The 72,089-nt window shown below is 47.7% G+C and overlaps 1 protein-coding gene across 1 annotated transcript; it reads right to left on the bottom strand.

Moving 5' to 3' along the window:
* Positions 1-28,586: 28,586 nt before the first annotated feature.
* On the bottom strand, positions 28,587-57,192 carry LGI2 (leucine rich repeat LGI family member 2; the record flags this gene model as incomplete). The annotated part of the gene is made up of 8 exons (XM_080697663.1): positions 56,776-57,192; positions 54,843-54,914; positions 52,132-52,203; positions 50,110-50,181; positions 44,065-44,136; positions 42,991-43,160; positions 36,531-36,695; positions 28,587-29,404 (listed from the first exon to the last, which is right to left on the bottom strand). Exons 1-8 carry the CDS (start codon positions 56,967-56,969, stop codon positions 28,587-28,589), a joined length of 1,635 nt encoding a protein of 544 aa, XP_080553789.1. The 5' UTR covers positions 56,970-57,192.
* Positions 57,193-72,089: the final 14,897 nt, after the last annotated feature.

Below are 72,089 nucleotides of genomic sequence, written 5' to 3'. Positions count from 1 at the left end.
CTGGGGGTGTATCTCCAAGGTAGAATGCTCCTGGGTTCCATCCCCAGGACCAAAAAAAAAAAAAAAAAAGTACTACTAAATGAGTTTCACCTGTTTCTTTCTTTTTGCTGGATATGTACGTTTCCTGTTATATTACCTTTGCTAGATGTTTACGTTGTATGTAAGCATTTTCTTTACTAGACATTACAGTTCGTGTTGTGGTCTGCTGTTGACGTGGGAAGTTGGAAGGGCTCTGGAGCTGTCAGGATAATCAGCCGCACCTCAGATGGAGAGCAGGTGGGCCGAGGGGCTTGGAGGCAGCCTGCTTTGGCTGTGGTCTCTCACCTTCCCCATGAATAAAGCTGATGGCATCCTTCCCTGTCAGCCCTCCCCAGGCCCACCCACCACCCCTGCACAAGGAAGACGCTTTGGCATCCTGCTTGTGGCCACCCTGGGGCTTCAACAGGAGAAAACAGGGACGACAGGTAATTACACCATCATTTCCTTCCTGAGACCAGCGTACAGTTGTGAGGAAACGCGGAGCTGTGCTGGGTGGTGGCCAAAGCCTCTTTGTGACCCAGGGCTGTTCGTGGGAAACCCACTTGACTCTCTAAACACCATCAAACCCATGTTCCAATCAATGCCATGCCCAACGTATTGGTGTGTATTCCAGAAAACAGCTCGTACTGAGAATCTTGCTATGGACCAGGTGTGGTGGCACACCCTTGTTTGTAATCTCAGTACTTGGGAGGCTGATACAGGGGGTTGCAGGTTCAAAGCCAGCTTCAGCAATGCATCAAGGCTCTCAGCAACAGCAACTCAGAGAAGCTTTGTTTCCAAGTAAAAAATAAAATAGGGCTGGGGGTGTAGCTCAGAGGTAGAATGCCCTAGGGTTCAATACCCAGCACCACACACACATACACACACACACACACACACACACACACACACACACACATCTTGCTATGGAAGAAAATGGGCTTATTTGATGCTCAGCAAATTCCCAAAAGCAATATATCTGGCTAGCTTTCTCTGTGTTTTTGTTTGTTTGTTTTTTGGTGGTGGTGGTGATTTGGGGAATTGAATTTAAGGCTTCAGACCTCATGGATGCTAGGCAAATGTTCTACAACTGAACTACGTCCCAACCCTCTTATAAGCAATAAGTGAGGAATAATTGAGACGTTATTTTTTATTTTCTATATAAGATATGCTTCCATAAATAATGTGAGGAAGTTAAAGGGAAAAAAAAGGAAGGGATTCATCTTGACATTCACATTATCTCACTAAGTCGTGAAATGGGGACATCCGAGCTCCTAGAAGATTAGCATAGCATCTGACACTTTCCCCGGCCACTCCTCAGCTGTCCTCTAGCGGGATGGTCCAGCTGATCTCCGCGATTGCAAGCCGTACACGGCCATTCCCGACGTGGCCACAAGAGGGCGCGCCAACGGCTGGCGGTACCTGCGAGGAAGCCGCCGCCGGTCGGTGCAGACCGACCGCAGACCCTTGCTGTAAAGGGTGTTTTCGCAGAAGTCTCAGCCTCTTTGCGCTAACAAGCTAAGCGCTATCGCTGCACACTTCTGGTCGGCTCGAGGCATCCTCTCGGGATCTGAGAAGCATTGTCCTATTAAATCTAGGTCATTTGATTTTGGGCATCAGTTTATCTTGGGAGCTGCTCCTACATTTTACAAGGTGAATTTCAGAGCAACAAGATTAAAGATTCAGAAAGTAAAGTTAACACCGAGCCCTGGGGCCTGGCAAATTGACAGTCGAGCCGGAATAACGATTTACCATTCCGAAGCTCTGATCCCATTGGACAATTGTTTCTGAAGAATGCCCATCACCCCCCTTCCCTGCGTTCGTCTGGATATTTTCATTTCATATTTGAATTGATTCTCCCGCGCGCGCTCCCTCTTTTATTATTATTATCATTTTTTGCCAGGGACTTTGGATCATTATAAGATTGCGGGTAATGACAGACTATAATTAGGCTTAAAACAGATTTTTCTTTTCGGAGAGTGAAGAATCCACTCTAGCTGAAACTCCAGATTGCCTGGGCTGTAATTTGCGGCGCTGTCACAAAGGGCTCCTTTTCCGCGCGGTGCGCGCGGTGATGAGCCGAGGCTGGGCGGAGGGCGCGCGCCTCCCCGCTCACGCTCGGGAGCCAGCAGAATGGACGCTTAAATAGCTAAGTATAGCCTCAAACTGATTACAGGCCACATCCTGCTATTGTCGTCATCAGTTGTCATTGTTGAGGCTGCAATTGCGCCGGGATGCTTCTCTTTGTCTCCTGCTCCGAGCGTTTCTAGGACAGGATGAAACTGTACCCGGAGCCTCAGGCCCAGGGGCGGGAGGAGGGCTCTGCTGGGTCTTCGAAAGGGAGGAAGAGCTGGCTTCTGTCCTGACTGGCGTTACTACTCATGGCTGATCCGTAATGAAGAGGGATGACGGGGCTCCTCCCCACTGGCTGTGTGCACTTAAGCAGCTTCCCTTTTCTGGCCTTACTTTTCCCATCCGTACCACGGGACTGTGACATTTACTCTCCTGTTCCCGACGGAGATCTGCAGACCCAAGAGATGAGATGTAAGATTTGTAAAATCATCCACATGCACATAAAATACACATTCATGTACATGTACATACATATACACAGCAGGGTTAGGAACTACTCTTGCCTATTATTATAAATAGCATGGCGCATATAGCTTCTTAGCGATACTGAGCTCGGATTATGGCGGATTTGCTACACAGGGAAGCCTGGCCTGTCTGCCTAATGGTAGTAGCATTTGCCTGACCATGGGTCAGGCACCTTCCCAGATCTTTATGTTTGCCAGCTCTGGTCCCCAACATCAGTATTGTGGGCACTGGGCGGGACAGTCCTTTATCCCCCGAGGATTGTGCTGAGCATTGCGTGATCGTCAAGGATCTCTGGGGACCTTCTGAATCTCTGCCTGGGTCACCTGCAGATCTAAGATCCCCCGCTGATGGGAGGCTTGTTTTATTGGTGCACTCTCAGCTCACATCATACTGTGGCTCATGTTGACAATGGCACACATTCACATCGTACTTATCCCCACCCCCACCCCGCTTCCCCATCTTCCTCCCTCCAGATGCTGAGTGACCAGGTATCTTTCCAAAGGGGTTGAAATCAGAGAACTACGTTAACATATGCATACCCATGTTCATAGCAGCACAGTTTGTAATAGCCAAAATATGGACCCAACCTAGATCTCCATCAACAGATGAATGGATTGCAAAATTATGGGAAATGCACACAATGGAATTCTACTCAGCAATAAAGAAGAACAAAATCATGTCATTCATAAGAAGATGGAAAGACCTGGAGGGAGGATTTTGAATGTTCCCAACACAAAGAAATGCTATGTGTCTGAGTTGATGGCCATGGGGATTACCCGATGAGATCGTTATACACTGCAATGTTACACCGCGCTGCCAAAGAACACAGTTATGTGTCAGCAAAATAAAAATATGCTTTTGAGCTCCCACCAAAAATAAATTTAATAGACTTTTACAATCCCACCAAAAACAAATTTAAAAATGCCCAGCTGAAGCCAGGTATGGGATTCATACCTGTAATTCCAGTACTTGGGAGGCTGAGACAGGAGGATCAATCACAGGTTTGGGGCCAGCCTCAACATGTTACAGAGACCTCAGCAACTTAGTGAAGCCCCCTTTCAAAATAAAAAATAACAAGAGAGCTGGGGATGTATTTCAGAGCTAGAACACCCCCAATACAATCCCAAGTAACACAAAACTAAATAATAAGTAAACAAATTAAAAATATGCAGCCAGGACCGCGCTCCTTCTGCAGTCTGTGCTTTCCGCAGCTGGGTGGGGAGCGCTTGAGATGAAGCTGGTCTGAGCTGGTCGTGCTGCAAGTTTAAGAGGACACATACTGGAGTCTGAAGATTTTGTGTAAATAAAAATATCTCAGTTGTTTTTAATTATGATGCCACGGTGAAATAAAGGCTTAACTATATGGTCCTTGGAAGAATGGGAATAAACCTCCCATATGATCCAGCCACACCACTCCTGAGGATCTACCCCCAAAAATGGAAACCAGACTCCCATAGTAATGTACGTGTATCTGTGTTCATAGCTGCACAATTCATAAATGCCAAGCTATGGAACCAGCCGAGGTGTCCATCAACAGATGAATGGATTACAAAACGACGGGATATGTACACAGTGGAATTCTACTCGGCCATAAAGAAGAACAAAATAAAATTATGTCACTCACGGGGCAATGGATGGGACTGGAGAACACCATGTCAAGTAAGAGTAGTCGGTCACAAAAAGTGGATGTCTTCCCTAATATGCAGAAGCTAGAGAGAAATCGGGACACAGGGGAGACTCCTGACAAAGGAGGAGGAACTTTAGTGAGTGAAGGAAGGGCCCTCGCTGAAGGGGATAGAAGGGGAGGACTGAAGACGGAGACTCCGCGATGGGTGACGGGCGGGCTGCTCAGGCACAAGCTCATCAAAGCCAGGCTCCGTGCTGAGCTGGGGAAGGGGGGGAGGGGAGCTGGGGGAGGGCTGCGTGCACCGATGCCTCTGTCACCCTGGACTGGACCAAGATCTGTGATTACATGCACTAACAAGTATATACTAATATATATACACAGTGGTGCAAGATTATAATCCCAGTATTTAGGAGGCTGAGACAGGAGGGTTGCAGTTTCCAGGTCAGCCTTAGCAATTTAGTGATACTCTCAGCAACTTAGGAGAACCCTGTTTCAAAATTTAAAAAATAAAATAAAATAGGACTGGGGATGTGGCTCAGAGGTAGAATGCCTCTGAATTAAATCCTCAGCACCAAAAAGAAAAATAAAACTATTTCGCCAGGCCTAGTGGTTGGTACCTATAATCCCAGTGCTTGGGATGCTGAGACAGGAGGATCACAGGTTTAAGGATAGCCTTAGAAACTTAAAGAGATCCTGTTTCAAAACAGAAGAGCTGAGGGTGTAGCTTGGAGGTAAAATGATCCTGGGTTTAATTCCTTGGTACTGGAAAGAGGGGAGGGGGGGGAGATGTTGATTCAGAGAAATTGCAGGATTATCTGCATACTTAGCCCAAAATGCCCTTTAATAAGCTCTTTTTCTGCTTAGCCAGCCGAGTCAGCATCAGGTGCTTGACCCTGAGCCCGAGGACGCAGCTGGGCCTGGGTCCCGGGCCTGCTTCTCAAGTGTCTTATTAAAACCCAGTTCTCCAGGGAGAGGCGCACAAAGCCTTAGCTCCGTAGCACCTCCCACATGGATCCCATGATGTGGACAAGACCAGCAAGACGATTCCGATTACATCCATCCGCATTCGTCTGCAGGGGCCGCTGCGTGCTGGGTATAAGAGCGTATTGGAGGCCACTTTTCGAGTGAAGTCTCTACTGAAGGAATTAAGGCAAAGCCACACCTGTGCAGGGCAATGTACCCACGAGGACTTGCCAGAACCTCGTCTCCGGCCTCTGGGGGAAGCAAAATTTCTAGCACATCTTTCTGCCTCCAGGCCAGAGAGACAGCCTGGATTCAACTCCCAGCACCCGCTGTGTGACATTGGGCAGTTCACTGGACCTCTCTGAGCTTTGGCTTCCTCTTCTATGGGGCCAGCTTCAAGAGTGTGGAAACCGTGTGGCCACCCGGGGCTCCCTGTGTTTAGAAAGGCCCCTTACTGAGCTGCATGCTTTGCCGGGGCCATCTTGTAATTCTTAATGCCTTTGGAAGGAAAAGCCTTCCCTTTTGCACTGGGCCCCATAAATCATGTGGGCCAAGCTGCTCCTCTGTAAGACAGGAATGCTGTTTACTGCAAAAATCTGCAGTGAGAATTAAATGAGAAAATGTCTCTGATGTGTTTGGCCAAGGGCCTGGAGATAGTATGTGTTCATTTAGTGGCCACTGCTCCCCTCAGCACTGTGCAGGGCAGTGCTCCCCTCAGCAGGCCTCCTCTGACAGGTGAAGCTTCCGCTCTGCCACCTCGCTATCCCCAGCCAAACTACGTGCTCGAGAGGGGACACGTTTGACACTCTTATGTACTGCAATGGGAGACCCGAGCAGCCAAGAAATCCCAGGGGCAGGATTTCATTTCTATTCATTCCAAATGCAAAGACATGTTGACTTCCCTCGTGACCTTGAGGCTGTGGATGGAATTTTTTAGAGGACTGCAAGATGGGAAATCCACACCCCATGATGAGAGCCTCAGAGCAGAAGCTCCAGGCTGCCTCCTTACACTGAGCTGACATGGGAAGATCTGAGGATCACACAGATCCTCCCGGAGACCCCCGAGAGCCCTCGGCCTCCTCTGGTTCCAGGCTCTACCGCACTGACCAGAGATGGGCAGACTCTGAGCCACTCTGTGCAGGTGCAGCGGGATGTGTGGTCCAGGAGCCACCGTGCAGAAGGACCAGCATCCTGCTGTCATGGTGCAAGTCCCCCTGGGAGCCACTCAACCCAGCAAGTGGGGGAGAGCAAAGGCCTGCGAGGCCACCATCCTGGGCCAGTAGGCAGGAGAGCTGGGGATAAACACGCCCCTTCCCACCCATTGAGCATGTAGCTAGAAAGTCCCAGGAGAATCAACAGCGGCCTGGTGGTGCACGCTTGTGATCCCAGCATTCGGGAGACTGAGACAGGAGGACCACGGTTCACGGACAGCCTCAGCTACTTAGTGAGGCCCTTTGCAACTCAGTGAGACCCTGTTTCAAAATATAGAATAAAAAGTAGGGCTGGGAGTATATCTCAGAGGTAGAATGCCCCTGGGTTCCATTCCTAGTACGGAAAAACAATCAATGTAATGCTTTAACTGTATTTTAATGGAAAGATACAAGAGATGTAACCTATAACAAAATAAAATAAAATGTCTTCAATTTGTACATGTCCTGGCAGAGCTCTCTTGGAAACCCAGGGTGCGGTGACTGTAGCCTGGCTGTGTGAGGAATCGTCCTCAGGCGACCCAGCTCCACCATACCACCTGGACCAAACACTCGGCTCCTTTTCCCTGGGCACCGGCATCCACGGAATGCAGTGTGGTCTGGGCCCCTGCACGCTGCGAGGAGCAGTCCAGGTGCCTGAACTTCTCATCTGCTCTGCGGGCTTCTTCTCTCCTCCCACCTCCCTGCAGCTGTCAGATCAGCTACCGCCAGGTGAAAAACCATAGCTTCCAAATGATGAAAGAGACAGTCTCTGCCCCTGTGGAGTTTCCATTTGGGGAGAAGGTGGTGGTCGGGAACCATCAAGTTGGCCATGAAATGCATAGTATATGCCAAGCACGGTGGCACAGGCCTGCCATCCCCCTACTCGGGAGGCTGAAGGCAGGAGGATTGCAAGTTCGAGGCCAGCCTGGACAACTTGGCAAGACCCTGTCTCAAAATGAAAAATAAAAAAGGCTGGTGTTGTAGCTCGGTGGTAAAGCACCCCGGAGTTCAATCCCTAATACTAAAAAATAAATAAATACACATATTATATATGATATATTATATGATATATATATGATTATGTGATAATAATATATATTATTCCAAATGCTGGTAAGAACAATGGAGAAAAGTAAAACAGGTGAGAGGTTAGAGAGAGCGGGGTTTGGGTGTGTAAGGAGATTGCTAAATAAACGAGTCCCCTGTGAAATTCACCCCATAGAGTGCTGTGTCCCAGGCGCTGCTCTCGGAACTGTCTCTCATTTGGAAACCCTGCTATTCCAGTTTCCATGGATGCAGAATGAATGACCTTAAAGTGTGGTGGCATAAAATAATAAGATTTGTCCCCGTGGGCTGCGAGCGCTGCTCCAGGGGGTGGAGGAGGAGTGGGCCTCAGCCTCCCCCTCTGCATGTGGTCGGGGCATCTCCATGGGGCCCCTGTATGGGCTGGTTTGACCCTCCCCACAGCATGGAGGCTGCTTCCAGGGTGGCCCAGAGCCCCAGGTCAGTGTCCCAGCAAGCCAGATGGAAGTCACTCCTTCTGTGGTGAATAGCCCGGTAGAGGGCTCCCAGAATTCCCTCTTCTTCTTCTTCTGTGTGTAATCTCTTCCCCATAAGGTCGGTGGAAACTGTGACTTGATTGTAAATAATTATGGCAAAGGAGACAGTTATCACGCCCATGATTCTGTTGTGTTATATGGGAGAGGTAAAAGGGCATTTCAGATGGAATTAAGGTTCCTAATCAGTTGTTTTTTTGTTGTTGTGTTTTGTTTTGTTTTGTTTTGTTTTGTTTTTTTGGTGGTACTGGGGTTCCTGGAAGCCCTTCTTCCTCCGGGCTACACTCCCAGACCTATTTTATTTTTGGAAACAGAGTCTCTTAAGCCAGCACTGCTGGCTTCAAACCTGCGTAATCCTCCTGCCTCCGCCTCCCAAGTGCAGGGATTACAAGCGTGCACCACCACACCCGGCTAATCAATTGTTTTTGAGTTAGTCAAAAGGAAGATGATCCTGGAGGGGCCTGACCAAGTTATGTGCCCCTCAAAAAGCAAGCCTAGGCGGCGGCTTCTTCTTCTTCTTCTTCTTCTTCTTCTTCTTCTTCTTCTTCTTCTTCTCCTCCTCCTCCTTCTCCTTCTCCTTCTCCTTCTCCTTCTCCTTCTCCTTCTCCTTCTCCTTCTCCTTCTCCTTCTCCTTCTCCTTCTCCTTCTCCTTCTTCTTCTTCTTCTTCTTTTTGTGGGTCTGGGGATGGAACCCAGGGGCATTTGACCTCTTAGCTACACCCCCTGCCCTATTTTTTTATTCTTTATTTTGAAACTGGGTCTCACTGAGTTGCAGAGGGCCTCACTAAGTAGCTGAAGCTGTCCCCGAACCGTGATCCTCCGGTCTCAGCCTCCCGAACGCTGGGATTACAAGCATGCCACCACGCCCGGCTAAACCTAGGCTTCTAAGTAGCAGAGACTCTCTCTCTCTCTCCATCTTCATTCCTTTGCTATTATGGGCTGGACCACATCCCAGGACCCAATTCAACTGTGAAATCCCCAGCCCCAGCTCTGCCCTGTGTGACTGGAGATAGGGCCCTTAAAGAGGTGACTAAGTTATAGTGGCCATGTGTGGGTGGCCCTAATCTGGCGTGACTAGGGTCCCCACACTCAGAGGGGCATCCGTGAGGACGCCGAGCAGGCAGCTCCCTGCAAGCCAAGTCAGAGGCCTCAGGGGAAAGCAGGCTGCTATCACCTTCTCCGACCAGCACTGCGGGGCCATGAACGGCTGGTGTTTAGGCTGCCGGGCTGCAGCATCTTGCTCTGTGGGACCTTGAACACGTCTAGCACACTCGCTCGCCTTGAAGAAGTCCGTGGCCACGGAGTGCGTGTTCACGTGAGAGTGAACTGCAAAACCCTGAGGCAGCTTCTTCTCAGGCCCCACTCTGGATGAGAACCCAGCAGGGACAGCACCTGGATTCCGCCTGCGGGAGGAGGTGGAGCTGAGGATCAGCTAAGCTGAGGATCCCCCTAAGGGAGCCCAGTTTGTGATCAGTGACACTTCCCTGGGAACCTGACACACTTTTTTTTTAAGGTACTGGGAACTGAACCCAGGGGCATTCTACCTCTGAGCTACATCCTCAGGCCTTTGTTATTATTATCTTTTAAACAAGGTCTCCTTAAGTTGTTGAGCGCCTCATTGAGGCTGTCCTCAAGCCTGCCATCCTTCCTGTCTCAGCCTCTCAAGCACTGGGACTAGAGGCAAGCACCACCATGCCCAGCTTCTAACACACCTTGGATAGCCGGGAGTGGCGGTGCATGCTTGTAATCGCAGCATTCGGGAGGCTGAGACCAGAGCATCACGGTTCGAGGACAGCCTCAGCTACTTAGTGAGGTCCTCTGCAACTCAGTAAGACCTGGTTTCAAAATAAAGAATAAAAAATAGGGCAGGGAGTGTAGCTCGGAAGTTGAATGCCCCTGGGTTCCATCCCCAGACTCGCAAGAAAATAAATAAATAAATAAATAAAAAATAACACACCTTGGATGACGCCACCCCGGGAGTCACAGCGTCGCTCCTGCGGCTTTTTGTTGGGTACGAATGACCTGAAGCCCACCCAGACCCAAGTGCTGGGGTGGGAGGGATCGCTGCCGAGGTCACATTGAAAAACTCAGCTTGTGATACACGCGTAATGCAGTTTTAATTTGTGGCTCATCTTTAAATCTGCAGTTGCCTTTCGGTACCTGCACAACCTTAATTTACACGGCATGTTTTCTTCAACTGGTCTTCGTGTGGGCTTCATCCCAGGCCTGTGTGGACCCTACTTAAGATGTCCCCTGTCCCTTTACGGAGCCCCTAGGTATGTCACACCAGAGCACAGGCTCAGGCGGGCTCTTCCCGGCATACTCGCTAAAGTTTGATGACGATTCATCCAGGCATTTTCTCACGATGCCTCAGGAGGCAGAAATGTTTAGTACTTGTATGAATTTTCCTTCATCCTGCCTTGGTTCCTGGTGGCTGGTCCCACTGCGGAAGCTCGAGTATGATTAGTGTGTGTATCAGCATCTACCAGTGACCCTAGAATAGGTGGGGCCAGTTTTCAAGGATGGACCTGCTTCCAGAAGTCACCAGTCTGGACCGGTACTGTTCTGGGGGGCTTAACAGGAAAACCAGAGTCAGAAGCCTGGCACCTATCCACAAAGCCAGAGACGTCCTTGAGTCTTCATGCGTCAGGGCATCTTCCCCTGTGCCCCCGGTGAGGAGGGGCCTAGAGGCTGGTTAGGCCAACCCGCCTCTGGGCTCAGTTGTCTTCTACAATACCCCCACCTAGTGGATCTGCCAGTGTGCTTCTCCAAAGGGGATCATAATTCCCAGTTGCCCCAGGGAAGGAAAGGGCAGATTCTAGCCAGAAGAAAGAGGCCATTAATCAGCTGGAGTTTATCTGCCTTCTTTGACCTCTTTAGCAAGACAATAAACTTGACAGCCAGGCCCTCTTAACCCAGAAGGTTTTCCTAATTTCCCTTACTTTCATTACTATGCTAGAGTTTGGCTGACTGGGTTACAGAGCTTTACCCTAAGCTGAGAGAGAGGAGCCCTGGTAAGATGCAGAGGAAACAGGCCCTCCCTTCCCTCTTGTCCAAGGGACCGTGGGCAAAGGAGTCAGGGGCCAGATATGGTCCCAGATGTGGGAAGTGTGTACCCGAGGTCAAGGGGAGGAACCCTGCAGAACCCGTGACATGCCCCTCATGCATCCTAAGCCAACACTCCAAGTGTCTAAGAGAAGCCCACCAAGTCCCTCACCGTGGCGCTGTGCGCAGGGAGACCACAGTGGCGGCACAGCACTTGCGACCCCACAGAGCTCCACATGGATGTCTGTGTCCTAGCAAGGTGACTTGCAGGTGCTGGGAGGCCTTGAAGAAGGGCCTGGGGGTGGGGGCGGGAAAGAAACACTTCAAGGAAGTTTCTAAGACTGAGGCAAAGTGGCCAGGATCCAGAAACGGGTCCTGTTCAGCCACAATGTTTCTTTTTATGGGTAAAATATATTCTATTTTATTTAAAATTTTTATTGGTACATTGTAGTCATAATCTTAATGAGATAAAAGATGGTGGAGACACACATGCGCACATCATCCAATTAACCCATACCTGATCCCCACCTCATTCCCTTCCCATCCCTCCTTCCCATGCTTGGCTTGGTGATTGACTTTGATGTTTGTTTGATTACATCATGTGCTTTAGAGAGTTTCCTTTTCCCCCTCTCATCCCCTCAGTTACCGCCTTATTTGCTCCTCTATAGTATCTCCTTCTTCATCTAGAGTTCCTCCTGTTACCCATTTCTCCCTAGCTTTCACATACAATTTTTAAAAATTTATATAATTTATTTGGAAATTTATATCAGGACAATGAAACTAAATTTTAGAGACAATGGATGTCATGACTTTAGATTACCATTAGTTTACTATAAAGGAGAGACATGGAGATTATTTACATAATGAAAGATTTCAGAGCTTCAGTGGACTGGGCAACTTCACAGGATAGCATTTCAAAAGGGATTTATTTTAGTCTACATATTTTCCAAGAATGTCACCATCTCAGCTTGTTTTATTTTTCTTTTTTCAGGAGGTTTTTTTTTTTTTTTGTCTTTTTTGGAACTGGGGATCAAACCCAGAGCACCACACCCACAAAGCAAGCGCTTTGCCACTGAGCTACATCCCAGCCCCAAATGTCATCATCTCTAAATAAGAAATAATCCTTGTTGTCTAGAAGAACTACCTTGGTACCTCCGTATTCCGGGAGAACTTTATCTCCAACTCTCATGCTAACTGGCTGAATCTCTCCACCCTTTCCTATAGAGCCACAGCTACTACTGTTGCTTGCCGTACATTTCCTCAATACTTTTCTGGAGGCATAATGTTTCTTTTGGTTATTCAGCAGCACTCCTTTCAACCACACTCGGTCCAAGAGTGGAAGAAAATGTAGAAATGCTTGTCCTCCCCAACTCGCGCCACCACGGGTAGGACTCTGCACTCGAGCAGCTGCCACAAGGGGACCCACAACCTGGCCTTGGGGCTCCAGAGAAAAGCCACAATGTGTGTGTGTTTTTTTTAAACATATATTGACCACTTATTAAACATGGGGTCTTATTTTAAGTGCTTTCCATTTATCATCCCATATTTCGTCTTTGAAATTAGACTTCTAAGGTTGGTACTATCATCACCCCATCTGCCCAAGGTCCCTGGAAAAGATTAGATAGGATCAAGTGGACCTCAGGGTCTCCAGGCAGACACCAAAACACTCCAGGGCAGAAGTCATGAAGTTTCTAGAAGATTCTATACGCAGGCAAGAACCATCCCCATCCCCTGTCCTATCCCCATGGTCACAAGGACCCTGAAAATTCTCCTGAAGAAGGTGGATGTCTGAAGGATGGAGCATTAACTCATAAGCACCTGAGTGATCTAATTTGACTAACCTGTTGGGTTAGACCCAGTCTATTGTATTGGCCTCTGTATAGTTTTCTTGCTACCCAGTGTGGTTAAAAAAAAGGGGTGGAGGGGGGAAATAAATACAAGATTAATCTGAAGGAAAATACAGGAGCAGAATGTTTGTCTTCTGTGTGAGTGAATCTTTGACTTGAGGTCACTTCTTAGCCTGGCCTGTCTGATACACTGCTTAGTCTGACCTTGGGAATCAGACAGTTCTGGGTCTGAATTCAAGGAAACCATTCACTGTAACCCTTGAGGACTTCATTTTATCACACAGAAAATGATAAGAAAAAGTGGGTTTTTTTTGTTGTTGGTTGTTGAGAGGCCAGCAAATATTTTCTATCATAGTCTAGAGCATACGTACGTAAGGCTTTGAAGGTTCTAGAGCCTCTGCCGCCACTAGAGTGAGAAAGCGGCCACAGGGAGTACGGGATTGTGTGAGCGTGGCTGAGTCCCAATAAAACTTTATTTACAAAAACTAGTGGAGAGCCAGATTTGGCCCAAGAACTTTCATTTCTGATCCCCGAATTGAGTCTGGCATAGGCTAACAGAGACTCCAAATGGTAGTGTCTCGTGTAAGGCAGAAGTCTCTTCCCCTCTTGTTATTCTGGGGGAACCACCCAGACTGCGGGGCGGCTCCCCTCCCTCTCCCTGTGCTCATTCAGGCTCCAGGTTCTCTGCTTCATTTGTTCTTCCATGGCTTAGGATGTTCAAGCAATAACAAGGACAGGCCAGAGTAGGAGAGTTGGTGAGGAGATGGTCTCAGGGAGGCTGTGTTACGGTTTGGGTTTGAAATGTGCCTCTCAAAAGTGTGTGTGTTGAAAGCATGGTCCCCAGCGCAGCCACCTCGCTGGGGAGTGGTGGGAAGGGGCAGGTCACTGTGGGTGGGGCCTTGGGGACTGTATATTTCTTAGATTGTCTCTCTTGCTTTTTCTACCTCTCCTCTCTCTCCTCCCTTTCCCTCCCTCCCTCCCACGACAGCCATGGCTGAGAGTGCATTGTTCTGCCACACACACACACACACACACACACACACACACACACGCCCGGCCTCCACAGTTTCTTCCTCAGACCCGGCCAACCATGAACTAAACCCCTGAAACTATGAGCTCCAATAACCTTTCCTCTGGTAATTTGGTCATAGCAATGGAGAAGCTGACTGAAAGAGAGACAGACAGACAAAGAGACAAACAGAGTAGATGAGGTTCTTCTGGGTCATTGTAAGCACTTGACTTTTGCCCTGTGAACCACCCTGAGCTCCTGATCTGACTTATGTTTTGATAGGATCCCTCCAAGTGGAGAACAGACATGGGGGGGGCGGCGTCAAGGAGGCAGTGGAGAACCATAGGGCCATGGCAATAATCAAGACCAGAGACAAGAGTGGCTTGGACCAGGGTGGAGGCTATTAGATTCTGGACATATTTTTAATTAATGTGTGTGTGTTGTTGTTGTTGTTGCTGTTGTTGTTGCTGTTGTTGTTGTTGTTGTTGTTGTTGTTGTTGTTTTCTGCTGAGAAGGTCTATGTTTTTTTTCCAGCTTATAAAAAGTTGATCCTCCAAAAACTTACCAATCACCATGTAGCCAGTCATATCTGGGATGTGACCCAAACCCCTGAGATCCACTTGAATTCTGAGTATCTTCTATAATTAGCCTCCCAGGAGCAGGAACGGTATGTGTTTTGTTGTGAATGCCCAGTGCTCAGCACAGTACATAACACACAACAGGCCCTTAGCAAACATTTGCAGAAGAAAGAGAGGGAAGGAGGGAGCAAGGAGATCCCCCAATAAAATGCAAAGATGGAAAGAAGCACACTGAACAGCACAGTGTGCCATGAAGTAAACCTCACTGTTACCTTCATTTAGATGCACACGTGCGAATTCAAAGTTCCTACTCCAAAGAGAACTAGAGCCCCAAGTGAGGCAGGTATTGCTAGGCTGCCCCCCACCCTTGCCTCCAGGAGCCAGGGCCTCACGGGTGCCCTCACTGTGCCCAGGTAAATGCAAGGTCATGGGCTTTTACAGTCTTGATCAATTGAGATGGCTAATACTGCAAATTTCAAGAGGGCATCATGTCCACTATTTCCTACTTTCAAGAGGAAGCACAACAGGAAATTTTTAGGTCTATGGGCTAGGGCAAGACACTTGTCTCTGGCCTCATCTTCCTCCTAAAACTCAAGGGTACTGGAGCAGAAGGCTCCAAAGAATTCCAGGCCCTCAGGAGCCACGATTCTGGGCTCAGGCTTGGTCTCCAGGTTGTGTGCACCAAAGACAGTGGCTATTTGGGAGCCCAGGAGAAAGGCCACGGGTGACTACTGGTAAGTAAGTGGGTACATGAGAGAGTGGTGGGCAGCTCTGGTCAAGGATGATCTATCCAGCTCCTTGGATCACCCGCACAGCCGAATAGCTGTGTTTTCTCCACCCTACTACCAGATAACAAGCTTCCCTTTGAGCAGGACCAGAGAAAACACGTGGGCTTTGGAATCAGGCACATCTAGATCGACGCTTAGCATCTGTAGAGATAGGGCTTTATGTACCTGTTTGGATTTTTAAAGGGAGTGAAGTACAGTGAATATGAGCAGACCCTCCGGTGTCAGATTTTCCCAGGTTCAAATCCAGGCTCCTCCACCTGCTAGCTGTGTAGCTCCAGACAAGTTCCTTAATATCTCTGCACCTCCATGACTTATCTGCAAAATGGGATAATGACCAAGCCTGCCTCAGAGAATTTGTGAAGACTACTAACATAGCAGCTAGAAGGTACCTGGAATTGCACTGGCAGGGCCACACGGTGTGAGCTATGGTTATGACTTTCTTTCTGAGCTGTCTGGGTCTCAACTTCTTCATCTGTAGAATGAGTTGATAATATTGACCTTGCCCATGTTTGTGAGGAGGAGATGCAAAATTTATGTAGGGTATGAATGATACAAGCATACGGACTCAACTGAGGATAGGATCATTTCCCCAGCTGCACTTTTAGCATCTTAAAGACAGGTGTGGTACAGTGTTTAAAAGTTGTAAACCTAGCATTTGGGAGGCTGAGACAGGAGGATCAAAGTTTGTGGATAGCCTCAGCTACTACTTAGTGAGTCCCTTTGCAACTCAGCGAGACCCTGTTTCAAAATAAAGGATAAAAAAAAGATAGGGCTGGGGGTGTAGCTCAGAGGTAGAATGCCCCTGGGTTCCATCCTCAGTACCAAAAAAATAAATAAATAAAAAATAAAAAATGGAGGTTTGAGATGAGGGTTGCCAGCATTAACAACAATAATAACAATAACAACAAAAGTCCCACAAAACAAAACACAAAAACTAAAATACAAAACACTTTGCTAAATTTGAATTTGAGAAAAAAGGCAAATAATTATGATATAAGGGTGACCCATGCAATATTTGATACATTATTATACTAAAAAATGCTCTTATCTAAACATGGGTTATCAAAAGTATTGGCTTCTGACCCCCTTTTTAGGAAATAAAATGATCAGCACCCACCCTGGACATTTCCATTACCCACTTGTTTTTATTCAGTACTTTCCCCAGTTGTTCCAGAGGCTGCTATCACCTCCTGAATTGGTTCAGTGCCCCTCCCCATTCTGGTGGCTGTATTAACAACTTTGGGAATATATGAAAAATCAAAATTAATTGGACATTCTGTATTTTACCTGGCCGTTTTATTTTGGAGACAGAACTTGTGTTTGCATTCCAGGTGCTAACCTGAGCAAGTTACCTAACCAATATGGGCTGCATTTTTTCTACTTTTGCCACTTCTTCAACTGTGAAGCCCTCAGCCTTTATGTCCATACACCCTCTTATCTGTAAAATGAGTATATGACAAACTCCATTCATAGAAGAATCATAGGAACAAGTGAGCAAAGGTATGTAACACTCAGCCAAGCACTCAACAAAAGCCAACTAACCATGTGACCAGCATCCTTCAGCAAATCTGAACTGAGAGCCCTGCAGGGCTGGCATACTGGAGAAATGGTGGTAAGCCTGCGGACACAGTCTAGCAGGGCTGGCATACTGGAGAAATGGTGGTAAGCCTGCGGACACAGTCTAGCAGGGCTGGCATACTGGAGAAATGGTGGTAAGCCTGCGGACACAGTCTAGAGTGAGTGCTTCCTCCGGCCATGGCCCCCTGCTCTGTAGCGGCTGTGAAGAGTTATAAAAATGCAGCACCATTTTCCTGCTTTAATTTCCTTAGCAAGCCTTGGTTTGAACTCATTTTCCCTTTACAAATGTCCACTGCTCCCTCGCTCTGGGCCATTGTGACTGCAACTCGTTGTCTGCGATGCCGTGCTTAGAAAGAGCCAGGGATAGAAACCACCCAGTGGAGGGTTTTACTGGTTATTTATTGTGACAGAAAAATGCAAATGCCATAGCAGTGAACCCGAGGGAGGAAGAGCTACCTCAGCAGTACAGCAGAACGTAAATGCAGACGGCGCGGGGGCGTCGCTTTGGTAAGTAGAGCAGATCGTCCACTTGGCTGAAACTATGGAACACCAGAAAATTCTCCTGACTTTCCATGTTACTGAAAGAAACGTAAAGTTGACCTGCTTCTTCTCTCAGGGCCCTGGAATGACGTTCTATTTCACTATTACAGGGGCTATGCAGTGTGCATAAAATAGCAAATAAAAAAGAAGAAAAGGGTTTGCAGGAGGTCGGAGCTTTGCTGAACTATGGTGGCTCCAGCCTGGTCACCTGTGCTGCAGACCTCTCAGCACGGCCAAATTCCCTTCTTCTAGCCTGATATATATATGATCTTTTCTGAAGTTAAAAATATATCCCCCTAGTCTCTGGGCATAACTTGCAAATAGAGTTAGGAGCCAGGGAGCCGGAGCTCTCCAGAGTAGCTAGATGTTAAAGAAGCGCAGATGTTAATGGAAGCCGGCGCGAGGGGTCTTCTCTGTAGGCTTCCTTCCACCCAAAAGGAGCCCCACCCCAGGAGCACAGTGCTCCCAGCACTATTTTTTAGGCCTCCCTCTCTCCAGTCCCCACAAAGTGAAATGTCCTAATAGGATGGGTGAGTTAGCAATGATAATCAGACAGGCTAAAGAAAGAGGGGGCTCTTTCTCCTGATGAACTGCAGTGTGAAAATGTCACCTCTGCTCCCCATGTTATAAGTCTGTGACCAGGTCTACTTTGGGAGTTTGTGTTGTGGAATCTACAGTGTAGCCTGCACCGGTACTGAAGGTGCTGTTCTGGTATCTTCCCTACTGCTCAAGACGTGGGGGACTTAAAGGGAGAACAGAGGCTGTGACTGAGTTACTTCCAATCCAGGAGTTGATAGAGACATCTGTGAGGACTCTTAGGGGTCTTCATGGCTTCATCTTCCTTGGGACCTGTCACAGCCCACAAAACATAGCCCAGAAGACCCCATTGTCACCAAGAAATCCGCTAGGAGGTGATTAAGGAAACTGAGACAATTATACATCCAGCTCCCCGTCAAGACTCTGCTAGAATGCTTTTTAAAATATTCCCTGATTTTTTGAGCTGGACATGGTGGCTCACGCTTGTAATCCCTGTGCTTGGGAGGCTGAGACAGGAGGAGCACACAGGTTCGAAGCCAGCCTCAGCTGCTTAGTGAGGCCCTCAGCAACTTAGTGGGACCCTGTTTCATATATATATATACACACACACACATATATATATATATATATATATATATATATAGAGAGAGAGAGAGAGAGAGACAGAGACACAGAGAGACAGAGACACAGAGAGACAGAGAGAGAGAGAGAGAGAGATTAGGTTTGGGAGTGTATCCCAGAGGTAGAAAGCCCCTGGGTTCCATTCCAGTACCACAAAAAAAAAAAAAAAAAATCCTGAGTTTTAAAGCTAAATTGAACATTTATTTCTTTTGTTTTTTCTTTGTTTTGTTTTTGTTTTGTTTTTGGTTCTGGTTTTGTTTTTGTTTTGTTTTGTTTTTAGTATTGGGGATTGGACTCAGGGGCATTCTACCTCTGAACTATAGCCCCAGCCCTGTTTTCTTTTGAAACGAAGAGGGGGGGGTCTCACGAACATTTCTTCCTTTTTATTTCAATACAGTGGTTTGCTCACAAGGCCAATACCAGCCTGGGCTTGAATGATTTCTGGAAACGGCATCTCTCCTTTAACGCGTGTGCGCACACGCCAGGCGCGCAGCAAGGCGCTGGGTGTACACACGTCTGTTTCTAACCCTTCTAGAAGTTCTGCTCTTGTTCAGCGGCGACGTCATCCGTGTGAGCCTGGGAAAGCGGTGGTGTCTTAGCTCTCCACTACTGCGGAACGAATGAGTCTCCACCTCAGCAGCGGAGGACAATAAACCCTCACATGCTCCTGTGGCTTCTGTGGATACGGGGTGGCATGAGGTCACAGTCCAGAGGGTGGCCAGACCCACAGTCACACGAAGGCTGGCAGGGGTGCCAGGTCCATGTCCAAGATGGCTCTCACGCAAGGTGCTGGTAGTAGGTGAGAGGCCTCAGGTCCTCCCATGCCATGAGAGGTGCTTCACGGGCTGCCTGAGAGTCCTCACAACAGGGTGGCTGGTGTCCCTCCGAGTAAGCAATCAGAGAGAGAAAAGACACCCAGATGCCGCCCGCTTTGGGCATTGGGGATTGAGCCACAGACATTCTGCCTCGTAGGTACATCCTCAGCCCTTTTTTTGAAATGAGGTCTCACTAAGTTGCTGAGGGTCCTGCCAAGTTGCTGAGGCTGGCCTCGAACCTATGATTCTCCTTTCTCACTCTTCCAAGTACTGGCATTACGGGCATGTGCCACTGCTACCCAAATGCCTTTTAAGACCTGTTCAGAGAAACCACACCCGGACACCTGTCCCAGGATAAACCAGACACTAAGTCCAGGGAGAAAAAATCGCTCTCCACTTCTAAACAAGGAATCTCCGAGGAAATTTTAAAGCTGCCGAAGGTAACAGAAGGGGAGATGCAAAAGCGAAGGACCTTAAAATTTGCTGAACAGACAATAAGAGGAATAAAATAAAGGACTGTCTGCACACTTGAGCTCCTTGGCCTCGGCCGTCTGCTCTGGGAACTGGGGTAAAGAAAGGCGAGGAGGGGCATGGTGAAGTGGTGATGTCTGGAGAATCTGGGGACCAGGGGCCTGAGGACCCGGGGCTGCTGCTGGATGGGGAAAGCTGGGGGGCAAAAGGCCTGGGGACACTGGATGTCAGGCAGCAGGTGGAAAGCCAGGAACCGGGACACAACAAAAAAGCAGATGACGTGTGTCTGCTGTTCATTTTGTGCTATTTCGCCAAGTGCTGTGGGATAGTGAGAGTGGACCCTGTGGGACCTGATACTAATTCAGGCTACATCCACCTTCCTGGAGAATCCCACTGCCGTAATGTGGCACAAAAGCACTGCTGTCCAAGCTTCTTAAATGCTTTTGGAGTTTTATTTTCTTTTTCTTTTCCTTTTTTTTTTTTTATTTTGGCACTGGAGATTGGATCCAGGGGCATTCTACATCCGATATATACCCCAACCCAATTTTTTTTTAAAAATAGGTTCTTCCTAAGTTACTGAGATCGGCTTCAAACCTACAATCCTCCTGTCTCAGCCTCCCGAGTATAGGCTTGAGCTACTCTGCTTGGCTGCTTTTCTATTTTTCTTAAGACTTTTGTATTCTCACTCTGTGCTGTTCACATAGTAAATGCCCAGAATTGGCTTTCTTAAAAAAGAAAAAAACAAACTCAAATGAAAACATTAATTTGGATTGTCTCATGATTTATGAACCAAGATGCTGTGATCCAAAGGGGCAGGGAAAGGATGTAAACTTGAAATAATAAAAAATATATATATCTTGGACTTGCATCGTGTCCAGAATTCTCCGATGGATGAGGAGAAAGAAACGCAGGATGTGAGATGAGAATGAGCCGCCGCGGGGTGGACAGAGAGGGTAAGGGACAAGCGTCAAGAGCGCTGCTCTCTCCCAGATCTCCCCACTGTCACAAGCCCTTTGGCCCATGCGACCCTTCAGAGCCAGCGGGGAGGTGGCAGAGCTGAGCATTGGTGACACAACCTGGGATCTTGCAACTGGAGACACAGCTCACAGCTCTGCGTGTCATTTGGGGAGAGGATGGGTGGCTAAGCTGGGCACAGGGAGCTGGACATGTCTCCTCCCATCTCTCGGAATGTGAAGGGACTTTGCTGTCCTATTTCTCCTGTTTCTGGAAGCCTCCTAGGGGGGATGCCCGCAGGTGCACAGGAGCGTGCTCCTGGGGCTCAGGCAGTTGGCAGCAATTGCCGGGGAATCTGGGGCAGCATTTCCACTCCTGTCGTCCTCCACTCCCGTGCTCCCTGGGCTCTCTGTCTGCTTGTAAGCGGGAACAGAAGTTCACATTTAACAAGAGCCTGGAGCAGAAAGGCCAGGGTGTGGGGTTTGTCCGAGCCCTTTCATTTCACCTCTGCTACCAATTTGTTGGAAAAAGTCATTTGTGCCAATTAGACCCTGGTTAGTAAAGGGTTGTCCCATCTGGGAGGCTGGTACAAAGCCAGTCGCAAGGACGGGGAAATCAATGAAGGTGACACACGGCCGGGGCCTCCGATTCTTCTTAGACAGTTAGGGCTCAATTAACTCTCAGAGAAACAGAGAAAGCGAGAGTCCTCGCCTTCGTGGGGGCTGGGCAACCTTGAGTTCCAAGCCCTTGAGTTCCAAGCCCAAGTGCACCAACTCAGTAGGATTGGTCTGTGCCTTAATGAGCTCCTGACTTCAGCTTTGGAGAACTGTAGTTCTTTTCTGCAGTTCTCTACAAAGACAAAGCAATGATTTAACGGGAAAGGAAGAATGAAAAGGAATCAGGCCCTTCTCCTGCTGCCCCAAGTTGACCTTTTCTCCTTGGAATTTAATTATTTGCATTCACGAGTTGTATTCTGCTGGGTCTGGGGAATGGCTGTTGAGAGTTAGGACTTATTCCCATCGGCTGGACATCCGATCTGTTGTGTTGGTGCCTGCAGTGGACATCCCTCTCAGTGTCCTCCCAACACCCATGAATCATGTATCGTACATTTCCCTCCTGAGTGACCTGCTTCAGACCAATAAAACAGGGTCAAGGTGATGGAATATCACTTCTGGGTCTCCTGACAACTGAAAAAAGCCAACAGTTAAGTTTTCAGAGGTCCTAGAGAGAAGAAAAGACAAAAGAGAACTGGAGGCACCCTCCAGGAGCCGAGAGTGGCCCCAACCAACAGTCACCAAGAAAACAGGCGCTTCAGTCTCATGATCACAAAGAAATAAATCCTACCAAGAAGCTGAAGGAGGTGGACAGCAAAGCTCCCCCTCATAGAGCCTCCCAGTGATCACACGCAGCCTGACACCTGGAGGGCAGCCTTGGGAACTCTCCAGAAGACGCAGGAAGCCCTGCCTAGGCTCCTGACCCCTGGCACTGGGAGCCAATAAACAGGTGTCATTTAAAGCCAATATGTGGCCCTTTATTACACAGTAGTAGAAAGCTAGCACCATGCCTACAGACCACTCATTATATCACCCCTAACAGAGTTACTCATTGCCCAGAAAGGCACATAGTGCATTATTATACAAAAGTTTCTCTAGTCCTTGTACTATTGACTACAGCTTCATGCAATTATGACCTAGTTTCTTTCTTTCTTTTCTTTCTTTCCTTTTCTTTTTTTTCTATCTTCCTTCGTCTTTCTTTCTTTCTCTTTCTTTTCTTCTTTCTTTCTTTTTGTTTGTTTGCGGTACTGGGGATGAATCCCTGAGGCATTCTACCTTCGAGATATACCCCCAGCCCTATTTTTTATTCTTTATCTTTTTTTGAAACGGTCTCACTGAGTTGCAAAGGACCTCACTAAGTAGCTGAGGCTGTCCGCGAACCACAGTCCTCTTGTCTTAGCCTCCCAAATGCTGGGGATTACAAATGTGTGCTACCACATCCAGCTTGCAATTATGACTTTCTTAACTGGATTGTAAGTCCTACAATTTCTAGAACTTTGTTCTTGCAGTTTGTTTTTTTTGTTTTTTTGTGTTTTGTTTTCTTTTTTGGAACTCAGGGGTATTCGACCTCCAAGCTACATCTCCTGCCCTATATTTTATTTTTATTTAAAAACAGGGTCTTACTAAGTTACGGAGTGCCTTACGAAGCAGCTGAGGCTATCCGTGAACCGCGATCCTCCAGTCTCAGCCTCCCAAATGCTGGGATTACAAGCATGAGCCACCATGCCCAGCAATTCTTGCAGGTTTGTTGTTTTGTTTTGTGGTCCTGGGGTTCCTGGAAGCCCTTCTACCTCTGGGCTGCACTCCCAGACCTATTTTATATTTTTTATTTGGAAACAGGGTCTCCTAAGCCAGCAAGGCTGACTACGAATCTGCGCGATCCTCCTGTCTCCGCCTCCCAAGCGTGGGGATTACAAGCGTGCGCCACCACGCACGGCAATTCTTGCAGTTTTTAAAAGCCCCACAGCATGTCAAAATATTGGCACACAGTAGGTGCACAGTCCATGTGGTTTGGAGTTCCTGACCTTTTGTCCAATAGAACCCAAAGGGTCTTAGGTTAAGATATGTGTGGCAAACATTTACTGCATACCTACGTGCCAGGTTAGAGCCCAGACACAGAGGAAAAGTGGAAGACCCCTCCCTCCAGGAGCTCTGGCTTCAGCCCCACCAATGGGACTTTGCAGTCTCACCTCCTATTAGCGGGCAGAATCAGAGGTACCCAAAGTTCTCGGTCAACCCCCCAGGATTATGAGGCCACAGAGCAGAGGGAGATACTGTAAAGTTCCTCAGTTCACATTCTGCAAATTTTTAGTGAATTTTCAATTTCCAAGCAAAGAAGTAAGAAAGGTCGCTGTGGTCCCCATCTCCCAGGTGAACAGAAGAGTGAGCCACAGAGATATTTCCGTGTCCCCCATCCCACAGCCCAGTACAGATGTCCCTTCGCCTCTGTGACTTTAGCAGACACCTTTATGCCAAGCAGACCAGAGATGTTAGGCATGAACTACTTTTTATTCATAGACTCACAGAATATATCGAATTAAGAGGCATGTCATGTGCGAACTCTACTTACCAAAAAGAGCTAAATGTATATGTACAGCCTTAAAATGCACCCGTTGTTGCCCACAGACTGCTCAATTTATTTTCATATGCATATAAACCGCTCTTAGTTTGCCTAAGTTATGCATTTAAAATACATAAAATAGTACCGAATGGCATAGTGGCCTATTTTATCACAGTTCTTATACATTCCTGATAGTCAAAGGCATGGGTAGGGAATGCATAGTTTCCTACTAGAAAAAGATGGATTCCGATACGAGCAATGGAGACAGTCAGGGCAAGAGTTCCTAAGCCTGACAATAGAATTCTTATTTGCATGAGCATCAAAACAGGGGCATCATCAGGTTGCTGTTAATTTGCCTGGTCATCCCACACCCTGCTTGCCTGGCTGAGGCAAAGGAAATTAGGATCACTTTTTCTTGTCTTCCAAGTTTATTTCCACTTCCCCCAAACTTTCCTCTGCCGCCACTTGGCGCTGAATTCCTGCCCACCCCACGGCGCCCCAGAACCCAACCATCTCTCCCATTGCGTCTGCAACTCGATGCCGCATTCCAGCGCACCACAGAATGGAATCATTGGCCACCGTCTAATTAAATAACTTTCTCCCAAAGCTACCCGCGAGGAGCTGATAACTCTGCTACAGGATGGGGAAGCCTGCTAGAGATTTTCTTTAGGTGATGTGCACACAGAGCCCCTCCCGCAGACCTTCATCTCTCTTTCATTATACTCCTGGCCAGAGAAATTTCCATCGTGAGTGATCCTGGCAGCCAAACCTCTTGCATCCCACACTGATTTCCTTCCTAAAAATACCCAGCCTCTCACTCCATGGGGAAGAAAAATGCAATACTGTCATTTTCAGTGTGCTCCCTCTGGGCTGACGAGGGCCCGGAGCAATTCATCACCGCTGGTGCATCGGGTTTTTAATTTTTCTCCCACCGAACTCCTCCTGTTTATCTGGTGGACATCGTGACAAGAACCAGATGTGTCGAACCTCGGCATCTCTCCCATAGCTCTACGGGAGGAGAAACAGCCGTGCCGCTTAGAAATCTCCTCTTTAGGACGACACAAAACTATCTGAATTTTCTGAAAGACTTTGGAGGGTGGGGCCTCTAGTGCCACCGCAGTTTCATAACGTCGGTTCGTTGTTAAATGACCAGTTGAATGCTGTCTATTCAACGTGGTTTTCCTCCTGGCTGCGCACATTCTGTTGTGCTTGTTATTTTATCTGAAGGTGCTGTGATATTCACAGCCACCGTGATAACAATGAGAGTCTTTCTTGGGGGAGGGCGCAGCAGAGTGTCAGAGTTAGAAAACATAGCGCCTGCTGTTTGGAGGAAAAGTTCTAGTTTTGCCTCTCACTATTGGATACACATGGGCAGGCAAAAAAACCACTTAGATTCTGTGTCTATTTCCTTCTCTCTGCAATTAGAAGGATGCCTGCCCTCCAGTAAACAAAAGAACTATTTATGGCGGATGAGATGAACACAAATGTACACAGAAAATGTACATGGAAGAAATATGAAGCTTTGCCAGGTAATCTTATCCACCGACCAAGAACACAGTACTCTTTACCTCTGAGGTTTGTTTTTGTCTTTATGGAAACCTACTTTCAGCCCTTTGGCGCCTGGGGACAAGTTACAGCTTTAAGCAATGGCCTTAAAGTCACATGGCTGTGTGGAGGGATCCATCCAGGTCTAGCCTCAAAGATTACACACACACAAAAAAAACAGAAAAACCAGACAAGCTGAGCAGGTGGCCGTCCCAAAGGGCAACAGGAAGGAAGGAAGAATTGAGTGCAGCCTCCCCTCATGGATCCATGAGAGATCCCAAGTGGTTCTCTGCTTTGGGTTTTTGGGGTTGTTGTTTCATCATTTGATTGTTTTGCATTATTACTGGGGGGAAAAGAGCTTCTTACAGAAATTGCTTAAAACTTCAGGGATCCATGGGATGGAGCAGTAAGATTAACGGAGCAGAGCTTCCACCACCTTGCCAAGAACATCTACGCTCTTTGCTAAGTTGGCCAGAACAAATATCTCCTCCCATAGCACAGAACTCGAGACTGCAGACTCTAATCTTGCATAAACTTGTTTAAGAAGGAAACTTGATTGCGGTGGCCGGACTACCCACCATCTTACACCCTACCTCACCGCCTTCTGAGGTCGCTCTTACACCCCCTAACACCCAACCCGGCACCTGTGTTTCCCAGTTGTCTAGATTCTAAGCAGCGGCCACCCGCGTGTTGAGTGCAGATGGCTCCTCCCTAACCTCCCTCTGCCAGGCCAGGCTGAGAAGTCAGCACACTGCCTTGTGGAACTGCGCAAGGATGCCTTTTGTCTCTTCTACAGGTGGCTGCGATCGGGAGCATCATTTGGACCCGGCACAAGTGCTGGGTCTGTCTTAGTGTTTCCTATACTGTTGCCAAGTGCCCATTCTTCTGCCTGGGCCGACCTGAGGGGTTCCACACACCAGGAATAGACGGCAGGATGGTAGACCCATCCACTGCGGCTGCAGAGGTGGAGATCTGGGCATCTGTCGTCAATTCAAAGAAACCAAGAGGGCAAAAGAATGCAGAAGGAGGAATGATATGTTTAAAGACATGAACACCGCTGGATCCTATAATCCCCGTACTTGGGAAGCTGAGACCGGAAGATCACAGGTTTTAGGACAGCCTTGGCAACATAGTGAGACTCTCAGAAACCTAGGGAGACTGTTACAAACAAACAAACAAACAAACAAATAAACAAAAAAGAGAGGGGGATGTAGCTTAGAGGTAGAATGCCCCTGGGTTCAATCCCCAGTACCACAGACACACACACACACACACAAAGAAAGAAAAGAAAAAAAAGAGAAAACAAAGCAAATTTCTCATGAAGAGTGTTTGCTTGGAATGTAGTAGAAAAGGTCCAACCACCCATACTACTGAGTGTGGTGAGCTAGTTCATTCAACTCCCTGGTTGCCTGGGCCTCGAGCCTCAGCCTGTGCTCCCAGAATGTACCCAAGGGTGTCGATGTGACATCAATGACTCGGTCTTCAAGTGCTGTTATTGATTCATCTGCACTGCTAAAAGTCTGGAACTGACAAACACATTCACACTTGTGGCAAAACATCTGCATACTTATGAAGTGGCCAATAATCATTAAAATCTAATACTACAACGTCCTGCAATGGGCCTACTTTTGGGGCTAGAAGAAATTCACTGGGTTACTCTTTAAAGAGCCACCCTTGAAGCAGTCGCTTCTTACTTTCTGAAGAGAACCAGCTATCCAGGCAGAATGTCCACTAGGAAACGTCCACAAAACCAGACCCCATGAGCTTCCCCATCGCCTGCAGTGGAGGCCCAGTTTGGAATGTGCCACCTGGTCTCCTGAGAGAGGGATTTAACTGTCTGGCTCTGTCTGGTCCCTCCTGATCAGCTTGCAAGCACCCTGCCTGGGATGGTCAGCCACCACATGGCCCTGTGTGGGTGTGTGGGCCCCAGGGACCCTTTGCTAAAGTTCTGGGAGAGGAAGGCACATCCCAGTCACGAGCATCCCAGGTGTGATTAGGTATCGCAGCACTTTCAGCAGGGCTGCGCTAGCAGCAGCAAGACCAGCAACTCAACAAAGCAGGACTGTTCTGGGAGTAGGGAGGTAGGCGAGTGGGCAGGTAGGCGTGTTGCTATTCAATTACTTGCAATATTAAGTTGTGCAGAGGGCAAAGACATGCACAAATCAAAGGGCCACCTCTGGGTTTCAAAGCACAACGAGATCTGTGTCAAGTCCCCTTTGACTCCACAAAATCTCACTTCAAAAATTCTACCAAATGCGCATCCGATGGGAACACCCGCTCCGTCCCTCTAAAGGGCAGAATGAAAAGCACCACTCTGTCTTTGGCCTGTCTGTTGGTTCCCCACAAACTCAAAGGATGGGCTTGGAGAAGCAGATGAGTCACAGAGCGCATCAAACGAGCATTACTGCTCCTGCGGCCACACGGGTCAGCTCTGAACCAGGAGGAAGAGGGGAAAATTCCTTTGTCTCGCTGCTGGGCCCACAACCCATGCTGGGCCTAGACATGTGCCGCCTAGAAGCTTTCTTTGTGGCAGAGGAAGCAACGTTAAACGTTAAGTTGTTAACACATCCACGACAAGCATCCATCCATACGAGCCAACAGAAGAGCCACGGTTCTGGTACTAAGGAGTATTCTGGAAGGCTGGGCATGACTTTCAGGAAACTCGGGTGGCTCAAAATAGCACTGCTGAGTGAGTGTTCTAAGATTTTTAAACTAATCATCAGCAAATCCTTTTAGCTGACTTTGGTTTTAACAGTTCTTATCAAAAAGATGGTTACTATGGAATGAGAAGGGTCCATAGGCTTGGTTCTTTTTTTTTTTTTAACTTCACTCTAAGATCTAGCCCATCTCATTCAATTGCCTCCTTCCTCAGTAAAAAGAAAGAAAAAGCACATTACTTTCTAGATGGCTAAAGAAAATACTGTACTCTTTTTTTGGGAAATTGCAGGCCTTAAGATGTCTTTTTAAATGGCAGAATGGGTATGACATGCAGTTAGCCAATCGATGCAATCCCTGATTAGAGTGTGAAAACTCTAAAAGTTTGAAAATTTCTAACTATTTCCCCAGTACATTTTAAAATTTTAATTTCACAGCGCTGAGCTTGGCTCATTTGATTTTTATTATTTAAATTCTTCTTGTTCCTCTCAGGTGCGCACTAACACTACGCGTCTTTTCAATTCACCCGCCATACCCTCACAAACTTAAGTCAACGATTATGTGTTCGAAAATCTTTGTCTTCCCTTTGAAACTGGAGGCAAAAAAGAAATCTCTCCTGTCGGTGGAGACGGCGGTGAAGGAACGAGGCGCCTGCACGTAAATCTCCTTGAACTTTTTGAAGAGCTGCCTCTCTTTATCCCACTGGTATATCTGCGAGAATGTGTAGTCACTCCCCAGGGCCAGGTAGTGATTATCTTTAAAAGAGAAGGGCTGCAGGGTCATGGCGCCCCGGGATGGAAGCGCCTGGATCTCCACAAACTGCTTACTATTCCACCGCATGACCCGGGAGTCCCCGATGAAGCGGGTGAGGGAAAGGTACAGGTGGTTCTCCATCCTGAAGCTCTTCACGGCCAGCACGTCCTCCATGTTGGGAATGTCGCCATGGGGGACGAACTTCTTGGAGCTTTTATTCCACTGAAGGATGATGGGGACCTGGGAGCGGCTGGACAGGATGAGATGCGATTTCCCATCAATGTCCACAAACTCCGCGTCAGTGTCCCGGAACCACTCATGGAGAGACTGGTAAGAGTAGAAGCCTTTGCTGTTCCATTTGTAAACTGTCGACAGACCCGCCTTCGAGCTGTCTGCGATGATGAAGAACGTCTCGTCGTCTATCTGAAACAGCTCGATGTCGTTGGGCTTGGAAATGCGAGACACTTCTATGTCCTGGAACTTGACAAACTTGGTCCAGCTCTCGTCGTATTTGTAAATGTGGGAGCCGCCAAAGAGCTGGGCCACCACCACGAAGACCTGGTCATCGATGAGGATGGCCTTGCAGCCCACGATGGACTGGCCTGCGCCAAGAGAAAGAGAGGGCGTTAGTGAGGCTACAGAGGAACTGCACCGCTGCGGAAAATCGAAATACCCTGCATGGCCAAGGGGAATGTGCAATGGCGCAGTCGCTGTGGAAAACCGTGGCGGCTCCTTAAAAACATGAACATGAAATTACCATGACTCAGCAGCTACACTTTTTTCTTTTTTTCTTTTTCTTCTTTTTTTTTTTTCAGTACTGGGGAGGGAACCCAGGGGCACTGCACCTCCAAGCACACCCCCAGCCCTATTTTTTAGTCTTTATATTTTTGAAATAGGGTCTCACTGAGTTGCAAAGGGCCTCACTAGGTAGCTGAGGCTGTCCGCAAACTGCGATCTTCCTGCCTCAGCCTCCCGAATGCAGGGATTATAAGCATGCACCACCATCCCGGCTTTCCACTTTCTGATACATACTCAAACGAATCAAAAGCAAAGCCTCAAAGAGATGTCGGTACCCCGAATACTCCCCCCAAATTCATAAGTTGAGCACCAACCTCCAAAGTGCTAGAAAGTAGAGCTTTGGGGAGGTGATTGGGAATAGAATTAATGCTCTTATAAAAGAGGCCCCAGAGAATGCAACCACCACATGACCCAGCTATACCACTGCTCTGTGTCATTCCAAAGGAATCAAATTCAGAATATTATAGTGAGACATGCATATCTATGTTTATAGCAGCACAATTCACAACAGCCAAATTGTACAGCCAGCCTAGGTGTCCGTCTACAGATAAATGGATAATGAAACTGCCGTATATTCACACCGTGGAACTGTACTCGGCCATAGAGAACAAAATTATGTCGTTTGCAGTAAAATGGATGGAGCTGGAAGATATTATGCTAAGTGAGATCAGCCAGTCTGAAAAAGTAAAGGTTGCATATGTTTCTCTCATATGCGAAAACTAGCGGGAAATTGGGAAATAGAAGAGACTCTAGATAAGTGCGGAAGGGTTCCAATAAATTTGTGAAAAGGAATGAAGGGAAGGAGATGGGAAAGGGAAGGACACTTGATGAAGGAAATAGCTTAAATAATCCTATGTACAAGCTGGGTGTGGTGGCGCATGCTTGTAATCCCTGCACTTGGGAGGCTGAGACAGGAGGATCGCACAGGTTCGAAGCCAGCCTCAGCTACTTAGTGAGGCTCTCAGCAACTTAGTGAGACCCTGGTTCCAGATAAATAAATAAATAAATAAATAAATAAATATATAATAGGTCTGGAGATTTATTCCAGAAGTAGAAAGCCCCTGGGTTCCATCCCTAGTACCACAAAAAAGAAAAAGAAATAATGCTATTTACGTATAAGAAATTATCAATACTGCCAGGCATGGAGGTGCATGCCTATAATCCCAATACTTGGGAGGCTGAGACAGGAGGATCGCAGGTTCAAAGCCAGTCTCAGCAAGTTAGGGAGGCTCTCAGCAACTTAGTGAGGGGGCAGCTTGGAGGTAGAATGGCCCTGGGTTTAATCTCTATAGCAGCACAAAACATAGAAGAAAAGAGAACTGCAGAGAAAGTGGGCCATGTTCAGTGACCCACCTCCCCACGTCATTCCCCGCCATCCTGTCCCACACTATACCTGGACACCCTCCTTACTTCTCTCTTCCTGAAGGCCACCCAGGAGACAAGAGGACCCCCACATCGCAAAGACTCCTGGCCCTCCTTCTATCATTCCATTAAAAGTCATCTCCTTCCCTTAATATTCTAGGTTATTTGGACCAAAATGAATTTGGTTTGTTAACTACAAGGGTAATGACCCAGTTTCAGTCCTGAGGATTAACTGAGGCAAAGAGCAGACAGTGGAGAATCAACAGCTTTCAGAGTGGTATTTACTTTTCTCTTTCCTGATTCTGGACTTCTTCCAACAACCTGACCCTTTTCCTTTGTTTAAAACAAACTACCGCATTTTTTTTTTCTGTGTAAAAAGATGTTAAATGTTTACCAAAGCAGATCACAAAAATTATAACAAGATCTATGAAATGAGGACTAATGATCAGTACTATTTTTTTTTTTGGTGGTACTGGGGTTCCTGGGAACCCTTCTACCTCTGGGCTACACTCCCAGACCTATTTTATATTTTTATTTGGAAACAGGGTCTCTTAAGCCAGCGCGGCTGACTTCGAACCTGCGCGATCCTCCTGTCTCCACCTCCCAAGTGCGGGGATTACAAGCGTGCGCCACCACGCCCGGCATGATCAGTACTATTCTAAGCACTTTTACCTGTACTTGCTCATTTAACCTTTATAATCACCATTGGAGGCAGACACAATTTTTTATCATCAGCATCCCTATTTTACTAAGGATAAAGAGGCACAAAAATGTTCAACAATTTATACAAAGTCACACAACTAATATGTGGTGAGGCCTGGGATTCAAATCCAGGTAGTCTAACTCTAGTCTAAACCCTACCACCAAAGTACCAAAAAGCACAAAGAGGAAAATAAAACCCACTTGCACTGCAAACATAAAATAACATTTAGTCTCTTGATATATTTCCCTTATCTTTAATCTATACCCAAATTAAAATATTCTTCTTCTTAAAAAAAAAACAGGGCTTATACTTGACACATGCTTTTTAGAATCTACTTTTTTCACTTGACTTTTAGATTGTAAACATTTTTCTCAGGTTATTGGGTCTTCTACAACTTAATTCTTTAACTACTATACAGAACTCTATTGCATGGATACACCATATTTTACTCAACAAACTCCCTACCGTTGAACATAGCAGTTATTTCTAATTTTCCATTATTGTCAAATAACATGTTTCCCGTATCATATTATTAAATAACATGTTTTGATACCATCTGGTGGTGTTCTTAAATATAAGAATTGCTGGGGCGAATGTTATGCATTAATTTTAAGGCTTTGGGGCTTAAACTGTCAAAACATTCTTCAGAAGCTGCATCAATTTCCTCCCTGAAAGCACTGGTGGAGCACACGCCTCCTGTTCCCTCCTGAGTGGCCTGGCTGTGGAAGCCCTGCTGCCCAGAAGAGTCCTAGAGGTCTGCTTGTCACAGCTGAAGGGGCACAGAAAACAGAAAGAAATTCTTTCCTAGAGATACTCTATAGCATCTCTGTCAGGTACACACTTTAACCTGTGGAGTTGTTAGTAGCAGCAGTGATCAGCATGTGTACGTGTGTGCGTGTGTGCGTGCGTTGTGCGTGTGTGCATGTGTTGATGTAGAAGTGGGATTGCAGGTCGAAACGACACAGCATGCAGAAATCATAAAGCAAACAAAATAAACCCAAGGCAGGAGCTGAGGATGTGAAGCAGAAGAAAACAAAGAGAAGAAGGAACAAACGTGACTATGAGGTTTTTTCCTCCTCAAAGACAGATGACAGCTGGAGCCATGCCATTTACACCAAGATTACCAGGCCCCCAAAAGGAGAAACAGGTGCCCCTGTGATCCCTCAGAGCCCCAGTCTTGCAGTTACAGACCGAGAAACGTCTTTGCAGCCTTTATGGACTCTGAGATCACCCACAGGCAGGCAAGAGGACGAATGAGGAACGCATGCCCAGGGAGGGAGGACCACCCACGCCACCTCGTTCCTCTTGTTCTTGTTCAAGGCAGGAGGCCCCAAGGGCTGTGCTCCTGCTTTCACACCAGGCTCAACCTTAGCTGCTGAAAGACAGCCACGCCCACCCAACGATCATGTCATGCGCGGGTCACCAACTAGGAAGAGCTGGAGCCAGATGGTCAGACACCAGCCTGAAGGTGGAGCTCCTATGCCCAACATTACAGGGCTGTGGTCCACTTGGGGCTTGGCTGTAAAAGAGGACCCAGGTAGGCTTCAAGTCAGGGCTCCCCAGCTCTCAAGATTCAGATTTAGAGACTGAAGGGGAGAGTGCCTGGAAACTAGCAAGGGCTAGCCAAGCTCTGGCCCTGGCCACACCCACTCTGGAGGCCCTGGCCACACCCACTCTGGGGGTCCTGGTCATACCCACTCCAGTGACCCTGGTCACATCCACTCCAGTGACCCCGGTCACACCCACTCCAATGACCCCGGCCACACCCACTCCAGGGATGGTGACCATGCCCACTCCAATGACTTGGCCACACCCACTCCAGTGACGCTGGCCACACCCACTCCAGGGGCCCTGGTCATACCCACTCCAGTGACCCTGGTCACATCCAATCCAATGGCCCCAGTCACACCTACTCCAGTGGTCCTGGCCACACCCATTCCAGTAGTCCTGGCCACACCCACTCCAGTAGTCCTGGCCACACCCACTCCAGGGGCCCTGGCCACACCCACTCCAGGGGCCCTGGCCACACCCACTCCAGTGACCTGGTCACACACACTCTGGGGCCCCTGGCCTCTTCCTGCCCCCATATTTGCAGCCTTGGCCAAGTCCAGGCCATCGCTACTTGCCTGGGTCCTGGATTCCTGCAATAGCTTCTTACAGAGTTGCTTTCACTTCCTACCTCTTCCCCCACTGCCTGCAGAGGCTGCTCTCAAGCCAGCCTTTGTTCCAGGTTCCATCTTCCTGGACAGCCATGCTGGCTCTGTACAAAACCCTCAGTGGCTTTGCAGAGCACACAGCAGCCCAAGTCCCACCTGGGAAAGCCAGGTTCCCACGCTCCTGGCTCCTCACTGCAGCTTTCTGGGCTCCTCCCTGGGGGCTCATCAAATAGGATGGACGCCCTCCCATGTCTGCGCCTTTGTCCTTGCTGTGCCCAGCCTGCAGTGCTGCTTCCCAGCCGCAGAGAGATCAACCATGAGTGTCCCCCAAATCCTATCCAAATAACGCCTTCGTAATGAGACCCTTACTGGAATTCTCCCCAGAGTTCCCGTCTTCTCACATCAGTGCTCCAGATTTCCCTTGCTTGCCTCATTTCTCCTCCTGAGCACGCTGCCTTCTAATCCGTGCTTATACCTCACAGTTACTTGTCATTCTTTGCTCTCTCCATCTTCCATCGTGATCTGAACTCCCACAGTGCAGAGGTTTGTCCCTGGCTTCTTCCTGCTCTGTCCCCAGCACCTAGAATGTGCCTGTCTTGACATAAGTGCTGAAGAAACCTTTGTGAATAAATGAATGAAGGAATGGAGGGATGGATGTGGAGGGCCGCCCTGTGCAGTCCATCACAAGGTTAGCACCATCCTTCCCTACCAACATCAACTGGGGATAAGCAAGAGGTAGCCGCCACCCTGACACATCCTGGGCTGTGTTCCTAAATGGACATGGAGGACCTCGCCAGGTCTGAGCCTCTATCTGATCATGTGTGAGGCTGCGCATGCTCTGTACGGGCTCAGAGAAGCCTCGGCGCGCTTGCAAGAGGCGCATCTGCCTTCATTTCATGGATCGTGAAACCCAGCCTCAGCAGCCACAGCTACTTCCTAGCATGGGGGAAAGTGCAATTTATGCTCCCCAGGTGTGGTGGTGCACACCCACAACCCTAATGGGAGGATCACAGGTTCAAAGCCAGCCTGAGCAAGTTAAATGAGGATTGTTTCAAAACAAAAATAAAAAGACTGGGGGTGTAGCTCAGAGGTAGAATGGCCCTGGGTTCAATCTCCAGAACACCAAAAGAATATAATCCACGCTCACTGGTTGTCAAAAACCTGAGCACTTTAAAGTCTGTACACCACCTATGACTGAACCCCCAGTCAGAGCTCCAAGAGCTGTTGTGGGTGGCCAGTGAGATAACTGGGGCCCAGCACCACGAGCAGCAGGAATGGCCTCATGTTGATCAGAGCTCCAGGCTGCTCCTGCCTCCTGCCCTGAGGAGGGAGGAAGAAAGACAGGCCAGCCATTCATCCCTCCACCACCTCCCAAGTCTGGAAAAAGGCAGCTGGGCATGGGATGTGTGCCTGTAATCCCAATGCCTGGGAGGCTGAGACAGGAGGATTCCAGGTTGGAAGCCAGCCTCAGCAACTTAGGGAGACCCTGTTCAAAATAAAAACGGCTGGGGCTGTAGCTTGAAGGTAAAGTGTGCCTGAGTTCAACCCCCAGGACCCTCCCCCTCAAAAAAAGAGGGAAGCAGACACACCCTTGGATAAGGAGGAGGGCTCCAGGGCCTGAGCCTGGGCTTCCCGGCAGCTCTACCCGAGCTGCTCTGCGCTGAGTCTGCATTTCCAGCGCTGCTCAGGAAAGCGAGCTCAGCACTAGGAAGCCAGATGGCCCAGGGAGCGCCACAGCAGCCGCGCCTCTGAAATGGCTTCTTGCGGCATCCAGACGCACATTTCCAGACGAGATCAGGCTCATTAGCAGTTCTCCCCCCAGGGGTGAACCGGCACTCTGGCCTCCCTACGTCCCAGCACCTGCTGCACTGCCGCGCTGACAGACTCCTACCAGCCTCCCAACCCAGAAATCCTACCTGGGCAGGCTCCTCCGCAACAGGAGACCCTCTCAAGGAGTGATAATTAGGCTTCCGTGGAACTGTCTATAAAGTTAGCATTAGTATCAGATTTGCACTTGGATAACTGAGAAGTCACTGAAAAGATTCTTTTGATTTAAATTTTATGCACTTATTTAAAAAGCAAGCAGACAGTCTGTTTTCAGGATCGCTGAGACACTGGGATCCCATGACAGTACTGAAAGAAGCATTAATTAAATCAAATCCCAGTGGCCTGGATTTAGGCATCTGTTTATGCTTATTTTGTAAATGTACTTATTAAATGAAAACAGTGACCACAGAGACCTGGCAAGGGGGCACGAGGAAGACACTGGAGGATGTGTGCATGTGTGTGCGCCCATGTGCACACACAAGCACATGTGTATGTGCACATTAGCATACCAGCTAACAATCAGCTTAACAAAAGTCACAACCGTTTAGAAGTGGGGACAGACAGGCTGCCATCGCTGTGCGGGGCCGTGGGTTTCTTGAGAGACCTCGTCACTCTACTAGAGGTATTTCCCACCTCACCTGCATCCTCCCTCCCTCTCTCACATCAAATGGATGCTCACAGTCACTCCATGGGGTTCCTCTTCTCACCAATAACTGAGCGTCCTCAGAAAACATTAAAGCGAGAGCAAGGGTGTGCTGGGTCCCCAGTTCCAACCCAGGCTGAGCACCCTGCTCTGCCCCCAGAGCACCGAGGACATTTCTTCTCTCCCTGGCCACATGAGAGGCAGAAATCAGATCACCCCATTGGGTGACAGTTGCGCACCTGTGATGTTGTCATAGCTCCGGAAGTTCATTTCAATGTGGTCCCACTCCAACACCATGCAGTTCTCCATGCTGGGCTGAGCGATGGCCACGTAGACATCATTCTTGGAATTGAACGTGTCCACTGACACCGACTGGTAAGGCAGAGTCTGGTGGACCACAAAATCTGGGGTGGGGATGGGCGTCAAAAAAGACGTGTTTATAAGTAAAATGCCTTGTGGGAATCATCAACCGTCATGACCCTTGTATCCTTCCCCCCCTAACGCCCCACTCCGGTCACTTCTAGAGCACTAGAGAGGGAGGGGGAGGTCAAGAGCAAAGTACCGCCCCCATCCTGGCCCCTTTGACTTGAGACTCCAGAAGCCTCTGGCTCACAGATGCTATAGCTAGGATGCAAAGCTCCTCATACATCTTCCTGGGGATAAAGAGCTTTGCAAGGTTGGCCAAAGGATATCTACAAGTTAAACAAATCTGGTGAGACCTGACTTTCAAAAAGCCAAGGCAGGCCATGTATGGTGGCAGATGTCTATAATCCCAGAACTTGGGAGGTTGGAACAGGAAGGTTATAGGTTCAAGGCCAGCCTCAGCAACTTATCGAGACCCGTCAGCAATCTACCAAGACCCTGCATCAAAATTAAAAAATAAAAAAGGGCCGGGGATGTAGCACGGGAGCCCCTGGGTTCAATCCCCAGGAAAGAAGGAAAAAAATCAAGACAAAAAAGCTGAAACAACTGTCTCCATTATCAACAGACTCAACACTGTCATGCAAATTTCTCTGTGAGGAAGGGATGCCTGGGTCCAGTGGTTTAGGGCAATGCTGCTCTTCCAACGCGCTCAGAACAGCCCCCTCAGGAAAGCAGCCCGCTTTGTTTTATTTGAGGTGGTGCTTCAGACTTACCTGCCCAGGGCCCTATGATCCCTGTGATTGCCTGTGCTGGTACTCACCTCTGTTCATCCCTGTTGGGAAACAGCGCCCCTGCAGGTTCAGACCTGGCACTGCACTCCCTATAGGGAAGGCTACCGTTTTAGAAACCAAAGCAAGCCCTCCGCTGTGGTCTCAGTGGCTTCGCCAGCCCCCTGTGGAGTGAACTAGAGGATGCTTCCGGCCAGGGAGAGCTGTATCTCTTGGCTGGACAGCTCGCCACAGCTCAGCAAGCAGGTATGGTGACCTCTGGGCTCTGAAGACAGAGGACACCTTCTCTCCTAACGTACCATGATGGGTCGGTGCTCCTCATCCACCTCTCTCCCTGACCTACTACCGACTGGCTGTGTTAACGGGTCAGACACAAGTGCCAAGGAGCAGAGTGAAAATGTCCCCAGAGGCCAGATAGCTGGCATGGGCGGGCGGGAGCTAGAGAAATCTAGAGGAGGAAGAATCTCCTTAAAACACACACACACACACACACACACACACACACACACACACACACACACTAATGGAGGTTAAAAAAAAGTAAAGTTTCCTGGGAGGCTGAGTCAAGGTTATTCTTTTATTTTTGAAACAGGGTCTCAGAGAGTGACAAAGGGCTTCACTAAGTAGTGAGGCTGTCCTTGAACCGTGATCCTCCTGTCTCAGCCTCCCAAATGCTGGGATTATAAGTGTGCACCACCATGCCCAGCTGAATGTCCCTCTTAATGGCACCTAAGACAAGATGTTGGAACTGAGATGCCACCTCCTTGCTGAGTGGCTTTGAGCAAGTGTCTTTGTTTCCTATATTATGATTGCTATGCACTTGGCCTAGCACAAAGTGAACGTTAACATGTTAACTTCAGAGGATGCCCCTCCCCCCACTCTGGATGCACAGCAGCCTTATTAAAGCCTTTTGGCTTAAGAGTAGGGGTGGTCTAGCCTTGCCTCAAGGCCCCTCTGAAGGCCGTGGGGGGAACCCCTGGGCTGACTAGTGCATGCGGGTTCAGGGCAGGGGCAGGTAGGAGGTGGACTGTTTCTCTGGGAACCAGGAGGTAGCTGCCTTTGCAACCGCAGCAGGCAGTGACCCAGGGCTGGTGGAGCCCAGGGGCTCTAGCGGACAGTGAGCGAGCCATCCTGGGGCAGAGCAAGGTGAGGCAGACCAGGCTTCAGATCCATGAACTGCTCAAGGTTAGCTGTGTGACCTTGATCCGGAAGATGGAGCTTCAGGCTCCTAGTGGGTAAAACAAAGGAACGTCTACTGAGGTTGTGCATATAAGCAGACCGCTCAGCGCGAGTCTCTGCTCACGGCTCCAGAGCTTCCTATATGCAAGGACGACAGCATTGAGCTGCTGTTTGAAGACCTGGGGAAGAGTCCCAGTGGCTTCTCGCCCTACCCCTTGCCTGGCTCCCTAAAAATAACAAAAGTGCAGAAGACCTGGAAGGGTGTAGAAGCCAGAAAGTGCCAGTTGACTAAAGAGGTTTGGTTGGTGTTCGAAATGGTGCTCCAAGTCCTCCTTCTCTGGGATGTAAAAGGACTCACAGAACGCAGCTGTGTTCTTTTAATTAAAATCACGATGTCTAAAAACTCCTCCTCTCTGTCTCTGGGCTCATCCAAGTCTGCCGGAGGTTCCAAACACTCTCCCGACGGCCATAACTCACCGGGCTCCTGGTTGCCTTTAGTCTCCCAAAGGCGCTCTGAGTTCTCAGAAACACCAGCATTTGCTTTAAAATGCAGGCTGTTTAAAGTGCAGACCAAAAAATTTTCTGTTTTTAATTGAAGAATCCCAGGATGAAAAAGAGCTTCCAGAATTGTGTTTCACAAATCTAGCCTTCAGTGACTCAATCTTAATTTATTTTTCCAAAAGAGTAGTTTCATAATAAGTTTCTATATGCTGACTGGTGTAATAGAGACTGTTAAATCACTCGAATGACAAATCTAATTCTGTTTCTTTTTGTACTGGGGATTGAACCCAGGAGCATCCTACCTGCAAGCTGCATTACCGGCTCTCTTGACTTTTTTATAGTTAAAGTTAAGTTAAGTTATAGGTATAGTTAAGTTGCTGAGGTTGGCCTCCAACCCACAATCCTCCTGTCTCAGCTTCCCAGGCACTGGGATTATGGGCATATACTACTGGTAACTCTTAATAGGTGACACCATCGCTAGGTCTACCATAAAAGGAGGAGAAGAAGGAAGAGGAGAGGACAAGGAAAGGGCAAGAGATTCCGGTTGATACGTATGTGTTTGTGCATGCCGGAGAAGGAATTTAAATATCTTTTTCCCATACCCCTTCTTAATTTACCTTTCTCAAATAGCAAACGCGTGTTCAGCGTGGAGAGATCTCATAGAATACACTTACTGACATGACATCAATTTACTGGTGGTAAAATATTAATGGCCCTCTCTGTCATTCACACTGGATTAAGTTCATGATGTCAGTGGGTCTCTTACAGTTTAGGCCTTCCTCCCGCTGGAATCAACAAATTTGTATGTGGCTATTTATAGTACGGGCAGAAAATAAATTATACATGATGCCTATCCGATGGGGAGGGAGAGCGCACATTAATGCATTATTTCTCTTTGCATTTTCATCAGGAAACAGAGATGCTAACAGGACAATTAGGATTGCAAAATTCACACCCTCTAAGGATTTTAGTGAATTATCCACCTAACACGGGAATCGTCGGTAGGTAACAGGGACTTTTGAGCGGTTAAAAATAGACTCAAAGGGGAGGATATGGAAGAACCGTGATTAATCTGAAGAGCCAGAGCTGCCCCGGGGCGGCTGTGTGGTATTAATTATTCCCCACCGCCCAGGAGTGGAATGGTAACAGTACCTTCCTCTCTCTGGGAAGCACTGGGAGAGATCTACCTGCAGACGTTGCCTCCTTTCCTAAAAAGCTAAGTGGAAAATCATGCTCTGGAAAACATGCTTCTTCCTCAGTCTTTATCAGAGACCACAAATGTGCACTGAACTCTCGAATCCCCTTTGCATCTTGCAGACCTCCTGGGACATTTCCTCCAAGCCTTTGATATAGCACCAGAGGCCCGGACTGGGTCCAGGCAGAAGACAGAAACCCCAAACACGATCTTCCACCTCCTCCCTATACGGCAGAGACTATATTTGGGGACAGGTAACACTTGGTTGGATAGCTTTTTCCTGATGGGAGAAACTGCGAACAAGAGCTAACATGTCCATGAATCTCAAAACACTAGCAAAGACAGAATTGCCGTCTCCCTCTTACCGGAAAGCCTTGTGGTGCTGACTTTCCAAACGAGACGAGGAACTTGCTGATGAAGACAAATACACACAAGACAGAGAAAGCCCTGAAAGTGGATCTGGGTTTCAGAAGGAACTGGTTGCCTCAGTTTCCAGCCATCTCCTTCCCAAATAACAATTCTTTGGGCCTGGATCATTTTTGGATCACTTTTTTTTTTTTAATATAACCATCTAAAGGGCCTGAAACTCAGAAACCATATTTCCTTGTATAAATTACTCCATATCCCCCCCCAAACCCTCTGAAGCCCATGTCAGTCCTGTCAGAGAAGGGCAGCTTTTACCAGCAGTGGCCAGGACTGCTAAGAGCAATAGCAGATGCTAACCTTGACCTTGAAGTTTAAAGAACTCTTCAGAAGAACTGAAGAAGAAGCAGCAAAGAGTCCCAGCAAGCTTGGGTTTAACATTTAACATTAAACGGTCTCGAACGCTACCTTTTGGTGCCAATGTCATTGAGTATGACCTCTGATTTATTGCACGGACCTGAGAGTACAATAAACAACCTCTTAGTGGCCTTGGCTGGCTAAAGGGCACCTGCCAATTACACAGCTGAGTAAGCCCGAGCCAGCGATGGAAGACAAGGGCATGTCCCTGAGCGTTCTGGTTTTGATAAAAGAACAGAACTTGTAGGGTCCCTTATTTGCAGACCAAGACATCTAGAAACAACTTTTACTTCACAGGTTTTTGCTCATTTTTTGTTGTTGTTGTTTTTGGTTTTTTGTTTGTTTGTTTGCGGTACTGGGGATGGAACCCAGGGGCATTTTACCTGCGAGCGACACCCCCAGCCTTATTTATTTATTTATTTATTTATTTATTTATTTAATTTTTATTTATTTTGTGGTACTGAGGGTGAAACCCAAGGGCTTTTCGACCTCTGGACTATACTCTCAGACCTAGTTTATACTTTATTTGGAAACAGGGTCTCACTAAGTAGCTGAGGCTGGCTCGAACCTGTGAGATCCTCCTGTTTCAGCCTCCCAAGCACTGGGATTACAAGTGTGCACCACCACATCCGGCTTAATCTTTTTATTTATTTATTTATTTGTGGTACTGGGGTTCCTGGAAACCCTTCTACTTCTGGGCTACACTCCCTATTTTATATTTTTATTTGGAAACAGGGTCTCTTAAGCTAGCGAGGCTGGCTTCAAACCTGCGTGATCCTCCTGTCTCCGCCTCCCAAGCGCGGGGATTACAAGCGTGCACCTCCACGTCAGGCCTCTTTTTATTCTTGAAACAGAGCCTCAGTGAGTTGCTAAGGACCTCCCTAAGTAGCCGAGGCTGTCCCTGAACCACCCCCGGCCTAGCTTTTGCTCATTTGTTTGAAGAGTGGCAGCAGATTCTGGGCTGAATGTGACATTTCATCCCTGGAATTTGGGTGTCTTTTGAGTTTCTGTAACTATTTTCTGAGAGTTCTCTTCCCCATGGCTTCCCCTGACATGCTTTGTAGATACCAACTCTCAGCCTAAATGTTTATTTTTGTGAGCGTTTATAAAGCAGGTTTCATGCTGTGGATTGATCCTCTCTCCTTTAAAATCTGGCCTTAGAAGCTCTAGAAACTTCTCCTGAGCCTTTCATATGGAGATGCTCACCTGCTCCCTACCTGCTGTGTCTGTTGAGGCAGCTGGTATTTTAATTTTATTCTATGACCTGAAAATACATATAAACTGAAACCCTGAGGCAGGCCCTAGAAAAACAAAATCAAATTTCCTTTATGTTTTTTTCTCTCAATGTTTTTTCTTTTGACGACCAGTTGCTGATTTATATTTTCTACTTTGCCACTGGTTATAATTTGCCTAGTTATCTCTTCTTACTTAGAACTACAAAAGTAATTTCTAGATTTAGAAGTCTGGTATTAATTAAATTTCCAATAAATAGCACGTTACTGAATCAAGAGAACAGTCACGAAAAAATAATTCGGGCCTTTGGTTTTCCGTGAAACCAAGACTGACTTGAAGCCGGAATCATGGGTTTATCTTTTTATCTGAAAGAGGAAAGAAAAAGAAAAAGAGCAACCTGGGAGAGATGTGAATGAATTTTGCAAGGAATCAAAATTAAAGCCAATGCAGTGAACGTAACTCCTTCCATACTATTGAGATAGTTGGTTAACCACATCGCTTCGTTTCTTTTACAGTGCTTAGACTTTCCCTAAAACAATATTGGTAGACAAATTCCATCTTGGTAAACATATTCACTTTTCCTTGTACCCTGTAGACAGTCGATGAGAATTGCAAAGAAATGATTCTAAACAGCCGTCTCTGGCGACAGAGGTTGAGTACCTGTAGTCGTGCATTCGTAGTCGAAGCTGGTCACATCGTTGAGCTTCTTCTCTTGATATTCTGGTGGCCCGATACACAGCACATCGGAAACGGTGGAGTTTGTCATCTTCAACCATAGATACAACCACTTGGCTTTGCAGTCACATTCAAATTTATTACCCCTTAAATCCCTTTTAAAAAAATCAGAGAGACAAGTCTTAGATGTTTTGGTAGTGATTCTTAAAAAACTCTAAAGTGTAGTTTTTAAAAAAAAAATCACATTTCATGTATCCTAATTCTCTTAGTGTGTGTGTGTGTGTGTGTGTGTGTGTGTGTGGTGCTGGGGATTGACTCCAAAGGCATTCTACATCCAAGCTATATCCCTAGCCCGATTTTTTTTATTCTTTATTTTGAAACAGGGTCTCACTGAGTTGCAAAGGGCCTTTCTAAGTAGCTGAGAACCTGGATCCTCCTGTCTCAGCCTCCCAGATGCTGGGATTACAGGCATGTGCCACCAAGCTGGGCTCCATGCATCCTAATTCTTATTGTCTTTATTTAATGTGTTTTGGTGCTATGATTTTAACTGTATAACATACAGGCATCTCCCAGAGAAGACATATCACCATCTCTCCACAACCCCCTTGAAATGGTCATCATCTATAGTAGAAATGGGGCAGGGACGATAGGACAGCCTCCTCACCCAATGTAGGTTCTCATGAACAAACACAGGATGCAGACAGCTTGCACAAACACAACTAAAACTTTTAAGATCTTGTTAAACTATACCCAGAAAGAAGTGATAAACACTAGAAGATAATAAAGCAGGTGGATCCGCTGTTTGGAAGAGTGAGGACCTCCGACCCAGCTAGCCTACTTTGCCATTGGCCTGATGATATATTATCATTATAATAATTATAATAATGATATATTGTCAGATGACAAGATCCAGCACAGTACAAACTACATGCTGTTTCCCAGAATGCACTACTTCATTATCGATTTTGGCTACAGCATAAAAGAAATGCAATACAAAAGCAAGATATGATTAACTGGGGCCCTGTGACAAGCACACACAAATGTAATTTCATTACTCACAATTCAATCAGAGAGTCCAGATCGCTGAAGACATCCCTTGGTAGTGCTTTAATGTGGTTATTGGCCAAAGAGCTAGAAACAGAAAGTCACATTTTGATGCGGTTATTATCTGCACGCTGGTTCATCGTGAAGTCCCTTTAAATACAGCTAATGACTTAAAGAGAGTTCTCAACCTCCTTATCAAAATGTGGCTCAATCCTTGGCTTTGATCGCCAGCAATAACAGACAGAAGTTCAATTATGCCAAGATAACATTATAGACGCTGGATCACAATGTAAGCATTTTTGTTTGGGTTTTCCACACAAGCATTTGTTAAGCTGCTTATGCACGTTGTTCACCCTCAGATGGCTTTCTACATTTTGGGAAATAAAAGCCAAAGTCCCATGGCTGGGCACAAGACCCTCCCTGGCTCGGATTCCTCTACAGCTCACCTATGAGACCGCATCCCCCACTGCTGGGATCCAGCCTCCAGGCCTCCTCACTATTCCTCAAACAGGCCCCAGGGCTCTGCACCTGCTCGCCTGCCTGGATCCTCTTCCCTCGCCCCATAACCACACGGCTCACTCTACCTCCTTGGGTCCATCCTCAGTATCGCCACTTCCCTGACCTCTGCACATCTCTTGATCAACCCTGACGACCATCAGTAATTAATTATCTGTTTACTGGCTGTGTATCCTCCCTACATGTAAGCCACAGGCCAGGGTGGCTGGCTCTGAGCAGCCGTGGCGAGACCCTAACACTGGAGTCTCACATGCCATCAGAGGGACTTTAGCTTTTATTCCAAGGACTGTTTGTCCATGGCTGTATCCCAATCCCTAAAATGCAGGATACATGGCTGTATCCCAATGCCCGGCATACAGTAAGTTCTTGGTAAATTTTTGTCCAATGAATGAATTAAGCACTGTCATCATTAGGTATAAAATGTCCCCTAAAGAGTTCATTTATTCTATTCAAGGTTGATATAATGGAGCCCTGAGTGTTGTAACCCCAGCAGTGACTAAATCCATTGAAATGAATTAACAGGGTGCGGCTGGAGAGGTGGTCCCTGGGTGGCCGACCTTGGGGATTACATATGGCTCCTCCTCTCCATACTCCCCCTCTCTTGCTTCAGTCTTCCACACTGGGAGGAGCACAGCCCACATGCTCTCCCCCTCCTCCTCTCACCGCCATGCCCTGACGTCCACGGTTCCCAGTCTCACATGGACTGAACCCAAAACTAAGAAAATACGTCTTCTTACTCGTGCATTGCATGGTCAGGCCTTTAGATCATGGCTGTGAGGATGCCGACTAGAGCAAGCACCAAAGTAAAAGCAAAGTCAGAAGATGCAGTTCTGTGCCAAGACGGCTTCCCAGTCGTCCAGCTGAGTGAATTCTATCACTTGTGCCTCTAAAAAGGGCGCAGTGAATGCTCCTTTACATGAAGATGCTGGGCTCACTCTTAAGGATAACATAACCATATCTCAGTGTTTGGGGAATGACTGGGTAGAATCAATTTCATATTCTCATTAGCAAAGGTGTTTGAGAAGCCACTCTGCATGTTTGTTCTCAGTGCTGAAGCTCTCCCCAGGGTGCCCTCGCCGCTCCCCACTTCCAGGCAGTAGACCTGTGAGGGCGGCACCAACTCCTGCTGATTCAGGATCTTGCAGGGCCCTACTGCGTGTGTGTCTGTGCGCATGCGCACAGTGCAGGAGCATTGTAGAAAGATCCCAGGGGCCAGGCGTGGTAGCGCACGCTTGTAATCTCAGCATTCGGGAGGCTGAGACAGGAGGATCATGGTTCATGGACAGCCTCAACTACTTAGTGAGGCCCTTTGCAACTCAGTGAGACCCTGTTTCAAAAACTAAAAAAAAGACTAACAAAAGAAAATAGGGCTGAGGGTGTAGCTCAGAAGGGTGATGGCCCTGAGTCCCATCCTCAGTACTGCAAAAAAAGAAAAAAAATGGAAAAAAAAAGATGCCAAGGGATTTAGACGATGTACACCCAGTCCAATGTTTCCAGGCACTGTGTGCTAACGGGAGTCAGCCAAGAAATGAATGCCTACTCCATTTTCTTTTATTTGTTTAAGTACAAAAGGCACAGCATGTAATTGATAAACATGCAGGCAATTCAGCACCAACCTCTTTAAACTATATCTGAAATCAGCTGTTCATAGGATCATAATGATTGATCTGAGAAAGAAGATTAAAGGAATGCGTGTTCCTCCCTAGAGTCTGCTAGAGGGGCAGAGAAGAAAGTTTGAGCCCTTTTTTTTTTTTTGTTTGTTTTTTGTAGTACTGGGGATGGAACCCAGGGGCATTCTACCTCCCAACTATACTCCCAGCCCTATTTTTTATTCTTTATTTTTTGAAACAGAGTCTCACTGAGTTGCAAAGGGCCTCACTAAGTATTAGCTTGTGATCCTCCTGTCTCAGCCTCCCAAATGCTGTGATTACAAGTGTGTACCACCAAGCCCGGCTCCAATTTTAATTCAAATATTCTTGCTTCAAGCCAGGTGTGGTGGTGCACGCTTGTAATCCACGCGCTTGGGAGGCTGAGACAGGAGGATCGCGCAGGTTCGAAGCCAGCCATATTGGCTTAAGAGACCCTGTTTCCAAATAAAAATAATATAAAAATAGGTCTGGGAGTGTAGCCTGGAGGTAGAAGGGTTTCCAGGAGCCTCAGTAACACCAATATATATATATTCTTGTTTCAAGATATCAGCTGAATATGGGGCAACTGGTAGTTTCAAAATTATGTCTCTTCTCATCCAGGTTACCAGAAATGAACTAAAATGCAATCGTCAGTACTAGTTTACCTTTCTTTCCTTAATGCTTTATTTGTACAGTATTACATGAGTTGGAAAACCGGCCAAATGTGTAATCAGACTAAACACTCTGGAAGTAGCTTTTTGACATTTAAAATAGGGGGTGTTTGTAATGTTTAAAAGAAAGGGTGTTAGCTAATTAAACTTTAATTATTGAGCTAAAAATTAGCTAACTGAAAGTTATTGTAGTGGAGAGATAAGAATACACGGAATGGCTAAAGCCCAGAGCTGCGCAACGCTCAGCAACTGTTCCAAGCCTGCAATTTAGATTCCAGTGAGCAGAATTATTTAGATGATTATCCACCCCACAGACACTAAGTGCTTAACATTTACTTCATTTTGTCTACAAATTCATGGCACTTACTTCATTTCTAAAACTATTTAACAGCTCCGTGTCCCTTGGGCATTCTAGGACTGCTGGAAAACAAGTGTCCTAGATTTTAGTTACAGATTGGCACCACTCCTCCAACGCTCTGAAACCTGATCTGCGTTTCATTACCTGTGAGTGTGCGTCTACAAGAGTTGGAAAAGTTCGCAAAAGGCAAAAATCAGATATTTAATTTAAAGAAGCAAATTTTAGGCAGGGACTTCCCTCCACACAGGAGTGGGCTTGAGAGCAGATGTCTTCTCTTTAATAGAAGGGAGGAAGAGCGGTTCATGCTTCAAATGTTTTACTAAATGCTATAATTTTGAAATACAACCTGGAGGACCTGGAGGAGCCAACTCTAAAAGTCAACAGACTTGCCCAAGACGTAGAGGGCAGACACAAAAATCCAACTCAGCATGAACACCGTGTGTCCACCAGCGAATCAGAAAGTGTGTCCTGCTGGCTCGGTCCTGGGGAAAGCAAAGCTAACAGAGAATCTGCACGGGTCCTGCCCGCATGGAGCGTCCCACTCTGCTGGGGAGAGAAAACTCAAAAACGGAAACAACAGTGACCAGTAGGATCAGTGTAGACAGTGACGTGGTATGTGTGTGTGTGCGCGCGCGCGTGTGTGTGTGTGTGTGTAGCCCAGAAAGGCTTCATGGGAGGGATGGAACTTCATCTGTACTTAGAAGGAAAAGAAGATTCCAACCAGAAGAAACAGCACCCCAGGCAAGAGAAAGGATGTGAGGGAGAGCCCACACGAATGGGCTGGGCGTGCACAGGGGTGGACCTGGGGGCCTGGCGCTCTGAGGACGTTCAGAGCACTGAGTCTGGAAAGGAGGAGCAGAGGGAGCACTGCAGGCTTGCTGCAGGCGGCACTGCTCACTGAGCGGAGCCTGTTTCCCCATGCATCCGAAGGACTCTGGACCTGGTGAAGGATTCCCTTATTTCTTCTGAATTTGTGCTCTCCGAGTGTTACACAGAGAAGGTACCTCTTAGACACATGCCCGTGTAACACATGAAATAACAAATGCCTAAGCGTGCACATATAAATATGACAGTTATGTCCACACACAGGTATATGACCCTTGTACTCACAGGCACACATGCACAAGCACATGGGAGTATCTATGCACAATACCTGCATGTATGTACCCTCCTATTAACCGAGGAGCAGTAGTCATTTGGGCAAATGACAGCTTCCAGCTGGACTAACGCAGCCAGTCACATGGCTTTGCTTTAGGTTTGTAATCTGCGAGAGCTCTCGCTCAAAAACAAGGCCCCTCATTCCTGACTTCTGGGAACCGGGCTCAACTGGCCTCAGCTGTTCTTGTCCAGACGGCCACAGCTGTCCTTTCAGCAGACCCTGTCTGGCCACCCAAACCACCCAGGCTACTTAGCAGTCCATGGGGAAAAATTGAGACTTCTTATAGAGCAGAGGGACGGACAGATGTTATTTATTGATGATGCTGCCAACCATATCTTGAGCATTTACCATGAATGGACTGGATGCTCTGCAAGCCAGCATTGCTAGCCTGTTACATGTAGCAACCCTCTAGAGTCATGCAGTCATCCCCATTTTAAAGGTGAGGAAACTGGGGCTCTGAAAAGCCAAGACTAGTAAGTGATTGCCTGGAGATTTGAACCCAAATCTGTGAGACTCTAAGCCTGTAATCTTGGCTTCTTCAGGCACATGGTAATTTGATGGCTAGGTTAAATTTGAAAAAAGCCACATCTTTTATAGAAAGACAAGAAAACCCGGAACCATAATGCTGATAAGAATCTGACACTCCTCTTCAGTATGAACTGTGTTGATCAGGATGTTGGGGTCCCCCACGTTGCGGCCTGACTCCCTCCCCTACAAACTCAACCCCGGCAGAGCTTTTTCTTGGTGGCCATCCAGAACCCAGGGATCTCTGCCCTTGGCCGGTGTCAGCATTTGATGCAAATGGTTCTGTCCCTAGATGATTACATTCACACTGTATGGTCAGGGTTACACCCCAAGGTACCACCATCCCCGCCCTGCCCAGCGCCCACATGCAAAGCCCTCCACTTTCCCCAGTTCTCTTTTTACTGCCGAATGGTTGACTGTGGAGTTGACACGTTATCTTACGCAGACACAAATAGATATCTTGCAAATAGAACCTGGTTCCCAGCTAATGAATTACTCTCACCAAGACAATGACTATTTGTGCATTTTCATAAACACAGCCGCTATTTTTCCCAGTTTTATAAATTTGCTAAATGTGTGTACTTGCCTCATTTTGATATGCCAATTCAAATCGATTTGTTTAATTTTTTTGTCTCCAGAAAGCTATTAAGGAACCAGGGAGCTTAGCTGAAGCCGCAGATTAATCCAGCATAAAAGAAAAAGTGATTTGCATTCAAATTAGAGGGATCATGAAGATGTCTCTATTCCACTTGGCCCTAATTCTAAGCCTCCGCCTGACATCCTTCAGTGGGTCCTAGGAGCCTCAGCTTTGAGATCCATAAAATGGGGCAATAGATATTATCACAGAAGATGAGGAGAAGGCTCCCCAGACCCCCAGCCCTGCACCTGACACCATATAGGTACAAGATCCATGTCAGCGCCCTTCCCATGGCCCCCAGCAAGCTACAAAGCCTTGGAGAGCTTCCTAGTTCACGTGGTCCTCAGTGGCCAATCAGGATGATGGAGAAGACAAGAAAGCCAAGCATGTGGTATTCACAATGAACAAGGTCTGATTGACGGTACAGGAACCTCCTGGACAATGTGGAAATGAGTTTTCTTCAGGGAACGTTACAAGATAGAAATACCAAGGACGAGAGACAAACCGGGGTGAGTGAGTCTTACTCTACAAATTAAGGGGCTGGCGACATTTGTTATAGGACTTACAGGTGAGTCAGGTCACGGAGGCCACGGAAGGCATTTCTTGAAATGGTTTCTATTTTGTTACCTTCGATGAACCTAAGGGGGGAAAAATAGTATAATTCAAATGAATCGCCTCTGCCTAACGTCTCTAAAAGATGATACCAGTATGGTTTTGGAGTAAAATCAAAAAGCACTCATGAATTATAAAACCTCTGAAGCCTAAGTTAGTTACACGGAATTCCACCTGGGAGCTGGGCGTGTGTGCAAGAACACAGGCACGTGAGCGTATCTCTGCACTCCTTCTAGGAGCCGGAGAGAAGCCTTCGAGTCCAGCGCTGGTGCAGCGGGGTGGAATACGTACTGTACGAAGACAAGAAATTCTCATATCTCTGCAAGACTGGACTGCTTCCAGAAACTTGGCTCCGCGGTTCTCCGTACATTTCACAGTGCCTGGCTACTCATGCTTTTGTTAATGCCATGGTGCCTCGAGGGGAGCACATTGTTTTTCATCTCCGCATTAATGTTTTTGCTGAGGGAGAGTTCCATTAAGTGTGTTTTCCAGCAACCTTGAGCTTGTCACATCCCTTCCCATACTCTGAGCCTTAAATGGGTGACAGGGTAGGGATCCTTCTGGTTCAGAGCTGTACCACCCAGAAGCAGGATGTATAATCAAGTCGAGCAGGGGCTCCCCGTTCCTTCTCTGTACTATATTGGAGTAGGAATCCTTGTGCACACAGTCTCACAATTAGAACTCTGGTCACGCTATATTCTCTCTGTGGGAAAGACATGGTGTGAATGTACCCTGCCCGTTCCCTCGGGGCACAGAGAACTAAGTGTTAGTTTATGGGATCATGTCAAAGGGTCTTCGGTGAGATGGTCCCAAGAAGAGGTGTTGCCACATCAGTGAACTGGTTCTCGATTCTCACACTGAGTGCTTACTGATACCTGGCTTTAAAAAAAAAAAAAAGTCCAGAGTCTCTTTAGCGAGACTTGCTAAAGAGCATAAACTGGGCTTGTCAGCATAAACCGACAAGCTCATTTCCTCCCCAGCAACCCAGCCCGCGAGATGAAGAGCCCATCAGAGGAAACCCATGGTGGTGTGTGCTCTGACACAGCCTGGCTGCACACAGCACCGAACCTGAGTTCTCTCCCATCGTGCACACTGAACGAGCAGCGTATACACACACCTGGAGAGGGAAGTCCTGCAGGGACATCATGTCCCAAGACCCCAAGTCAACAGAGAGTTTTCTTATGCCCACATAGGTCTAGAATCACATCTACCTGTTAACCTCAAATAAGCAAGTCGAGACAGGGCTTTCAAAACCCCTCTGGATGCTAATGGAAGTAATCCCTTCTGACAGCAGGATTAACATTATTACAAACTTGCCCAATAAATAGATGAAGAAACTTGAGGGGTGGGGGATACAAAAGTGAGAAAAGACGAACATCAGAACAAGAACTTATTGCTTATTGCTAAAAATAAGATAAGATAGAAAAACAAAGACTGCACATTGGAAGAGGGAAAAATAACTCTTCTCCTTTTTATTATCATCTTTTCAGGGAAAAAGAAAACACAATTAAACCCTCAGCTGAACTCACAGGAAATACTACAAGTGGGATATGTGACAGCTCAATGAAAAGCATACAGTTGTACCCCAAAATAGGGAAACTTTGTTTAAAAATAAGGAGCCCTCAGAACCCTTCAGCTCTATTTCCAGCTGATCAGCAAATCCATGCCTAGTTATGGGAGGTAAAAATATCCAACGCAGTTTCCAATTGTGCTTACTCCATGACAAATTAAATGTCACCAGAGAATGAATGAATATCTTTCCCTCTTTGTTTCAACCCCCCCCCACTTGATCCCCAGCCTCCTCCTGTCCCAGCCTGTTTATAAGCAAGTGAGCTACCAAAGGTCAGCACTGAGAAAAGCATGGGGCTTGTCCATCCCTTACCACTACCACCCCAGAGATGCTGCCCAGACCCGGACGCAACCTGGCCAGCCCACTGACATACCCAACACTCCCAGACAGACAGACCGCCACTTACAGGTACTCAAGATGGAAAAGTCCAGCAAAAGCATCATCCCGGATCACCGTGAACGAGTTAGAGTTCAGCAGCCTGAAATAAGACAGATTCCAAGGCAGAGATGTAAAGCTTCACCACGGGGTGAAGCCATTCCTGCTTCTTTTCCTAGGTTCGGATCTGTAGGTAAGCGTGGGCCCTTCTCAGCATCAGGACCACCCAATGGGTCCCAGACTTGATGCTCATGGACCGCTGATGAAGACAGTGGCCAGGGGTTTTCTGGCCGTCGCTAATACTCCACCCCTCTTGCCCTGGGACGAGGGGGGTCTCAGTAAATATGAACTCATAACTGTTACTTGAAAACATTATGATACCAGTCATAACTAAAGAGCCAGTGAATGCTTTATGATACACAAGCGATTATGGAGCGCATAGAGTCACGAAAGGATCTTAGTCCAACTTTATCTTTAGAGAAGTTTGAGCCCAGAGAAGTTTGGTAACTTGGCCAAAGTCACACAGTAACAAAAAAATCATTTCTACCACATTATACATTCCCATGAGAAACAAAAAATAAAAAAAAATTAAGAAATCTTCAGAAGATTCTTTATCACTATGTGTTTTTTTTTTAAATACTCTTATTGGCATTGTTATCGTACATTATAGTGAGATTTCATTATGGAGTAATTTGCTTTTTTTGGGGGGTGGTACTGGGGTTCCTGGAAGCCCTTCTACCTCCGGGCTACACTCTCAGACCTATTTTTTTTAATAGTTTTTTATTTGGAAACAGGGTCTCTTAAGCCAGTGAGGCTGGCTCCGAACCAGCGAGATCTTCCTGTCTCCTCCTCCCAAGTGCGGGGATTACAAGTGTGCGCCACCACACCCGGCTCATTATGGAGTAATTTTCTACTTGAGTCACTACTTAAGTCCATTTGGAAGAAGTATATATAGTCTATACAGTAATTCCTGAGGCCTATTTGACAAAAGAATGTCTAAAATTGAGCCAGGCATGTTTGTAATCCTGGCACTCAGGAGGCTGAGACAGGAAGATCACAGTTCATGGCCAGCCTCAGCTACTTAGTGAAACCCTGTTTCAAAATAAAGAATAAAAAATAGGGCCGGGTGTGTAGTTCGGAGGTAGAATGCCCCTGAGTTCCATCCCCAGTACCACCAATAAATAATTAAATTTGTATTTCTGTTTCTACCATTGTATAGAAAGTTTACTCTAATTCTCTGATTACAATTTGAAAAGAATTCTGATTTTTAAATGGCAAGTACAATGTTATCAGTAGGCATAGAGCACTTCAAGAACAAAAATATCAATAGTATGTTTATTTAGAATGAATAGTGAGCTATATTTCTCTATAGCTTTCTGCAACTCATTGCTTACTTTAATTTCAATTAAATTCAATTTAATTTCATCTCAAATTTAAGAAACGAATATAATAAAGGGAAGAAACTATATGCTCATGGCTTTGCCTGTAACTGATGTGCTTTGGGGGAGTGGGTGTTCTCTTCATTAGTAAACATTACATGATCTGGGCTACTAGCACTCCAGGATACACACCACAGAGATTTCAGCATTACTCACCAAGAGAAGCTGGGACGGGTATGTAGCTCAGAGGTAGAGCACTTTCCTAACAAGTGTGAGGTCCTGGGTTCAATCCCCAGCACAGCCAAAATAATAATAAATAAATACACAGAGCCAGGCATGGTGGCATTCACCTCAATCCTAGTACTTGGGAGGCTGAGGCAGGAAGACCATAGGTTTAAGCCTTAGCAACCTAGTGAGACTTAGCAAGTCACTGTTTCAAAACTTAAAAGGGCCAGAAATTCAAAAGTAGGTAGACTGCCCTTGGGTCCAATCCCTAAGATCAAAATAATAAATAATTTTTTTTAAAAAAAAAAGAGGAACTGGGATGAGGAACAGTTAGGAGTGTGGGCTCTGGGCCTTGGGGCAGAACCCTGGCTCTGTGATTTGGGTCAAGTAATTTCACTTCCCTGAGCCTCAGCCTCCACATCTGTCAAATGGGAAAATAAAAATGAAGAGATGTATGCCTATGAAGCAAATAAATAGCCATATGCTGCCTGGCTGTTAAAGTGCTCCATAAACTAGAAATGCTCCTATCTCCAGGGTAGGATTAAAAATTTAAAACGTAAGTTCCACTTATTTATTTATTTATTTATTTATTTATTTGCTGAACTGGGGATTGAACCCAGGGGCATTGTACATTGTACCTCCAAGCTACACCAGCCCTATTTTTTAGTGTTTTTATTTTTGAAACAGGCAGGGTCTCACTGAGTTGTGAAGGGCCTCACTAAGTAGCTGAGGCTGGCCGCGAACCCTAATCTTCCTGTCTCAGCCTCCCGAGTACTGGGATTACCAGCGTGCGCCACCACGCTCCGCTTCTAAGTTCCTTTTAAAGTGAGATGTTTGGAGAACAATTTGTTGAGGCAAAGTTCAGGTCTGATCCATGCAATCGCCTGCCCAGTTGCAAGACTTGGGAGTTAGGATCTACAATAAAGTCGTGGAAGAAAGCTTAGGCTGAGGTCAGGATAGGAACCTGAGCGAGGGGCTATGGTGCTTGGCTGAGGACGCCTCCGAGCCAGTTAACACCAAGAGCCAGACACAGCCTCCTCGGGAAGAGAGGAAGGACTGACACCAAAGAGACACAGACCACCCTTCAGGCCCGCACTTCAGGGACCCCCACTCTGCAGAGAGAACTTTCCATACTCACAGTAACTGCAGGGAAGGCAGATGGGAAAACATTCGGTCCTTGATTTCTGAAAACGTTCCATTTACTAGGCTCCTACAGGCAAAAGAGGGACAAAGCAAGGCCTGGGTTTCTTTTAAAAGCGCCGGACAGGGTGGTCAAGGGGCTTCATCCTCCACCTGGACTTGAGACACTTCCTCTCCAAAGCGAGGCGCAGCCCAGCTGGCCAGCTTCTTCCCAGGGGGAGGGAAGGGGAGCGCAGAGCCTTTGGCCAATGCTTTTGATCAATAGGAAAAACTAGTCTGGAGACTAGAAACCTGCTCCATCGGCCTGGCTCCCTTCACAGACATGAGCTCAGCCAGCCCCAGTCAATCCCCTGGCTTCCTCCACTTAACTACAGGAGCCCCCCCCCCACTCCTGTAATGTAACCGAGTGATGACTTCACCCCTGCCCAAGATTCTGTTTGTGCAGACACAAAGTTAATGTTGGCAGATGGAACTCCAGGGTAGGATTAAGCATTCCCCTTGGGAGCACATCTCTGAAAGACATTCAGTGCACTTCTGATTAAATGCACCATGAAAGCCTTGGGGGAGAACTCGGAGACACCTGAACTTTCTGTGCGGTGGGAGGCGGTGCCATCTGCCAGCCACGATGGTCAACCCCGGGATAAGTGGCTCCGCTCTCTTCAGCCCCAGGTTCCCTACCCTTCTGGCCACAGCAGGACCTCAACACTTTTCTTCCGTTAACATGCAGCTCAATTAAGCGACTGCTGGCTTAAAGGGCTTAACGAGGGGAATTCTAATTTCTAGAATCCTCCGTGTCACCTGACTTAACAACAGTAAGAATCAAACAGGCTCTCTGATCCCCACCCCCCAAACCAGACTCCTCTAACTTCCTATAAATGCAAACGAGTCACCCCCCACCCCTACCCCAGGCTCTAGGGTCCAGACCTCTGCCCTACCTCGGATGAGAGGCAGAGGGATATCATACTGAGCAGGTGTAAGCAACCATCACCCTTGGGACTCCCCGCCCCACGGCAGAGGGTTCCCAGCACCTGGGCCTGGGACAGGAATCCTATGACACAACCAAGAGTCCCTTCTCCAGCCCTGTGACAGCCAGACACTTGACTTCAGGGGCAGTGAGGCCACATATTGAAAGCATCTGTTGGCGGGTGGACAGGCCAGGTGAAGCCCTTTCTGGCCCTTCACTCCAGCCAACAGCCAGTGCTGCAAGCCAGGGGAGAGGAGGCCCTCCTGAACTCCGGGCAGAAGTCGGCCTGGCCTCCCACACTTGGCACCAAGCCGACACCTCGCATGCCTCTAGACGCTGCCAAGTCCTCTGTGCCCCTCCGGGCCACGTGGGGCGGCCCCTGCCCTCGCAGAGGTTGTTGCCTTCCTAGGATCTTCCCAACCTGCAGCGTGGACAGGTCGGGCGGAGGCCACGGTGCCAACCTCCGCCGGGCAGCGAGGCCTCAACCATCCCAGTCTGCACTCTATCCAGTCCCGTTCAGCTGCTCCGGTGCAGGTCCACACGCCCAGGACCCCACAAACACAAACAGAGCCTCTCAAACTTTACCGCGCCCTGAATCTTCCGGGGATGCCAAAGGGAGGCAGACCCGAGGATCCACTCCCGACCCCCTGCCTCCCTGCGGGCCTGGCTCCTGCCTGGGTACCAGCTCCCCCAGGTGGATCTAATGCAGGTGGCCCGCGGGCCACACTTTGAGAAACACTGTCACAGGGACCTGACTGGGTTCCCAGGCTCTAGGGCTCGGGGTCTTTCCGTCCCCCCAAAGGAGGGGGGCCGAGGCTCCACCCAGGTCCCATAGCGCGCCCCCACCCAAAGCCGAGACCCGGGCAGGGGAGCGGGGTCAGGTGTCTGCCCGGGCGCCAAGAGGCAACTCCCCGGCGGCGGCGGCGGGCCAGGGCGGGGCGGGTGGGGGTGGAGGGGTCCCACTCACAGCGAGCTGATGTCGCCCGGCACGATCCTGGGCACCCAGGAGGAGCCCACGCAGATGATGGACTCCTTGGTACAGCTGCAAGTGGCGGGGCAGCGCGCCAGCCGCCTCACCTGCGCGCTCGGCGGGACCAGGCACGCGGCGCCCAGCAGCAGCAGCAGCCCCAGCGCCCCGCCGCCGCCTCCCCGCAGCGCCATGCCGGGCCCCCCGCCCCGACCCCCGCCGCTCCGACCCGGCGCCGCTGCAGACCCGGCCGCCGCTCGCTGCTCGGCCGCCGCCGCTGCTGGCGAGGACGCGGGCGCCGCGGGTGTGGGAGGCCGAGCCGCAGCCGAGCAGCATGCTGGCCGCCACCCCCACTCGGCGCCCCCCCACCCGAGCCCGGGCTGCTGGGCGGCCGCCGCACTCGCGCCCGCCTGACATCAGCGCTCGCCCCGCAGCCCGCGCCGGCCAATGAGTCGGGTCCCGGCCGGCCCGCCCCGCGGGGGAGGAGGAAAAGTTGGGGGGACCGCGGGGGAGGGGCCAGCCCCGACCGAGACCCCCGCCCCCGGGAGTCCGGCTGAGCAGCAAAGGAGCAGAGGCCCACAGTCCCCCCACCCGCCGCAGGGAACGTGTGGGAGATGCTGGCGCCTTTCAGCGGGGCCCCAGCGTGAGCCCCCAAAGAAGTAGGGGCCCAGAGAACCAGCTAGACCGCTGGGGAGGAGACTCTGCCCAAGGTGCTTGGAAGAGTCTGGACTTTTGAGCAGCCTTTAGTAATTTAGAAGGGGAGAAGACGAAGCGAATGCAGTCTTGGGGCCCAGCCTGGGTGGCTTTGCTAGTCTTGCAGGGGGAGGGGGGGCAGTGGAGTTTGGCTTCAGTCCCCCACAGCACCTGGAGTCACAGAAGCCAGCCACTCGTCCGTGTTTGCAGGAACGTAGAAAAGTGAAGTGGCTACAGCCCTGAGCGCCCTGCCACTCTGGGCCCTGCCAGCTGCTAGCTAAAAAGCCCACCTGTAAAAAGTTTCCCATCACTCACCGCAGTAGCTTAGGGCGCTGCCCACATCAACCCCAATTAGACTGGGGGCCTGGTTGTTGGTACAGATGGAAGGTCATGATGAGTCCCCCCACACACACACTTTGTGCTTAATCTTGCCCAGCCCTTTAAGGCAGATCTTATTAATGTCCTGGATTTACTGATGAAGAAACCAGAAAGCAGCAGTAACTGGCCTGTGGTCTCTAGAAAGTGGCAGCCAGGTTGGGGACTGCAGCTGGGCTGGGGACTGGTGACCCTTTTCTGCCCCTTGAGTTTGTCACAACGAGCTTGACTCTTACCGAAAGGTAGTGTGCAGCTTGGGAAATCAAGGGAAATGACCAAACAGAACCCAGACGATGACCAACAGCCTGAACGGCTCCGCTGGGGAGTCAAGGTCCCAGCGCGAGGCTGCAGACCTAGGGAAGCCGTTTCTGACGCTCTGATACACTCAGAAAAGGCCCGCTCAAGGCAAGAAATTACCGCCATGGGATTCGCCAATTCTCTATCAGTTCTTCAGTGCCGGCTTGTGGCACTTTTCACAAGAATATTCATGGCCACTGTGGGAGGGTGTCGGAACAGGTCCTGTCGTCAGGGAATTGGGCAAATAGCCCTGAAGGAGTCACTGAGCAAGGCTGCATGGAAAGTTCCAGACTGGCCCAAAGAGGTTCAGGAATTGAAAGTTGAGCTTCAGTGTGCAACTTCCCTGAGGAAGTTAGACGTTCACTGCAGGTTACTGTGTAGCCAACACCTAGTGTGGTCCCAAACCATCTACCTTTATTATCATTTACTCTCACGCCCACCCTGAGAAGTGGGTCTTCCCAGCTGGTGGATGGGAATTGAGCTCAGAGGTGTTTTTCTCTTGCCCAAGATCACAAGGACCCCCCAGGAGGATCGTACTCCAGAACCGGCTGCTAGTTCTGGGGAGACCAGCAGACTCAGGGCCCCAACATCCTGGAGGGGCAGAGGGAGACTTCTCAGATGCAGCACTTCCTGCAGACCCTGGACAAGAACATCTGTGTCTGCTCCACGTGGGAACAGGGCAGGGGTCAGGGGGAGGAGCCAGGCAGGCCTGGAGTTGCCTCTGAGCGTGCCACTACTGCTGTGTGGTCGTGAGCAAGTTGGGACCTCTCTGTGCCTCTGCTTTCTCACCTGTAAAACAGGACTATTCCTCACTTTGGAGCCTGTTTTAATCAAGATTAGGGGTTCAGTCTCATAGACCAGTTCCCCAACCTGCACTGATATGGGGGACCCTTTGTCATATCTGGAGATATATGTGGTTGTCACGGTGGGGTGGGTACCATTGGAATCTTTGGTTGTTTTTGTTGTTGTTGTTGTTTTTTTTTTTTTTTTTTTTGGTGGTACTGGACATGGAACCCAGAGGCCTTCTACCTCTGGGCTACACTCCCAGACCTATTTTATATTTTATTTGGAAACAGGGTCTTGCTAAGTTGCTGAGAGCCTCACTAAGTAGCTGAGGCCAGCTTCGAACCTGTGTGATCCTCTTGTCTCAGCCTCCCAAGCACAGGGACTACAAGCATGCACCACCATGCCCGGCTTACCATTGGAATCTAATGAGTAGAAGCCAGGGACGGAGCTAAAGGTCCTAGAGGGCACAAAAAAGTATGTTCTGGCCCCAAATGTCACCAGCGCCCAGCCTAGTGCCTTCAAAGGACCTCTAGGTACACATTCTAGGCTGGAATCCACTATTTATAAGCAAACCTGCTTGGTCATTTCACATCTGCTTCCAATGTCTTACTTCTCACCTATTACATGGGGCTAAAGAGATCATCTCTCTCTTAAGTCAATATGACAGGTCACCACTCCTCTGGTCCTTTTCTGCCCCCCACCCCTTGCTGGGGCTGGTCCCAGCCCATCCTGGAGCAGAGTGCGGAGAGGAGCCCTGAAGAGTAGAGCTGGCAGAGTTGATATTTGTTTCGACTCTGTTAGAGACACTAAGTAAGCGAGTGCTTGTAAATTATAAGGCTCAGTTTATAAATTAAGATACAAAAATGGAAATGTAGATTACTTTGGTTTGGTTCCAAGACGTTCAGCAGTTTAAAAGAAAAAGAAAAAAAAAACTTAATAGACAATCAGAGAGACACAATCTGTTTCCAGGAAATAGCAAGCGTTTTTGAAGATGTAGAAATCCTCTTTCAGACGTACGCTTGCTCAAGCCGAGCCCTGGGACATCTACCATGGGTGTGGGTGAAACTGTGCACGCTGGAGTAGCCTTCTCCGAAGTCTCAGACTGGTTCTACCTTTTATCATGACCTGTGCTGACAGCTCAAAACAGTGTTCATTTGTGCTCCCTGGTTGATCGGTCAATATTGACTGAGGGTCAGCTGGGTACTGGGCATCCCTTATAAAGCAAGGACAAAGACAGACAAGGTCCACACCTGCATTATAGACGGGTGTTAAATAAAAAGAGTGTGCAAGTGAATGCATAATTACGAATGATGATAGAGCCAATGAAGGAAAAGAGAAGGAACCTAGCTAGGAGAGGGAACAGAGAGGCTGAAGGCCCTAGTAAGAACATCACCAAGAGCTTTGGGAAGAGAAGGAGTCAGGTGCCGGGCGTGGTGGTGCATGCTTATAATCCCAGCATTTGGGAGGCTGAGACAGGAGGATCTCAGTTCGCAGACAGCTTCAGCTACTTAGTGAGGCCCTTTGCAACTCAGTGAGACCCTGTTTCAAAATAAAGAATAAAAAATAGGGCTGGGGTATAGCTCAGAGGTAGAATCCCCTCACCCCCAGGTTCCATCCCCAGTACCACAAAAATAAATGACTATTATTTTAGCTAGGGATGGTGGTACACGCTTGTAATCCCAGCATTTGGGAGGCTGAGACAGGAGGATCTCGGTTCAAAGACAGTCTCAGCTACTTAGTGAGGCTCTTTGCAACTCACTGAGACTCTATTTCAAAAATAAGGAATAAAAAAGTAGAGGTCAAGGGGTAGCTTGGAGGTAGAATGCCCCCAGGTTCTACCCTTAGTATGGAAAAAAAATAAAAAAGGAGGAGTCAGGCAAGTGAAGAAGGGCTAAATGAGAGGCAGTGCTAAGGAAGGGGGTGTGTAGGCATGTGCCCGGGACCAGGAACACGGAAAAATCCAAATAAAGCCCAGTGTGGCCAGAACACAGAAAATGAGGGAGAAAGAGAGAGGACATGACATCTGAAAGGTGGGAAGAAGCCTATGTTAGTCAGCTTTTCATCTCCATGACCAAACTCTCTTACAGGAACAGCGTAGAGGACGGAAAGTTTATTTGGGCTCACAGTTTCAGAGGACTCAGCTCATGGCCGCCTGGCTCCAAAGCAGAAACGTCACAGCGAAAAAGCCAGACAGAGGAGAGCTGCTCAGCTCCTGGCAGCGGGAAGGAGAGAGAAAGAAGGGACTGGGGAGAATACAACCCCTTCCAGGGTGGCTCCCAGATCTACCTCCTCCAACTAGTTCCCACTTCTCAGCAATCCACTCAGCTATCAATGGGTTGATCTATTTCATGGATGATCCACTGTGAAGGTCAATCCTCATGATCTCATAACTTCCTAAAAGCCCCACCTCTTAATCTGGCTGCATTAGGTACCATGATTTCAACACATGAGTTGTTGGGGAACATATCGCATCCAAACCATAACACAGCCGAATCCTGCGGGATTCTGTAGGCCAAAGTGAGGATTCTGCTTATCATTCCCAATGCCATCAGGATTCATAGGATCACTTTTATCAGAGAAGTGACATGATATCCTCCATGCTTCAAAAGGGTTATTTCTGGCTGCCAAGTAGAGAATGGATCTAGCTAGTCCCAAAGAGAGATGGTGGCAATTGAGACTTGATTGGAACAGAAAGGAGTGGTGTGGATTTGAGATACTTTTTGTTCTCTGTGTGTGGTACTGGGGATTGAACTGAGGAGTGCTTTGCCTCTGAGCTATACCCCCACCCTATTTTAGTTTTTATTTTGAAATACGGTCTCTCTTAAGTTGCTGAGACTGGCCACAAACATGCAATCCTCCTATTGCAACCTCCCAAGTACTGGGATTACAGGAATGACCCACAATGCCCAGCAGGACTTGTTGTGAGGTTGAGTTTAGGGAGAAGTCAAATGAAATGTCAAGTTGCCTCCTGGGTCCGGGTAAAAGCCAATGGGTGAATTGAGGTGCCATTTCTTATAGAACCTGAAAGAGGAGAGGGTTTGGTGGGAGAGCTCTAGAGAGAATTTGGTATATGTTTTTTGAAATGCCCAGAAGGAGACAGACATGGTGGCCCATGCCTGTAATTCTAGTACTTGGAAGGCTGAGACAGGAAGATTGCAGGTTTGAGGACAGTGTCAGCAATGTGGTGGGACTCTCAGGAACCTAGTAAGACCATGTTTCTAAACAAAAATTTTTTAAAAAAGGCTAGCCAGGCGTGGTGGCGCATGCTTGTAATCCCAGCATTTGGGAGGCTGAGACAGGAGGATCGTGGTTCGAGTACAGCCTCAGCTACTACTTAGTGAGGCCCTCTCCAACTCAGTGAGACCAGGTTTCAAAATAAAGAATTAAAAATAGGGCTAAGGGTGTAGCTCAGAGGTAGAATGCCCCTGGGTTCTACCCCCAGACTGGCAAAAAAAAAAAAAAGGCTGGGGGTGTCACTTGAAGGTAGAATCCCCTTGGGCTCAATTCCCAGTAATTACAAAAGGAAGGAAGGAAGGAAGGAAGGAAGGAAGGAAGGAAGGAAGGAAGGAGGGAGGGAGGGAGGGAGGGAGGGAGGGAGGGAGGGAAGGAAGGAAGGAAGGAAGGAAGGAAGGAAGGAAGGAAGGAAGGAAAAAAGAAACTGCCCAGGAGGCATCCACCCACACACAGGCTGAGTTGGCAGCTAGCTGGCCAGTCGGATGGTAAGGAAGACATGGGAATAGGTGGAGGAATGAGAAATCTCCGTACCTTAGGAGCAGCCATGTTCTTTTCCTGTCAGCTCTTGATGTACTGTTGACTGATTGAATAAATGAGTGACATTTCAAAAATACTAACATGAAAAGAAAAAAAAATCTCTCCCAAGTGCAGGCAGCAAAGAACCATAGGGATGTTTCAGAAGACCTGAATTTAAGAACACTGCAGCATGGAAATCTATTTTTAGATCAAAAGGAATCTTCACGTTCTCCACCGAAGTACAAATCTTGGAAGAGTCTCAGAGGCTTCATCATGCTCCGAAGCGCCCTCTCCTACTTACCAACCTAACTCGATCCCTCGCCCCATACTCACTGGGCGTCTCACCAGGACCATCTGCTTTGGAACGCCCTCTCTGACATCCAGGACCTCTGGCTCCCATGCTCACTGTCCAAGAAGAGAAATTTCATCCAGACTTCAAAGGCACTTGGTTTGAATGACTACAAATTAGATTCCATAGGGGAGGGGGCTCTTCCTTTTTTTTTTTTCTTTAAGAGTTTGCCAGTCTCTCTCTCTCTCTGACCACATCGCCCTGACGTGCCTAGTGGTTCCCTGCTGATCAGATGTGGGTGCCGGGCCTGGGTCCACACCCTCGCCTTCTTCAGGACTCCATGGTGTCGGAAGTGGGAGCTCATAAGGAAGATGCCCCTGACCTGACTTTTGAATTCAATCATTTTTGTTTTGCTTTTTGGTATTGGGGATTGAACCTAGTTCTACCTCTGAGCTACCACCCCTTTATTTATTTATTATTTATTTATTTATTTATTTAAAAACAGGAAGCTGGCCTCAAACCTGCAGTCCTCCTTTATCTGCCTCCCAAGTATTGGGATTACAAGCGTGTACCCCCACTCCTGGCTTCAATCATGTGCTTAGAGGGCTGCCTGTGGGTGTCTTCTTCACTTCCTAGGTCAGCCAAAAAGGGCCTAAGGACCCTGGCCACAGTGCTAGTGACCTTTATCACCTGCTCCCCTGGGGATCTTGTTATCCCACATCAGCTGTGCCTTCTTGTGACAACAGCCTGGGATTTTGTGTTGGTAGAAATCACATCTCCTCAATGTTCCATGTAACTGGCTGAGTTAAAGAACACCTCCATCTCCACTGCACCTGTCAGCTGGACTACAGCATTCCAGAACATCTCATCCTGCCAGCCATAGTTACCAGCTTCAAGATGAATGCAGCATCCATCTGGGGCAGTTAGGGCTAAGAAAACCCCTGGATGGGGCGGCTTCTGCAAACGTTGGGAAGCAGACTCTTTCCTACAGGAATTGAATGGGTGTGGGCCTAAGAACCTGGATATCCAGAGAGGCCTCCAGCTGAGAGAAGGAGCCTGGGACCATCATTTTTGGTCCCAAATCAAGCTATCCTTCAACTCTTCCATTCTAGGAAACCATAAGTGCCCTTTTGTGCTCAACCAGTCTGAACCTGGGTTTTGGTCTCTGGCAGCCAAATGAATCCTAACTAACCCAGTAATAAACCATCACCACTAAAGGAGGTGAGACAAGGAGTCTACAATATGAAACTAAGCCATGGGCAAGATTCGAAGCCAGTGTCCAAGTTGGGTGTGGTAGCACATGCCTAAAGTCCCGGTACTCAGGAGGCTGAGACAGGAGGATCACAGGTTCTAGGCCACCCTCAGCAACTTAGGGAGACTCTGGAGGTTACATAAACAAATGTATCAAAGTTAATCACCAAACAAGCATGGGATCGAGGGAGGGGGAGGGAATGGGATGGGGAGTGGATGAGGGCTAATTGGATGATGTGTGCTTGTATATCCTCTCAAGTCTTGTACTCCAATGTGATATATTATTACAATGCACCAATAAAAATAAATTTAAAATAATAAAATAAAATATTGACCTTAAAATAATAAAAAATAAAATAGGGCTGAGAGTGTAGCTCAGTGGTAGAACCCCTGGGTTCAATCCCCTTCCTTGTCTTGTAACCACATTTGCATGCAAACACACACATACACATGAGATGCACACAGCCAATGAAATTTTGACTCCCCGCAGCCACCATTTTTGGTCCTTTCTAATCTTCTCTTAAACAATACTGATAGAGTTTTGTCTACTTTATCAGTTTCCTCAAGGAGCCAGTCATGCCTTTGTCAATTTTCTCTCTTCTATCTTTGTTTTCTGTTTTGTTTCTGTCTTTAATATTCTCTCTTCTATCTGGATTTACTATATGTTGTTATTCTTACCATCTGTTTTCTCCCACTTAGCCTGAAATCTGTACTTTGTTAAAGTAGTTTATTAGTTAGTCACTTTATTGTCCAAGTTATTTTATGAGTCATTTGTTTTACATGTTATTTATGTATGTGAGACGGAATGCTCTTAGCTACATCCCTAGTTCTAAGGGATTGTGCCCAGCCTTTTAGTTGGGCTGCATGGGAAAGAAGTACATCTGTGAAGCCACAGAGAGTGGGTCTGTGAGTTACATCAATCCCCTAAAACAAACATTTTCCTATATAACAAATTCCCATAGCCTCAAGTTTATAAGTTGGCATAATAACTTTACGGGAAATCACTTTGTTCTTCTTAGTGAGCAGACTTAGCAAAAATTCTGCTTTAGGAGGGCGAGTTACAAAATAAGTAGAGATTTAACTTAAATTTATAATAATGGGTCTGTAAATATCCTCTTAGCTCTGCTCTCATCCATAAACCATGGTTAATCCAATGCTTTGCATTCTGAAAGGCCTTATATCCTCCCAAGATTCTTGCTGTTGAAAACTGTGGCCTTTGGTCTCCACTTAATTTTAATCAAGACTAAATCAAATATATTTGGGGCTTATAATTTTTCTGTTCTGCAGCCTTTGAGTTATTCTGTGATCTCGGGCCCTCTGTTCAACCTGCCCCAGTCTACATCAAAATGTGATCTGAAGGAAGTATGTGAAATGCATTCACATTTACTCCCAGGGACTGCTAATTTATTGTGCTTCCTTCCCTAGGCACATCTCTGAGGCTAATGTAGCTCTCAGACTTAAACCAAATATCATGCTGGGAATGTTAGGCAGAGTTCTGAAACCAGAACCTGGATTATGGTTTCCATTGCTCCCCACATACCCGCCGAGTTCTCTCCTCTATGCCACCGATGTCTAGGAAGAGTTGCTGGAAGAGAAGCAGTGGAGCATGTTGTCAGGGCACCTTACTTGAAACCCAGTTAGCCTGGCAAGGTGGTACATGCCTATAAGCCCAGTACTTGGGAGGCCGAGACAGGAGGGTCACAGGTTTGAGACCAGCCTCAGCAATTTAGCAAGACTTGTGGCAACCTAGCAAGACCCTGTTTTACAAAAAATAAAAAAATTCAAGAAAGAGATAAGGGTGTAGCTTAAAAGCAAGGTGGCCCTAGGTCTAATCCTCAATACCACACATAAAAGAAAAAGCAAGTTAACCCAGTCTCTCTCTCTCCAAGGCCTTCATTCCCTTCTGCAAGTGAGAGAGAATACTGCACGCCACTTGGATTATGGGAAGGAGGAAATCCGCTGAAAGATGTGAAAAATATTTATAAGCAGCACAAGTTAGGTAATTGAGTGGTTAGATAGTCAGTCTCTACCTGTTATGGAGAGCCATAATTATTATGGATATAGGTATTGTTATGGATAAATAGATATGAAGGTAGATATAGATTGACAGAAATGTAAATATTGTAAATATAGGTATATAGATATAGATGGTACTGATGTAGACAGTTCTCAAGAAGCTTAAATTATACTCAAGGAAATAAGGCTCTTCTATTTCAAGAGACCCTTCCAACATCTCGGAAATATTTAGTTCCTCCTCAGCACTTCCTTTCCACAGAAGAGACAGAATCTGTACATTTATGTGGAAGCTGAAAAACTTGGTTCCATCATTCAGCAACTACTTCCCACGTGGCTCTGTGGGGCGGGCACTGTGCTGGACGCTGGAATCCAGAGGTGGGGAAGGAGCTCCTGCAGCCCTCAGCCTGCCCACACAGGCAGCCAATGCAGGTGCACACCGTGCACTGGGATAGGCTGCCCCAGGCATCTGGGCAGTGTCATGGGAGCCCAGCCAGAGAGCAAGAGGGTGGACACTCTAATACACTCCCAGCCTCTGCCCTTTACCAAGACAGACCAGGCCTACCACTGGGCTGAATTTCCATCCCTTCCACAAACCCCAGGACTCCTTGTTCTCTGTCCTCATGACAACATTGGAGCTTAGGATTTATGTGGTTCCTGAAGACTGCTCAGTTGGCAGGAGGGCAGATGATCTATCATTTAAGGAAGGGCATGAGGTCGTGTCCATCTGGCCCAAATGCTAGCGCACAGGAGCGGTCAGTCCAAGGAGAGGACAGTTGTCAGCCCCATATTGTCCCCAACAGGCATCTCAACTCAAGTCAAAGGTGTATATAAAGTCCTGGGTGTTTCTATCTCAAGTATTGAACATTGTGGAGATATTTTTGTTTGCTAGAAAGAGGAAGAAAGTGGCATTTAAAGGCACAATGACATGTCTGATACTCACACAGCCTTTTCATGGTTACAAGACCCTTTCACCCCTGTTATCGCGACTGCAGCTCACGAGAACCCAGGAACAGAAGTTTTCAGAGGAAGAAACAGGGTTTTAGTAAGTCTACTGCACTGTCCAAGACCAGATACTAATAGCAAAGTATCAACGGTACTGCTAGAGGGTATCAAGGTGACGGGAAAAGGTATCAATGCCTTCCATGAGAGTCTAGAAGGCAGAAGCCCTGCTATTCTTTCCTCTATCCTAACCCAAGGTGTTTTGTTTTGTTTTGTTTTATACTGGGGATGGACCTATGGATATTCTACCTCCAACTCCCCCTTTTCTTTCAAACAGGGTCTCACTAAGTTGCTGAGAGTATCACTACATTGTTATAGCTGTCCTGGAACCTGTGATTCTCTTGTCTCAGCCTCCTATGTACTGGAATTACAGGCATGCGCCACCACGCCCAGCTTAACCCAAGCATCTCTTTGGTGTACGAATTTGTCCCAGAGCAAATTAAATATGACCAGCCTTTAAGCCCTCAGAGAGTGGGACTTGATGACTTTCAGACACACAGGAACTACACAAGATGACCCTGTCCAAATAGCCCAGCTCAGTGGGGGAGGAGGAGTAGCAGAAAAGAAACCCTCTACAAATTTGCCCTTGATGCAAATAAGACCTGGCTTGAGGCAAGAATCTCCAGCCGCCAACAGAGAGCTGCTGCCCAGCATGATTACAGGCTTGAGAGGCTGAGACAGGAGGAATACAAGCTGGAGGACAGCCTCAGCAAGTAATAAAATCTAACAAGAAAGACTCTGTTTAAAAAAAAAAAAACAATAAAAAAGGCTGGGAGTTTGGCTCAAAGGTAGAATGCTCCTGAGTTCAATCCCTAGTACTGAAAAAATAAACAAACAAAAACAAAAAAAAAAGAGAGAAAGAAAGAGTTGCTGATGGTTGATAAGAGCAGCCAGGAAAGGCAGCATCACCCTTGGAGAGGAGAGATCATTCCGGAAGCCTCTAGACCAGAAAAGGACCAGCTGGAAAACCTGTCCCCAGAGCTCTCCACAGCCCTCCCCCTTCTGCTACAGCTTCAGCAGTCCCCTGAGGGGCACCATCCAAGACAGCACTATTTATTTTTATTTTTTATCCTCCAAGAGGAATAATAGGATTCATCAATAATGTCTTGGTTTTAGACTCATTTGGGAAATCAGAACGTTTCCATAAGAATAGCATTCTTTCTGATCGATTTTACTATAATATTTTGGACAAGGTAGTTACAGCTGGATTCCTCAGGAAAAAAACAAGACTCTTAGTGTCCTTCTTGGGATATGGATAGACTGCCAGGAGAGGATTCCAATGGCCATTGTAGGTCAAATTGACCGCTCCTGGAAATAGAGGCCAGCCTGCCCTCTGGCTCGATGTGGGCATTCTTGGAACTCTGTTCGGCAGTGAGATGCTCTCTGGATCCTTGGGAAGTAGAGGTTGAGGCTGCAGTTGAACACAAAAGGCTTATTGGGGAGTAGAACAGGTAGAAGGCAGGGGAGACGCAGGCTGGGCAGGAACCAGACTTGCCGAAGTCTGTGCTTGCAGGCATGGCGCTCACTTACGGGGATAATGAGGGGTTGGGGGACATGGCCGGGCATCTTACCACTGCCTTCCTTAGTTGCAGTCCTGGGCTTCCCTGAGAGTTGAGTGGCCTGGGTTTGCAGGCTGGGGAGGACCCTTAGGAGCTAATGGCTGGAGGCTGTCAGCAAAGTACGCTGCCAGCCCCTGGCCAGTCAGTCCTCTCATGAGAAGACATATGAGCTACAATTCTCCGGGTCTGCTCCAAAGGATGGAAAAGACTTCTGGGCATTGAGTGGACATGAACTGAGAGGAGCTCAATAAAAGCTGTGACGGATCTCCAGGCCCCTCTTGAACCACCAGAATATTAGCAGCGGAGTTCCCAGAAATTCATGCTAATGAACGAGCTGATTCTGCTCCTTCTTTCTGAATTCCATGCTTTCGTTGACCCTTGGTACATAACTATTGAGCAACTTTGGGAGGCCTGGGAGAAGAAGCTGAGGCCATAAAGGTTTCTGAGGCCTAAGCCCTGCTGAAAAGAGTTACACATTGGCAGCAAATAAATTGGAATCACCAAAGAAATGCAAGACAGTGTGGGGCCATTGCTATGGACATTCAGAAAGCCTTTGGGCTTTATCAGGTCACCCAAACTGAGGAGACCCGGGTAAAATTTTAGAAAATCTTCAGGTCTTTCCAAGAGACTATTAACAGTGACTTTTTTTTTCTTATACATTCACGACTCCAGGAAGTTAATAACAGAGAGAGAAGAGAAGAAAAGAGAAGAAGGGAAGAGAGGGAAAGGGAGAGAGAGGAAGAGGGAGAGGGAGAGGGAGAGGGAGAGAGAGAGAGGGAGAGGGAGAGGGAGAGAGAGAGAGAGAGAGAGAGAGAGAGAGAGAGATTGATTGGATGTGTGGCTTGGTGGTAGAACATTGCACAGAATATGCAAGGCCCTGGGTTCCATTTCAGCACCATAAAAATTAATAGAAAAATTAAAGAAGGAATCATTTCTTCTAATTTGCAATGCCAAGGCTGGCTTCCCAGAGCCACTATCACTGAAGTTGGGTCATGATGGAGAGATAGGAGCTAAAATGACAGATATGATGAGGAGGGCATTCCATATGGTGGAATTCAAATGATTAAAACTGCCGAACAGGCACACTTGTAATCCCAGTACTTGGGAGGCTGAGACAGGAGAATTGCAGGTTTGCAGCCAGCTATAGCCACTTAGTGAGACCCTGTTACAAAATAAAGAATAAAAAAAATAGGGCTAGGGATGTAGCTCAGAGATAAATGCCCTGGGTTCAATCCCCAGTACAAAATAAATAATAAATTGATAGATGATAGATAGAAATAGATAGATGGACAGATAGAATTGCTAATCAATAGCAATAGCAAGAAAAATAGCACTTTTCCAGTGCCTTTTATGTGCCCAGCACTTTATGTAAGTTGACCTTAAGACTTGAAACTACTTTGCCTAGGAAGTGTTGTTATCCCCAATGTGCAGGTGAGGAGTCTGAGAAGTTAAGTGACTTGTCTAAGGCTGCATGGGCGGTGGCAGATGGAGTTTACAATGTCAGATCATATGGCTTGAAAGCCCATTCTCAGCCCTGCACAGTTTCCTGATGACACCTGTTTCTGTCAGCATTCTTAAAGAAAGAAAGATTTGCTCACAGTTCTGAAGATTTCAGGGGTTGAGTCCATATCGGGCCAGGTGATACCTGCAGAACTGCAGGGAATAGAAGGAAAAAGCACAAGGACTCTGCTCTCACATCATGGGGGCCAGAACCCAGAGAGAGCAAACAAGGGGATACAAGGGGATTCAAACACAGTCACCCCCGGAGACCCACCTCTCCAGCTACAGCCCACCTGCCTACGTTACCACCCAGCAAAACTGTTACAGTGGATTTATGCACTGTTGATATTACAACCCTCATTGTTTAATTATTATCATATCAACTCTAACCATCAATACATGCAGGCTTTCAGGGAACATTCTATATCTAAACCATAACATCGCCATTGGCCAGGAGAGCACATAGCAGGATTAGGAGGCAGAGGTATTTTGAGGGAGAAGAGCGAGAGTGACCACTGGGTTGGTTGCCTGAGGACCATCTGGGTGGACATGAGCAGACACCTGTTGAAAATTTGAATCTGAAATGCAGATGGGAGGATGGGTGAAGAATGGGTTGGAAGAGAGATGGAGGAAGGTCACTGATGTGTTGGGAGATGGAACCTATATTTTTCATTTGTGATAGATTTATTTAGAAAAATGCTCCAAAAGTTAGTTTGTAGAAAAAGAACATAATTTTTCCCCAGGGGTAGAAATAGGCTGGAAAAATAAATAGGAAAAGGGAAGGAAAGACAGAGAGAGAGAGAGAGAGAGAAAGGAGGAAGACCCTGAAGACTTCAGCCCTTGTTCTGCAATCCCAATCTTCCCAGTCTTTGGGAAAACTTCCAGAGCACTCATATTCATTTCCCCCACCACTCACTCTCTCTTCTCTCTCTCTCTCTCTCTCTCTCTCTCTCTCTCTCTCTCTCTCTCTCTCTGTGTGTGTGTGTGTGCGTGTGTGCGTGCGTGCGTGCGTGCATGCGTGCGTGCGTGCGTGTGTGCGTGTGTGTGCGTGTGTGTGTGTGTGTGTGTGTAGGTTAACAAGGAAAGCAACCTTCATGTCAAGGCCCACCCTCAGTGAAACAGATTGTGTACTTGGAACAAGGATCCACGCAGAAGGGCTCTGAGGACCCACACCCAGATTAATCTGCAGGAATTACAGGCAGGGCTCCAGCCTTGCATATGCCAGAGATTTGAGTCAGATCTGCTGGGTTCTCCGTGGAGCAGAGAGGCCCTGGCTCAGCCACACCAAGGACAGAGCTTTGCTTGAGGCCACCGCTTAGGAAACTTTGGGGGAGACCAAGCCTGGGAAAGGAGAAAGTCAAAGGGCAGAGTAGAGAGAGTTTGGAGGTGGCATCAGCTCTGCCCTGAAGCAACTGATGGTCCTTGGACAAATCATTGAAGGCATCTGGGTCTCCTGTCCCCACTTGGATGCCCCAGACCCCAGGACCACAGAGCTTCCCTCTGTGTTGCTTGTGGGCTGTGCAGATGCGCAGTCAGGTAGGAGTAGAGAGAAGAGCTGCGTTGTCCTGGATATGAAGAGGGTAGTTTGGAGGAGGCAGCTCCTGGGTCGTGGAGAGCCCAGCCTGCGAAGGCTGGGGAGCTGGAGTTGCCCTCAGGGTTCAGGGATCAGGAAGGGCAGGCACCTGTTGGGAGAGGAAGCGGGAGGACCAGATGGAGTCTCCTGTTTAGATGAGTCAGCCGCAACTCCTTTCCCCTGAGGTCCTGGGCGCAGGTGCGTGAGCTCGCTATGGTACAAGTGT

Source organism: Muscardinus avellanarius, assembly GCF_963383645.1.
Source record: "Muscardinus avellanarius genome assembly, chromosome: 6".
NCBI lineage: Eukaryota > Metazoa > Chordata > Mammalia > Rodentia > Gliridae > Muscardinus > Muscardinus avellanarius.
Note: the sequence above shows the minus strand (reverse complement) of the source record. Positions and strands in the feature narration are given on the sequence as shown.